This window comes from Cavia porcellus, unplaced genomic scaffold (assembly GCF_034190915.1).
Source record: "Cavia porcellus strain 051 isolate PalLab524CR breed Dunkin Hartley unplaced genomic scaffold, mCavPor4.1 scaffold_11, whole genome shotgun sequence".
NCBI classification, from domain to species: Eukaryota; Metazoa; Chordata; class Mammalia; order Rodentia; family Caviidae; genus Cavia; species Cavia porcellus.
In genome coordinates, this window is record NW_026947494.1 from 8,097,229 (window position 1) to 8,169,317 (window position 72,089).

A 72,089-nucleotide genomic window follows, 5' to 3' on the forward strand; every position below is an offset into this window, starting at 1 on the left:
TCACTGCATACTTTTCAACATTCTATGCAGTTACCCTGGACTTCTCTGTGTTTTAGGAAGATGTGAAATTCCCCCATGGCCAGAAAGCAAAGTCAAACAGAACTTTCTAGATGTTCCAACCTAGGATATTAAAAATCAAAAAGCCTCTGTATTTTAATTCTCAATTTTGAAGCAGATTGATCTCTGCCAGTTGTGAAAAGGCAAACTCTAGTTCATGATATAAATGATCTCACAGGATGCGTGCCATTAAGGCAATCTGGTGGCTTAATCGCTGCCTCTCCAGTGACTTATGGCTTGGAACAGACAGTAAAATAGGGTATCAAAACAAATACTTGAAGGCCAACAATAAAAAATGTTAATAATTAGTAGCAGCTAGAAGCAAAGTTAATTCTCAGCGGGCCCATCATGCCAGCTACTTAATGCAAATTAACAAATGACATTTTAATGTAAAGGACTTCAAAGCTAATATTCTAATTTTCTAAGGAAGATTAATAACTCAACAAACAATAATGTGCTCCAGAAAGAGATTCAGAACTAGAGTGATAACTCTATCTTAGTGATAAGTGAAATGCTACACGAAGTTTATACTTGTGTTCCAAAATTAGACTAAATTAAAGTCGATGCCACATGCTTTGGAAGGAGGTCTCATAAAAATGAAAAGTGTGAGCAATAGCGGATCACAATGATAAAATTGGTCATATAGCGTAGGTAATGAGATGATTTCTTCTTTCTCTGAAGGATTATGAAGGGAAATTCTGAATTAAGATGGTTTTCTTTTCAATTCTTGGATCTTGTGTTTTAAATAAAAGTTTAGTAAATGAATAATGAAATAGCATTGCAATTTGTGATGGCTAGTTACTTGGGATAAACAATTTTAGTTTAAAACAGAAACAAAACAAAACAAAACAAAAAACATCTGCTGTTGGTGTGGGGACTGAAGACTCCTTGTGAGTTTTTTCTGTTGATACAAAGCACTAGAGAAAATCACGCCAGACTGGTAACTCCATTTGTTGAGTACAGTGCGGAGGACGGAAATCGCCTCCCGCTCATCTTGTTTGATCTTTAAAACATGCCTCTGCGGTGTGTTTTCATAGCTCCATTTGATAGACAAGCGGATTGAGAAATGATGATTTTCCCGAGATCATGAGATGGGCCAACGAGGGTTTTCCAGAGGGGTTTGCATCAGCCAGCCCACTCCTTCCCCTCGGCTCTGCCTGTGCAAGTGCTCGACGCCCTGCAGGCTGTGAGGCCAGCGGGTGGGGTCCTGGGTCATTCTTCAGCGTGTGAAGTGTCCAGGGTCCTCTTGTTGTCCAGACGTTTATTCATAATTCTTTGCTTCAGATTTTTAGAAGAAAATCGGACAGAATTCGAATGCAGTCAGCGACACAGATTGTGAGCACTGTCTTCTGTGTTATGTTCTCTAGCCCTGTCCCTCAATCTAGATACTATTTTTTTAACTCCAATTAAAATAAGAAAGAAATTTGTGCTAAAGTTTAACGTGCATGCAGAAAAACTCCACGTGAGATATTTTCAGCAATGCAAATGCCTGTGTGTTTTGGGGCCTGAGCCAAAAAGTAGAGTCACTGGCTCCCCAGATGCCCTTCATGTCCCCTTCTGGTTGCTGCCTCAAAGGCAATTTGGGGTGACTTCTATGGCATTCATTGGTTCTCCTTTTTTTCAGAAATGAATCTCTTGCACTTGGCTCCTCCTCTCGTGCAGTGTTCTGGGGAGAGGCATCCGCCTTGGAGGGTGCAGAGCGCCTATGCCCAGCCCTGCGCTCCTCTGCGCTAAGGTTATTGCTGTGGTAGACCAGGCCCGGCTGGAGGACCAGGTTACAAACTGGTGTTTGAAGGTTTTACTTGGCTCGGTTTCTGATTCTAGAATGGGGCAACGTTTACTTCCATAAAGTAGATATGTCGTCAAGAGCCAGGTAGGGAGGTTGGTTTCACATACAGGAAAGGGCGTGTGGAGAAGGCAGGTATTTTCCTTGAGAACGGGGAGAGGGAGGAAGGGCACAAATTGCTATTTGGGAATTGGCCCATTTGGAAGATGTGGCTTTTATCTCCTTTCACCCTGTTTTGGGGCCTCAGCTGAACAGCTTAGTTGCAGTTGGGGGACCTGCAAGACCCACCCCGTTCTGATTTTTATCATGATCTGCGGAGTCTAGGGCAGGCCTTTATCTCCAGATTGTGGCTTCTTGTGTTTGTCATGTAACGACATATATTCCAGAATGCTGCAGCCATCAGATTAGTGGGTATTTGGGTGGTTTCTAGTTTGAGGATATTATTAATAATTTTAATTTGAACATTTAGGGCAGGTTTTTTTTTAATGGATAAAGGTACATAACACTTTTGTCATGCAACTGACTTAATTTTTGGGTCCTGATATTCTTCTACTGGTGGAAACCAAAATATACACAGTGTAAATTTCTGATTATATATTTCCTGAAATAATCTAAGCCCGATTTTCTGGAAAGTCGCTATCTCTGATAGCAAATGCATCTTGTCTGTTTAAAATTTGTACCAATTCAAAGGCATCTTATTTTGCAAACATTTTCTTTAAAGATAATGTCAATTATTATTCAGTATAAAGGATATATTTTAGATTCAAAATCCATTTGTCAAATACTTTAGAAGCTACATTTTCATAAATTACTCTCAGAGTCTTCACAAGAAATGAAAACAAGACATCCAAGAAATGTCCTTACAGAGATTTAACTCTGTTAGCAGATCCAAGCTGGTCATTCTTAAAGTCTCACTGTGTAGTTGGTGTGTGCTTAGGCTCACTGTGTGGTCCAGGCTGGCCTCAGATTTGTAACCCTCCCTGCCTCAGCCTTGCAAGTGTTGGGATAATAGGCATGAACCACCATGTCGAGCTTCTTTTATAAATTGTGCTAAGTTCTGTCATTTAAAAGAATCCGTGTTCAGAAATAGCGCTGTCCATGGTAGCAATATAACTTGCACATATGTACAGAACACTTGCCAGCAACTGGACCCCCACCAAGGAATCAGGAGGAACACAGGGAACCAAGGTAGTCCTCATCAGTTCACGCACTCGTTGGATGGTTTGTGGTTTGTACAGGGAAACAGTGGTGTTCGCTGTACCGTAATCTGGTGGGGACAGCTACACATGATCGTGCTGTTCAGATTCTCCTCCCCGTCTCAGTCCTCTGTGTCTCTATCTCTGTCCCTTTCTGTCTCTGTCTCTCCCTCCCCTTCCCCTCCCCTTCCCTCCCCTTCCCTTCCCTTCCCTTCCCTTCCCTTCCCTTCCCTTCCCTCCCCTCCCCTCCCCTCCCCTCCCCTCCCCTCTCCTCCCCTCTCCTCTCCTCGTCATTCTTTCTCCCTTTTTCTTTTTCTTCAGTCCTGGGTGTTGAATCCAGGGCTTTGGTGCTAAGCTACATTCTCGGCCCTTCTTTCATTTTTTATATTTGAGACAGGGTCTCACTAAGTCACTAAGTTGCCCAGACTGGGCTTGAACTTGTGATTCTCCTGCCTCAGTTTCCAGGAGTGCTAAGATCACAGGCATACATCTCCATGCCTCGCTGGACCTCACTCTTTTCTAGCTGCTTCTCCTCAGAGTTTCAGACACAGAGCTGGGTTATTTGCAGGTGTCCCTCCCTAGGCGCACTCTCTCCCCTGTTCATTGTCCAGCTCCATCTTCACTAAGCCAGCCTCTCACTCCACAGGAGCTTTCTTGTTACCTTCTTTTATTTTTTCCTTTTTTTCCAGTACCGGGGATCGAACTCATGACCGCCTGCTTGCAGGTGCTTATGCCGCTGAGCTAAATCCCCAGCCCTTCTCGTTACCTTCTGAAAATAGTGCTGTCTCCCGCTGCTACACAGTGAACTGGGAGAGTGTCCGGTGCCCTACTTTTCTTCAGCACTGGGACCTGGAGCCAAGGTGTGACAGACTGGTGATGGTAGCCAGGGTAGCTGAGGCAGAACTAGCTGTGGGCAGGACAGAGCTGGGGACACTTGGTGAATTCCTGGTTCTCCATGGAACCTTCATGTGAAAATCCTTGATGAGGCAGTTGTGACGGTATTGCCTGGCTCCTGTCACATGCCATCTTGCCTTGGAGCCAGTGAACTAATGACTGAAAATGTGAACTGGAAAGAAACCCTTCAGCCTGTAAATCGTGGGTGTGGAGTGTTCTGTCTTAGCCATGAGAAGGTGACTAAGACAAACTTAAAGTTTTGCAAAGATTTTGAAGTTTCATATGTGAAGAAAGGCAGACGCTGTCAGTAACATTAGTCAGCAAGCATCTGAACTGAGTAGCTCGCTGGCTTCCAGTATTCTTGCTTAACTTAATCATAACAAGCATTTGGCACAGCAGGTTGCTTCTTGCCACTGTTAGGTTGGGGTCAGGATTGGGCCAAAGGATTCACATTTATCCGGGCATGGTGGCACACACCTGCAGTCCTGGCTGCGCCAGCTGCCCTGGGCTAGTGTGTGCAGAAGAGGGACAAGGACTGCTTCTCCTTCAGAGCTGTTGGCCTTGGGCTCCTTAACCCTTTCTGTCACTGAAATTCCTCAGTTGGTGACACTTTGTCACAGCGGCCCTAGAAATGAATCCCCAGGCAGATGGATGTGCCAGTGAGGTGTGATGTTTCCTCAGTGCCTGGATTAAAGCAAATGCTAGTATAAAATTTACCCTGGGCAACTCAGACTAAAATAGCGCTCCACATTTGGCCTTAGTGATGCCACCTTGGCCCTTTGGGTGGTAATCCGCACGCTCTGGTCTGCAGCACCCTGCACTGCTGGCTGGTCCTGCTCTGTCTGAGTGGCATGGCTGGAGCTGAATGGTACTCAGAGCAGCCTGAGGGGTGGGATTAAAGCCCCACCATTTCTCTGGGCACTGGTTCAGCAACGAATATATGATCCAAGGCGGACCAAGCAGAGTGCTCTCTAGGACTTTTTCTGGTATAAGCAGGCAAACTACTCTTTTATTAAAAATCAGGGGTCCTGGGGCTGGGGATTTAGCTCAGCGGCATAAGCGCCTGCCTTGCAAGCAGGCAGTTGTGAGTTCCATCCCTGGTACCGATAAAAAAAAAATCAGGGGTCCTGGGTTTCTGTTTTGGGATGGGCTCATTAGTGATGGGGTCAATCCAGGAAGCACAGGTCAGTGAGAATTCTTCATTCCTGGGTCAAACCCTGCCTGAAAGCAGAAATAGTCTTTTCTGTGAGCAAATAAATTCTCTTTTGTGCTTTAAACCAGTTTGACTTGGGCGTTTGATACTTAAAATAAAAATATCTTAATGCATCAACAGTCTAATTTCTATTTGGTTTTTTGTCCTTTATGGTCTTCGTTTCTTACAGGGCTATGACTTCAGGAAGCAGGTAAGCTCTCCATAGAAGAGGGTGAATATTTTTGTCCTACATTCTAGGTCAGAGAGAACATGGATTCCCAAATGGAGTGAGATGACGTGGGGTGACTACTCCTGTCATATAGGGTGATCTCAGTTACTGGGCACCGCTGTCATGTGTCAGGCTGTGTCTTGGACTGAGAGCTACTTGTAGATACCTTTGCCGCCTCACTCTCTCTTTTGCAGTGTGACCATCTGTCCCCTCACTGTGTCTGTGTTTACCCCTCATGAGTGTGAACAGGGCCTGTGCTGGGACACTCAGGAGGAGATGGCAGAAGTGGTGTTCTGTGCCTTCTAAGGCTGGGTCATAAAAACGCTGCGGTTTCTACTCGGACCCACTTGTGTAGCAAGGAGCTGGGGCCATGGTGCGGGAGCAGTGTCATGGACAGTGGGGAGCAGAGATGAGCTACGGCTCCCACAGCTTGCTCTCATTCTTGATCCAGTGAACACATGAGCATAACAGTGGCAGCTTCACACCAGAGTTCGGCAGAAAGTTTAAACATGGTCATTCTATATATAAATATGATTAAATATATGTCACTAGAATCAAATTATATATAATTTAATTTTAATTGATGCATTATAATTTTGCATATTTATAAGGTACAGCTTCACATATATACATATACATATATATATATAAAATATGTAATGGTCCAGTTGTGCAATTAGTATCATCTTACCTCAAACCTGTAATACCTATATATCTATATATCTTTTTTTTAATTATTTGGAGAAAGGATCTTGCTATATAACTGAGGGTAGCCTCGAGCTCTCTGTGATCCTCCTGCCTCAGCCTCTTGACTGTGGGATTATAGGTGTGGGCCACCATGCCCTGCTGTCTTATTTCTTCCTCTGTAGCCATTGTTGTGGTCCTGGGAAGTGTGTAGTGTTGGCTAAGCTGGACTAGATTTCCCTGGACCCTCTCACCTGTGTAATGGAAGTGGAGAGACTGTAGCTCACACGCCCTGTCCCCAGTCTGTTGGTTTGGTGGTCTGAAGCAGTAGCCAGGCCTGCATCAGCTTCCTGGGCTAGTGTGTGCAGCAAGACTCCTATGTCCTTAAGGTTGAGCCGGCACAGGCTGGGGCCCAGTCTGTCCAGCAAGCATCACTGCATCCATGTCTCTGTCCAGTAGGTACCATCTTCTCCTTGCAAGGCCTCAGAGGTACTAAGCTCCAGCACCGAGCTTAAAGCTAAAAGCTTGGAGAGGCATAGGCAACCCCCCAACCGTGTAAGGCCAAAATCTTGCTTCTAATATGAAATAGATAATGCATATGATATTTAATTGTAGAATATATAATACACAATGCAAACTGTGCACTGTACCCAATACATGCTGTGTAACATGCAGTACACAGGCGAACACACACACAAACATACGCCTCCACATCTTCTGGGTTCTGACTGATACTCATGGTAACCGGATTCAAGTGTCACTCAGTTACCCGGCCTTCCCCTCTGCATCCTGTTTCCCTTGCATTTGTCATCAGCTTGCCTCTGGCTGTCACCCTCCACCTCCTGCACCTGGCCCCTGTTTACCCCAGAGCTGCCACCATCCTCACGGATTTGCAAATCCTATTTGCATCCTGAATGTAAGCTGTGCCTGAAAAAATCTTTTGCTGGTGTCTAAGAATAGATTTAGGCCTGTGTTGGACCTGGAAAATATTCATTTTGAGAAAAAGGCTTGCCTTTTCTCATATCTCTGGAAGACTCTTCAGGCAACTTTTTAGAACGAGACGTCTTAATACACACTTATTTCTTACAGTTGTGGAGGGCAGAAGTCCCAAATCACAGTGCTAGCTAGCTTTTTTAGGTCCTCCTGAGGGTCTTCCTGCTGGCCCTTGCTCATGTGGCCCCTCTCACTCGTCCTTTCAGTCTGGAGTTTTGTCTGCTCCCCCAGACACTAATCCCATCACAAAGGCCGCACCCTCATGGTTCCTCTCAACCTGGCCACCCCTCCCAGAATTCCCTCCAGATGCTGTCATGTTAGCATGAGGGTTTTAGCGGGGAGCTTAGCCCAGCTTGTAACGGTGCCACTGCCTCATCAACGAGGAGACCCTGTAGCCGGCGACACTTGTGGGCAACACGCTGACGACCCAGAGTAAAACATGATGACTCCCTAAGAAACTCCCTTATTTGCTGCTAATTGAGATGGATTTGAAGAGAAATAGCCCCGCATAACTTCATGTAGTACAGTAGCTCCTCATGATCCCTGGCTTTACTCTCTATGGATTTGGCTACCTGTGGTCAGCACAGTCCAAAAATATACTCAAGATATTTTGAGAAGAGACCACATCCATATGAATTTTATTGAAGTATATTGTTTTGCTTGCTCTGTTTGGTTATTGTTAATTGCTTACTCTAATTTACACAGTAAACTTTATCACAGGAACACACATGGAGTAAAAGCGTAACCCAGGTTGGAAACTATCCACCAGGAGTCTTGAAAAGTATTCCCACAGGTAAGGGAAGGTCACTGTGCTTTCCCAGCTCCACCTTAGTGCAGTCCATCGGTCACTGGGAAGGTAACCCACGCAGGTGGCATGCCTTTCCATGGCGGGTGCAGAGGGACATACAAACCCTAACACATGGGCTACACGGCACGTGGCGGAATGACTCAGTGGTGCCCCTCTCTGTGGGTGCTGCCCATACCCATGGGGCACTTCAGCAGCCTCTGCCTAAGTGGGTGGACCAGGTGTGGACACTGACCTCGCCTGAGCCAGTTAGATATTTTTTCCTAGGAACCCGGAATTTTCCCAGGAGATAGCGTATGTTGCTGGAATGGCAACTTGGCCATGTGGCATCTCAGAACGACTTCAGGAACTGATGAAAACATCTAACAGGAAGTCTCAGTAAATCTTTGGCCTGATCCAAGGACCTAAATATTATAGCCAGAACTAGATTACCTAGTTGCTTGACTTTTTTCCCCATGGGTTGCTGAAATCTCAGACTGTGGTACCAAAAGCACTGAAGAATCTCCAGTTTAGCTCCCAAGGTCAAGTCCATGGGAATGGGCACCGACATCACCACCAAGTGTCTCACTGCGTCTCCATGGCTCTGCCTGAATCACCCGCCTAGAGCGGGAGCCAGTCTCTCCCTGCCACCTGGGATGGGGTCTAAGATGGAAAAAACCAGGGACAGCACAAGCTAGAAATGCTCCATGCTACCAAATGCTCCACACAGGCAGAGGGAGGCCACTGTGCAGAGAAGCAGAGGAAGCTCTGACAAAAGCAAGAGGCAGGACGACCTGAGCATGCTGAAGGGATGACAGACAGAGGACAGGTCCTGTGGTTTTTCTAGGACTGCTTCTGTCTCCCGAGGCTTGATGCAGATATCTTCCCTTGCGATGCCTCTGTGATGTCAGTGTTTCCTTCTCTCCCCCTTTCCTCTCCTTCTCTCCCCCTTTCCTCCCCTTCTTTCCCCTTTTCTCCCCTTGAACAGCTCATACTGGTTTCTGTTACTCCCAACCATTGACATTAACCAGTTCAGGGAGCTGACTGGAGTTTTTCTACAACTGCATGATGAGAAAACAAATGGAACATTTTCCTGGCTCAGGAACAGTCTTTCTGCCTTGGAAGGAAAGTAATCTGAGACAGAGTACTGAACATTTGTACTTTTTGCCACCGGCATCCTCTCCTTGAATCATAGGCAACCATTGCCCAGTGATGCATTGTGGGTAAAGTGCATTCTCATATGAGCCAATCAACATGTTCAGTCCTTCTGACCAGAGCCATGGGCTTCTGATGGTCACATGACACAAAACCAACCAATCCCATGTGAGAATCAATTCTATATTTGATTGGAAAGGTCAGGGAAGCATACTTTTACTTTCTTTTGGTGTGATTGTGAAAGGATAGCAGAGCTAAATCGTGGCTGAACTCTTAGGGGCACAAGGAGCCGAGCACGGCCTAAACTCACGGAAGCAGGGCACAGAAACCCAGGGCTGGAAGCTCCATCCTCATGAAATCTTGCGAGTCCTGTATCTGAAGCAATAGTGCCCTCTGGGTTGTTTTCTGTTAGCAAACAAATTCTTTTTTGTTTTCTTAAGCTGACTTGAGGTAGGGCTTTTGTCACCTGCAGCAGAAAAGAATCATAAGTTGTGGGAAGCTGGGTTTGAGGGCAAGTGTCAGGTAATCTCTAAGATGGAAAGGCTGCACCATGAACTGAGACAGACTCTAAAACTCTAGTAGGTACACGTTTTCCTTTTTTCTGAACCCATAAAACACTTTGTTTGTCTAGTAAATACGGCATAGATCACACATTGTCCTGCGTTACAATTACAGTTCTTGTGTGGTAGGTACACATTTTGCCACCATAAAACTCTGGTGAGCAGAATATAACTTTATTTATGGTTTTATAATTGAGCTTAGTATAACTTACAAACCCTCATTTATGCCTTTGGCATAGAATTTAATCTCGCCAGTCCCAGGCATGTCTGGAAGTCCTGGTTTAAAACTTGGTATCTTTTGGGGGAGAATAATAAGTTAGCTTGGGATTCTGAATTGTTTTGCCGTGAGGGAGATCCACGTCCTGCAGGGAGACCAGTTGTCTGGTCTGGGAGCTGACTTCTGACCTCTGACCTTAGGCCATGGTGGCAGCAGATTGTGACTGACACAGCAGAGCTGGGTCATCCCCCTGCTGGCTCTGCCCCCATTTAGCTCCCTGTTTAGCTGGGTCTTCTGTAGTCTCCGGCTTGAGCTGCCTCCAGGATCCCTGTGCTAAAGCAGAGTCCTGTCTCTATCACTCATGCTGTCTCTTGTCCCTCAGCTTTCCTGTCATCCCATTCCAACATCTGTGGAATCTGCTGTACACTAGCAAAAAGAGCTTCGTCATGCCTAAATACCTGTAATGTACTGTTCTGTATGCATTTTTCCCCCTCTGGGTGACCTAATTGATATGTTAATCAATGCTCCCCTCTGTAAAGAATTGTAAATCCCTGGGAACCTAACCTAATTGATATGTTAACCATTGTTGCCCTCTACAAAATAACAGATGCTAAAATAAGCTGACAAAGGATTGTTAATTACTGCTAGACTACTCTGTCCTCTGCTAAGGAAAACATTCCCGTAGCAGATTTCCTGATCCACACCCATAACCCCTTACTTTGTAAACTGCTTTCTATAAAAGGCTAGAAAGTTTTGAGGGAGACACACAGCTTTTGCAAACTCCAACTGCACTGTGTTGCTGGGCCCAGGATAAAATAAATCAGCACTGCTTTTTAAAAAAATATGTTTTGCCCCATTTTTGGACTCGAGATTGGGGACTCTGGGGGGCTCATTTGTGGATTACAAAAGAATCGTCTACATTTCATGAACCTTCTCCATTCCTCAGGAGCAAAAAATGAGGGGATGGGTCAGTCATATGCCCATCTGCCTAAGGTGGCTCTGCTACTGGTCCCAGGCTCCTGAACCACTCATGATGCTTAATTTTCTGTGGACTTGCTGGGACCAGGAGATGCCCAGCCAGCTGTAAACTATCTCTGGGTGTCTGGCTGGGTGTTGCCGGAGGAGGTTCAGGCACCCCTCCCCAGTGTGGATGGTGTCGTCTTACTCACGGATGATCTGTAGGGTGCTTGAGCTGGGACACTGATCTGCCTTTGCACTCTGGACTCTCAGGTCATCACAGCCTGCAACTCATACCGTGAGGTTTCTGGCTTCCAGGCTTTTGAACCACATTGCTGGTTTTCCTGGGTGTCCAGCTTATGTGCAGATAGCAGAACATGGGGCTTCTTGGCTACTGTAATTACATAAACCAATTCATCTCAGCTCAGCTTATCCCATCCCATGACATTCCATCCCCATGCCATCACACATCATCTCATCTGTCGCCTGGCCCTCTTCCTACCTACCCATCACCTGGCTGTATAGCTCTGTGTCTGGAGAATCCTGGGTGGCACACGGCTCATGTCTCAGGACCCCCAGGCTGGGTCTGCAGGTGGCTGCAGGGCCCACTGCCCCTCCCTCCTGTGCTCTCCCACTGAGCTCTGCAGCCTGTGACGGGAAGCACGTATGTTTTCACTGCGTGCCATGTGTTCAATGCGTTGCCTGCATTTCTGCAGGCTGCTCCTGATTTTCCTTGCAACACAACAAAAAACCTTTTTGTCACCTGTGTTGAGCTGATGACTGGGAATTCCGGTTTCCAAGGCCATGCCTGTGTTCTCTATTCGCAGAATTGTTTGGTGGCTTTGAGAAGCGGCATTTGCTTATTTTACTTCCTCCATGGGGCCAGCTCTTCCTTGGGGCCACAAGTCTTGGCCTCATGGTTTTGTTTTAGTCAAGGAAGAGCTGGAGGGCAAAAAAGAAAACTAACAATTAACAGGAGGGGGCCAGCATGGGGCCTTTCACCCTGGCTCTGAGAGGCATCACACTGTTCTCCTGCCCTAGGAAGCACCTCATCCTGGTCTTGCTCTGCCTGTGGGAGGGTACTGGGCTGCCCCTTCTGCTGTCTGGACTCTGCCTTCTATGAGCAGCAGATCAGCAGAAGGAACACCCGATTGGCCCTGGGTGATGCTTGCTCTTCTTAGCCCCTAGAAATTGGTCTCAGTGGTTTATGTCTCATCATTGACGCAGCAGTGAGTGCCCTGCAGTGTCATTCAGGGCGTCGTGACCTGTGTCTCTTCAGGGTGTGGCCTCCTGAATCATCCTCAGCTTTGTGGCTGAAAAGCTTTGCTGCCATTCCAGCCCTGGGTGCGTGTACATGTGGCCTTGTTTGGACAACATGGTGCATGTACATGTGGCCTTGTTTGGATGACCGTCTGTAGATGGAAGGGACCAGGTGGCTCAGGGGGCTCCTAACTGTAATGACTGGTGTCCTGGACACACAGATACCCAGGTCCAGAGGGAGAAGGCAGCTCGAGGACTGGGCTGGAGCAGGTTGAGGACCTGCTGACTGCTACGGAACCTTGAAGAGAGCGTGGCACTGCCACGCCTCCTGCCCTCTGTGAGAACCGGAAGAGCGCAGTTCCTGGTCTGTGCTCCTCTGTGACTGCAGCAGCCCTAGAGCCCCAGGACCCTTGACGCTGACCTACTTCCTCCACTCAATCCTGGGGAATCCTGGGTATTTTGACACCATAGGGATCTAGTGGTGGCTAAATGGAGGGGACCCCAAGTGAGGTCCACCTCTGAGGACTCAGAGCTGCTGTCCTTTGTAGAGAACTTACCTGTGGTTGGAAGCCACCTTGGTCAGGGGGTTCTACAGCAGCTCTGGTGGGGTGACAGCTCCAGCTCATGCCCTCTGGCTGACACAGAGGGACCCGCCTTGTTGTAGCACAGGTGCCTCTGGGCCAGGGAGGAGGTCGGAGTTTTCCTAACAAGCTCCCAAAGCACCTGCAGCTGCATCTCAGATCACGATGAGTCCCTAGGGCCTGTGCCGTAGGGGTTGATGAGACCCGGGCGCCAGTGCAGGGCGAGTGTGCTGGGGACATTGGCTGACAATGATGTGCACGGGGGGTTTGGGAGGCCGGGCAAAGGGGACAAAGAAGTCTGTGTGGAGGGTTGAGGTCTGGTGTGATTTCAAAGGTTGGCGGAGGGCCGGCTCTTTGGCATGGGTCTCGGCCCTTATTAATGGAAGGCTGAGGGCAGAAGCCCGTGGGAGCTGTTTGCCTGGAGTTTCCATGAGCCAGGAGTGTCCTCATGCCATTCTGTCAGGCAGAAGGGAGAGAGTCTCCCTGTGTGTCTGTGGTGCCTGCGAATGTGTGCACGGGTGAATGTGAACATGCTTCCTCCTGTGTGCAGCCTATGTGTGTGCACACACCTGATGTGCGTGCATGTACACGTGCAGGTGTGCACACACGGAGGTGGTCCTGGCTTGTGGTTTTTCTGCTTTGCTTTCAGCAGCAGCAGCTCCCAACACAAAGGCCGAGGAGCCTCGCCCACACTCGTGTGTGCGAGCCGTTTCTGTTGGAGTTCTTGCGGTATTGTGCAGTGTCTATTTTTGTACAGAGGCTCCCATCCCCTCCTTTGTGGGTCCTGAAGATTGCAGCTTTGCTACCTCTAACTTTGTTCTTCTGCCTCGCCAAGTCCTCCCCAGCCTTTCATCACGTCCCGCATTCTCTGTGTCCAGCTCACAAGAGAAGCTCGTATTTTTCTCCGCTTTTGTGCTTGCCTTCACGGTCAGCTGTTCTGGGCTGCAGCTCTTCTGCCTCACAGAGAGGGACTTTAAATGGTCTGATATTTTGTTCACAAACAAACCTGGGAGTCCTGGCCTCTCCACCCGAAGCGCTGTCTGCAGTGCGTTGCCTGCCAGCAGGTGGCAGGGTGTCCTCCCTGTAAAGCATCCCAGCAATGCACAGGGAGCGGCCTCACAGCCCCCTGTCCTGCGGGTTACCAGGATTACCAGGACGGGCGGGCGTAGGCTGGGGGCTGGCTTAACCCAGGTCTTCTTGGCACATTCTGAGATGCTGCTCTGTAGTTACGTGAGGTGTGAGCAAAGTACGGGTGATTATTTTAAGACTCTTGTAGACAAAGCCCACAGTAACCCTGAACCCTGCCCCTTGCTGTGAACATATGTACCGTATTGTTCTTGCTGCTTTCTGGTGCTGGGAATCAAACTCATGACCTCATGCTTGCCAGGCAGGAACTACTTTCTGAAGCAGTTTGGGAAGTTGTGTTTCTTTTTTGGGGAGGGAGGAGCCCTGGAAATCAAAGTCACGACCTTGTGCATGCCAATCAGGCATTTATGCCACTGAGCTATAGCCCCAGCCCTGAAGCTGTCTCTCCCGAGTGTCTAGTTGAGCTGCGACACTGTCTGTAATCAATTTAAAACATTTACATTTCAGCTGGGCATGGCGGTACATGCCTGTCATCCCAGCACTCGGGAGGCTGAGGCAGGAGGATCACTGCAAGTTCAAGTCCAGCCTGGGCTGCAAAGTGAGTTCAGTGCCTGCCCCAACCATTTAGTGAAACCCTGCCCCCACCCAATTCACATTTCGTGGTCCCTTTGACTTTGAGGAAGAGCCAGAAGTTGCCTGGTGTCAGATCTGGTGAACAAGGTGGGTGAGGACTCCTGTAAGGTTCTATGATCCTAGTTTCCTGTTGGCTGACACTCACTGTGTTTTGGGGTCACATTTGTAAAGCTAGGACTCCCAGAGCTGCTTCAGAAAGTGGCCAGAATGATGGGACAGGTGTGTTCAGCATGAAGTGGAGTGTTTTGAGGGAGGTTCATAGCAATGTGTCTTTCTGGTAATTACTTAAACATCGACTGTGTATTGTGATGACCACTTGCATTTTGTTTCATTTTGTTCTTCTGTGCCACTGCCCTCTCCGGGTTCCTGTCCTTTGTCTGCGGCAGCTACTTATTCTAGAAGGTTCCATCAGTATTTGTGTCTGCAGTCGGTGTGAACCAGCCCCACCCACACTCCCCCAGCCAATGCTGGTCTGATAAAAGTAAAAAAGACCAGATCCTTTGCGGCAAGGGGATCACACCGGGATGCAATTTAAGTCCCAGAACTCCCTGCAGATCCTGCCAGCTCATCCCCGAGAGCTTGTCCTTATGGATCTCTTGCCCTGCTCTGTTCTGCATCCTTCACGTCCTCAGGAGCTCCCCTGAAGTGCCCCCAGACTTTCTAACCTCTCAGACTCTGCCTCTCAGGAGCCAGAATAAGATGGACAGGCCCACAGTGTGGTCTCTGTCTGTCCGTGTGCGGCTATGTATTCCAGTGTGTGCCACGCAGTGGTATTGTCGTGTGCTGCACTCTCTCCCTGTGTTCCTGGGAAGCGCTGTCTGTCTCTGTATCCCTACTTTCCCATCTCTGAGATGAAATACCCAACACCACAGGGCTGGCCCCGAGGCAGAAGGAACTAGTGGCGGGAAGGTGCTGAACCCTTGGAAAGAAGAGCCAGAGAGGGATGAAGAGGCCAGGTCACCCACAAGGGACCGCCCACCCCCAACAGCACGTTCAGCCAATCCGTTGATGAATATGGCACCCCGTGATCCAGCCACCTTTCCAAAGCCTCCACCATGAACACATGAGACTGGGGGCACTTTTGATCTAAACCTTAACAGTGTCTCATATCGCCTTGGTGCTGTCTGATGGTCCATCAGCCCTCTCTGCCTGTTCCTGTCTGTCCTGGGGGCTAGCGTTCTGCAGCCACTTCTGAAATGATAACAAGTGGCTTCTTCCTCTACATGACCCCAGATAAGACCCCAGAGGTCATCCTTGCCATGCAGTGATGGATCCTGAGCTAGAGGCACAGGGGTACTTAGTCTGGGTCCTCCAGAGATTCCCCTGGGCCAGGCTGTGCTGTGTGTACTGCACACTGACTCCTGTCTCCCACCTTCTCCCCCAGAAGAGAGGTTCCCCTTCCTGCTCTGAGGCTGGCTTTTCATCACCATTTGGTTCTGCTTTTCACTGTCAGCACCAGTGAGCATGTCTGCATGGACCCGCTGGGTACGTCCCCTTTTGCAAAGTACCTACTTAAAAAAAAATAATTTGAAGAACTTCTTTGTTTATTGTAGAGTGAATTCCTTGTTGTTTTACACAGTGAAGATCTCTTCTTCAAGGGGACCATCTGTCTCTTTCCTTGTTTGCAGCATCCTTCACCGAGCAGAAACCCTTCAGAGGCCCTGCCTTATGCTCTTGTAGTCCCTTGGAGATTTTTGATGAAATGCCGCTTGCTCATATGTGGCTTGGCTTTTTATCACAGTCCCCCAAAGAGGACACAGATCTGAGTCCAGAGGGAGTCACATTATAGGACAAAGTTACACTCCTCTTTGCTACTGACCCATAAGATCCAGCTTATGCACTGAGTGAGGTCTTTTCTGGTGCACAGGGGCTCCAGTGGGCCTGGAGCCCTGGAGTACTTTAACTTACTTGAGCTGTACAGAAAACACATGTCAAGAGGCCACGCTGGTCCCCAGGTGACAATGGGAACCGCAGGAATGTAATTTCTTGGCAGCCCCTCAGGAGACCAGCAGCTCAGTAGATCCCCGGCCATCACTCTGCCCTTGCCGTGCATCAGTGGCATCAGCACCAAGGCCTGAGGGCGCCGCGCTGAGACCCAGGGTCTGCATCTGAGGGCTGAGCAGGGAGCCTTTGGCTTGGTGGTCCTTGGAAACCCCTGGAGACTCCCTGCGAGGATGAGGCCCTTCCAGCAACCTCTTCTACCCCGCTGCAGGTTGGCTTGGGTCCCTTCACCCCCTGGAAAAGGTGCACGCAAATCCTAATCTCCAGGATCACAGAACAGGACATTATGGAAATAGGGTCACTGCAGACGCGGTGACTTAAGAAGCGATCACATGGATGTGGAGTGCAGTGGGGTGTTGACCCAATGTAACTGGTGCTCTCACAAGCAAACAGCCTCACAGAAGAACTGTGCACAAGGTGGCAGAGATGGACTGGCCCACCTGCGAGCTCGGGGGACCACAGATTGTGGGCAGCAGCACCTGCGAAAGGGAGGGAGGATTTCTACCAATAACTTGATCTGGATTTCTAGCATGCACAGGAGTGGGGCAGCAAAGGTCTCCTGTTTTAAGCCACTGCATTGTTTCAGGCTCATGCTGCAAGTATCTGAGAGGGGGACTGAGAAATTCACTGGGCACTTTCCTTTTCCTTGTTTTGCTTTGTATTTCTCTTTTCCTTCCTGCCTTTCATCCTTCCCTCCCCTCCTCGCTCCCTCCTGTCCTTCCCTCCTTGGTACTGGGGATGGAACCCAGGACACTTGCATGGACCCCCAGGCCCTCAGCCCCATCCTGCTTCTCTCTCTTTTGAGACAGTCTTGTTCTTGCCAAGCCATTAAGTTGCCCAAGCTGAGCTCAAATGTGTGATCTTCCTGCCTCAGCTTCCTGAGCGCTGGGCCACCAAGTCCAGATTTCTTTTTTTATAAATTAAAAAATTTTTATTCGTACATGTTGATGACAGTTACTTATGTAGTACACAGTGATTACACGCATCTTGGGGAGTTGGTACATGCACACGACGCCTCTTAGTTCTTTTTATTTTTCCTTCTTGTCTTCTTTGCTCTTCTCCCTCTATTTTTTGGTGCCTTCCCATGTGAAAGATCCATCTCCTTGTCTAAGTTATCTATCACTTACTTGTTTTGTAGATTTCTTAATGTGAATAAGTTTTTTTCCCCTCACTCAACCAAGCCATAAACTTTGCCCATCCACAGGCCATTTACATGCCCTTGGCACTTTGGGCTGCTAAAACAAAGAGACGTAGACCTGGCGGCTTAAAAACAGCAAACGTGGAGCCCACAGGATGGCACGTTCCGCTACTCTGAGCGCCTAGGACTGAGGCGGCTTTGCAAAGCCAGCCTGATTTTTCTTCCACTTGTCTGTGTTGTTATGAACTGATTTGATAGTGATTTTCCACTCTGTCATTGTCACAAAGAAAGCAAATTAATACCTACAACCCAGGCTCCTGCTCTGTGTAATAGGATAGGGAAGCAGCCGGGGATTATCAAGGTGTCCAGGGTAGAGTCGGCAGTGGGTATGGATAAAAGGCAGACTCTGGAGTCCCTGGCCTGCCAAATTGGGGGGTAGGGTGATGCAAAATCTTTTTAAAAAAATACATGTCAGATGTAATTTGAATACAATAGATTAAAATGTTCTAGGTTTTTTTTTTTAAATGTTACTTGACTTAAAAACTATGCCATGTGGCAGGGGGACAGATTTATTTTATAGATCTGGCAACTAAGGGCTCATGAGCTGTCTCAAATCCTACGTGCTTGTAAGAGATGCCACAGTTTTTCAAATCTGTGTTTGTCTGTCTACAAAACCCTCAACCTTCAGAATAAAAAGTACGAGGAAGCAGGGTAGGGAAGGAGAAGCAGTTTGCACTCAGGTCAGAAGAAGTCTCAGCTCTAAGCCCAGACGCTTCCTTCACCTGAGACCCTGAGGACTCCCCAGTGAGAACCTTGTCTGTGGTATGCATCGGTCACCAGAGGCTCGATCAGCTGCTGTAACAAACACTCACCAGGGCCTAAATGCCTTGAGATTTCAAAGGTTTACTCCTTATTCAAGCTGGATGGATGTTACGAGTTTGTTGACGGGTTTCCATCCAATATAGTGATTCAGGGGTTCACTGGGGCAGTGCTGCTGCTTTGGAAACTTGCTGTATTCTTTGAGGAAGAAGCAGAGCTCTCAGGAAGATGTGGAGCCGGCTCTCGGTGCTCCTGGCCAAAGGTGATGCTTGCCTCCTCTATTTGGAATATATCTATCAGCATTACACTGGTTCCATGGCTACCCCGTGTCCCCAGGAGCCACGCACAGTCCAACCCATTCTGAGAGGTACTCATGTCTATGTAGGGTCACTCTGGAGTCTCTCTCAGGACTGGGATCGTCATGTTTTCAAGGTTTTATTTATCACAACCTCTTTTGTTTATGTGCGTTTTGATTTTGAAAAGCACCACCCTAAGACATTGTTTCTCTTGAAGATTGAGCTTTTTGGCATTTGCATAAATTTTGCACTCCAGCATAATTTCTGTCACAAACAGAGGGAGGATTTAAAAGAAAAGCCCAAGAGTTTTGAGTCCCGGAAAACAGTAACACTTACAAAGAGGCAAGGGTACAGTTGACATCTATATAAATATTGACAGAAAAAAAAATAGTGAGAAAGTCCCTCCAACAAAAAGAGAGGCAAGCAGGAAACCAAACTCGAAAGGAGGGTCCTGAGCTGCAGGCTGCCCGAGTCTTCACTCTGTCAGCTCGTCCTGCAGGAAACCGGTTGCCTGTCGTTTCCCCAGCGACCTTCCAAGTCCATTATGAAGACAATTAAAACCCTTGTCCCGAGCCACTAAGTTTCCAGTGATTGGTCGAAGGTTAATCAGTATGCACCGAAGGCGGCAGCTTCTTCCAGTGAAATCAATCGGCATCTCGATGAGGAAAAGTGGAGATTCTGGCAGCCCAGCCTGGTTCCTTTCCTTAGGCGCGCTGTAGTGTGATATTTTAAAAGCACGCCTGGAATCCCATGGAAACTTCTAGAAGAGGCCAAAGGAATTGATTTTGGTAAAAACCTGGGATATTTTCTATTTTCAAACTATAAGTATATGACAGCCTAACTTACTTCAATACTTGGTATGATTTTTCTTTCAACCAGAGTCGCCCAAATTTTGCACTTGTGTAGACTTCCCGTGGGCGTGAATCTATAAAATTGACCTAGATTCTCTCTCGGCAGCAGAATTGATCTGCTCCCTTATTTTTCTTTCCTTTTCTTTCCTTTTGGTCTGTGTGCCTTGTAAAACACGTCTGTGAACTCACCTGATAAAGCTGAAAAGAGAACCTGTTCAAAGACCAGAATTATTTGCTAACTGTGTCTCTACTTTGAAGATCAGAGAAACGTTCTCCTAGATGTGGGCCTAGAGTGAGAGAGTCTTCCTGACCACAACATTGCTTTAATCTTCTGTGTTTGTGCCCCTCGATGAACCCCAATATCCTGAGAGCAATGGATGCAATTCCTATCTCATTATCTGTGAAAATTAGGAAAGCCTGGGTTTGGAAAAACTCTCCTTAGGAGGCTGTTGACACACAAGATACAGATTTCTGCAGAATGCTATTTGTCACTGGAGATGCAGTTTATTTAGGAATTTGGTCACAAGGTCTCCCCCTGTATCTTCAGAACCACTGTGCAGTGGCTGGGAGCCATTTAGTGGTTCACTAGTGATTCACAGCTAGTGGCTCTCTTCCCCCAAGGCCTCCATAGGGATAATTAGTGTCTCAGAGACGTGCATTAATATCTGCTCCCTGGGTTCTGACTGGCTGATAGGAGTCCTGCTGGCTCTTGGGAAAGAGTCATTAAAATGATAATGGCAAGCACAGCTCTTCAAAGCACATTCCAGGTAATGGAAGGCAGTATAAAGGAGGGACTCTGATCTCAGTTACAATCATCAAAGAACACATCTCATGTACCTGGATAGGGTTGTGAACATTGAACAGGAGCTCATCAGGCTGTGGGGGCAATGACATAAGGAGAGAGAGGAAAGATGCATGGATAAAGGCAGCGACCCGGAGGACACAGAGCAATGATGTGGCTGCTTCTCCGGGACATCAGTCCGGCTCCCCCAGTCCACCTTCAGCCCACTCAAGTTAGGGTTATTTGTGATGTTCAGAGGATTCCCACAGCCTTGTCCTCTGTTGCCCATAAACCCTAACCCTATCCTAACCTAACCCTAACCTAACTCTCATCTTCACCCTAACTGGAACCCGCATTTCCTCCCACCAGGGCAGCCCAGAGCACAAAAGCCAGGCAGCACTTTGTGCAAAGCTGGGGCAAATCATTCACCCTGGCGCCCCCTGCTGACCCAGCTGCCCTGGGACTCCACCTGACACTGCCCTGTGCCCAGCCTCACTCATCCACTCCTTCTGGGAGCACCAAGTCCCATGTGCCCCACTCGGGGTCCAGGTGACTCGGCAGCAAACAGAGCCAGTGTGCTCGGTGTGTCACTGTAAGGCCCCAGTGAGTTGGGACACGTACACGACCCATCGCGATTCCTTTTCATCACCCAAGAAATGTAAACATTATGTACTGCAAACAGGTCCTAACAGATGAAATTTTAAAAAGGGGAAAAAGATAAAAGGAGCCTGAGCTGCAGGTGAGAACCCGCACAGCGTGCTGGGCGGTCAGCAGCTGCTGTGACTTCGGGTTTGTCACCTGTCTTAGCACTTGGGAGACTGCCCGCTGGGCGCTGCCTTCCACCCACCTGGACCTGGATGCGCGGGCCTGGAGTCTGCATTGGGCTCTTTGCCGCTCTTTCTGGGCCTGCGTATCTTACTAGTTTGCTTACTATTTCAGAATTATTTGTTTTACAAACCTGACTCCTAAACCCACTAAAAGCCAAGTTCTTTTTCATTCTGTGACTGTAAACACACACACAGACACATGCACTTGTACACAAACACACGCACACACACATGCACACACACATGCACACACAAACAAACCAAAAGCAAAAGCAAACAAAACCAAAAGAGCCTCTCTTCTGCAGTCAGCACTGCGACCCTGGCCGCTGGGGCAGACAGTTTGGTGACAGCCCGGCCAGGCGGCTCCCGCTCTGATTTGGTGCTGGCCTTCACTGGATCCACCAGCTGCAGGCTTGATAAGCCATAAAAAAGAGGCCCCCGAGATAGTTTTGTCTCCTTTGCCACAGATGTGGATCCTGTGCAAACCTGCAGCTGGGAGGCTTTCCTTGCGTCCAGCTCATTTGGAGGAACCGTCTTCAGAATTAGGGACCGTCTTGAGGGGTGTGGGTGTGGAGCCGCTTAAAAATTCCCTGGGTTTAAAATAATGTAACTCTAAAGTTTTATTCCTCTCTCTCTTTCCCATCCTCTCCCTCCTTCTCCTCCTATCCTCGCTCCCTTGATCTCTACCCTGAACTGGCTTTGGTTTTATACTTTGCGGGACAATTCGGCTGTGAATTCAAAGTAAACTTACAAAAATTCTATAAAAGATACACAAAAATCAATTGCAGCACAAACCCACAAACTCCTCCATAAAAGCCTTTCCGTGGCTGTCTCGTTGATGGAGGCAGGAGCGTTAAGGGCTCATTGTGCCGGGGAGAGAGGGCCCTGGCCCTCCCACAGCAAGCCGTGAAATAGTGGGTCCATTTAATCCGGCAGATCTCGCTTTCTGCGGACAAAAAGGAGCCAATCCCGCCTCCCATGGCAGGTGGCAGAAAGGACAGCGATGCTCTAGCAGGGGCAGCAGCGCATTATAGGAGCTTAATAAAAAAATACGCATTGCAATGCTGTTGGTATTGTTAGGGGAGTAAAGAAGTTAGAGGCTGGAGCAGGTCAGGTCGGGGAGAGCTTTCAGGAAAATGGGATTCTACCAGAGGAAGCCTTGGGAGAGCCATCGACCTGGGTTTCCTGAGTCTGTTTGTTTTTGAGACAAGGTCTCACTTTGTAGCCCAGCTGGGCCCCCAGCTTGAAGCAACCCTCTTGACTCAGCCTCCTGAGTGCTGGGATTACACACAGACACCACTGCGACCGGCCTGTCTTGATACTGTGGAAAGCAAGCCGTGTATGTGGATGTGGGTGGGTGAGAGGCCACATGGGGGCGCTGGGACACTGAGAACGTCATCCCTTCTTGTGGGCACGAGCATCCCCTCTGCATTGAATCCAACGATGGGGGTCAATATTGCAGCTACTTTTTTGATTTCTTGAGATAGGGTCTCACTGTGTAGTTCAGACTGGCCTTGAACTCACTCTGTAGCCCTGGCTGGCCTGGGGCTCATGGTGAATCCTCCTGCTTCAGCCTCCCCAGTGCTGGCATCACTGGTATACACCACTGTATCTGGCCCACTCACAGTAACTATTTCATCTAGTCCCTTCTTTTTCTCTTCTTCCTCCTCCTCTCTTTCCTTCTTCTCTGTGTATGACTTGAAGTTTCCATCAGAAACCTAGGCAAGAAATGCTCACTGGACAGGCTAAGGGGACACTCATCACAAGGCTGGGTCGCAATTTTTGCCAGTGTTTTCGCATGACCTCATTCCAGCTGGGTTCCAGCTACAGTTTGGTGTCTGAACACACAGGCTCCTTCCTGTGCTCCTGTTTAGAGACACAACAGGACCGGGCTTGCTTTTGGGGCCAGAGACGGGAACGACAAAGGCCCCGGAAGATGAAGGCAGCGGGAGCGTTGGCTGATGTGCGGACGGCTGGACGCTGCACTGAATGGAGGCTCCTGCACGATGCTGGCACAGCTGTTTCCCAGTCCTCCTGGCAGATGTTGTAAGCGAATTCTTGGTGAACTTCTCCCTCTCTGATCCCCATTTCCTGCATCCCTACCTGCGTCTGTGTTACAGAAAAATAGGATTTGTGGAAGGGAAGGCACAAAGAAATTGATATGTCTTTCTCATTTTACAAAGAGAACTTTCTAAATGCTAAAAGATGAGAGAGGGAGAGAGAGAGAGAGAGAGAGAGAGAGAGAGAGAGAGAGAGAGAGAGAGAGATTATGCATAAATTAGTCAATAAAAGATAAAGTCCCATCACTGGAAAGTCTGTTTTTTTAGGCTTGTCTTTTTAAAACTTCTTTCTTTCTTAGATTCAGTTTTTTAAAAGATGAAGTAAAAAAACTGCTACTTCGACGTGACTTTTTCAGTTTTTCTGGGAAAATACCCAGGAGGGGAATAGCTGGATTGAATGGAACTTCCAATCCTCGTGTTTTGAGGAACCTCCGTACTGATTTCCACCGTCTATACCAATCTATATTCCCACCAACAGTGGAGAACTGTTCATTTGGTATGTTTTGGCTTTGTAATTTTAACAACTACTTCTAAGTAAACAATATATAATATATCAACTAAGGATGAGTTCTTAATGTTTTTGAAATTCTGTATCATTTCTTTTTACTGTTTTCCTTTTTTTTTTTTTTAAACTGATCAGTAAAAAAACTGATGCTTTGACAGAAATGTGTTACAAATGAAATTGGAAAATCCTGGCTTGTTCATGGACTCTCTTCCTCATTCCTGAGGAAATGTTTATCTTGGGATAATTTCACCTTAGGGCAGAGATCAGTTAGGGTTAGTCTCACTAATCAGGCAATCTTAAGTCCTCCTCAAAATGATGGATTCATCAAATTAAGAATAGTTTCAGGAATGTACAGCAGTTTAACTTGTGTATGTTGAAGAATTTTGCCATTTATTTTTCATTAATGCTTAGTGACAATGATAATAGACCAAGGTTTGGACAGGGAGGTGACTTTAGTTAATATAAAACTAGTCTTATTAAAGTAACCATCTCCCTGGCCACAGGCCTGGACAAAGTTTGAACTTGAGGCACAGCGTGTATATATAAATTTATGAGCCTGCACTGGTTTTTGTTTCTGAGAAATTGTACTCGGTAGCAGAATTCAATCTGTGAATTTTAAAAGTTTCTCTCCCAAGTTGAGCATCAAGGAGGGACCTAAGGGACCACAGCAGTGAGATCCCTCCCATGACAGAAGGAGCCGGTGACAGAGCAGGGGCCCAGGCTGGCAAACGTCACTGGTCACCCTCAGCTCCTCTACGTGGCGGGACATTTTCACACATAGGATGAGTGCATGGTTTTTTGGTATGGCGTGGGAATCTCCCCTTCTGCTTTGTGTCCTGTGAACACTATGCTAAGTGACCACACACTCAAGGGCCGGACACAGCGCACATTTCCTCTTGCAGCTCTGGAGGACAGCATGGGCATCTTCAGGGCTGCTGCCCTCTGGAGCTCTTGGTGAAAGGCTCCTCCTTGCCTCTTTCGGCTCCTGGTGACCACTGTGTCCCCTTCTGTGTCTCTGAAGTGCATCACACCAATTTCTGTGGTTACGACACACTCTATCATGGAGTCACCCCTTCTCTCCCTTATAAGGACACGTGGGAAGCCCTTTAGGGTAGTCTCTTCATCGCAGCTGTGGTCCTTCCTCAAAGCCACCTTGCTAGACCGAGTTCCTGGGTTCCTAAATAGGACGTAGACATCTCTGAGGATCTTGTTTCAAGTCGCTACCGTATCACTAGTGGGTCCTCTTTTTAAAATGTCAGGTCATTTTCTTTTAAACTAAGACAATAATATGCAATGGTTAAAACATTCGGACTTCTGTGTGGTTGTCCAGTTCTGACACGTCCTTCGGGGAAGCCTCAGCAGGCGACAGATTGTTAACACAAACGGGACAAGCTCTGCGTGGTGCTCTGCACTTGAGTCTCTCAGTCCTTTCTCTTGGCCTTTCCTTCTTATCAGCTCACCCACTTTTATCTCACTTTACAAAACTGTTATTTGGTATTCTGCTGCATCAGGGCTCTGTGGTCTATTTTAAACATTCTTTTTAGAAACACAAATATTTAGATTATTTTTAGGACTTTTTTCACTGTGGTGTTATGTACATATTTATATGTTTATGTTTTGCTGTATTACTGTATTTCAGTAGTTGGGTTATTGCTGATAGCACTCCGCTGTGTAACTACCACAGTTTATTTTTTCTCCCATAGACATTTCGTTGTTTCCAAGTTCGGACTGCTATGAGCTAGGCTGCTATGAATGTTGAGTGTAAGCCTTCTTGTGAACATGTGTGAATGCTATAGTTTAAGTCTGGATGTCCCCTCAAAGCCTCATGTGTTCACAGGTGGGGTTTTAGGAGGTGATTGGGTTATGGGGGCATCATACTCATTGATAGATTAGTCACTGATAAGTTTATAGCTAAATGTGAAGGGGGGAGGTGGGGGCCTGTGGAGGAAGTGGTTGCGGGGGACATGGCCAAGAAGGTTCTATCTCCCAACCCCCTTCCTTGATCTTTCTCTGCTTCCTGTCTGCCATGCCATGAGCTGTTTGTCCTCTGCGATGCCCCTCCGCCATGCTGCCCTCTCCTGGAGCCAGCCGACTATGGGCTGAAAACCCTACAGCCTGTAAGCTGAAATAATCTTTTCCTACTTTAAATGGTGGGTTTTGAGGACTGTGTCCTAGTAACAAGAGAGTAACCATGACAGCATTTCTCTCGGGTATATATTAAGGGTGAAACTGCTGGGTCATGGTGTTTACATGATGTTACTTTTAGAAGATCTTGCCAAGTAGTTTGTAAAAATGCGCTCACCTCCCAGCACTGTATGAGAGTTCCAGTTGTTGCAGTGAAATGTGATGTTGGTTGCCAAAACACAGCATTGTTAGAATTTTTCACATTAGCCGTTTTGGTGGATGTGAGACAGCTGCTGCAGATTTGATCTGCATTTCCCTTCACTAGTTGGTTTGTGTGGCTCTTCATATATTTACTGGTCATTAGTGGTCTTAATTATTTGCCACTGTACTCCTTTTTTGTACTGTTCTTTTGGGTTATCATCTTGTTCTTATTGACTTGAAGACATTCTTTACATATTGTGAATACAATCCCTTAATCAGATTGCAATGGACTGAGTGTTTATGTTCCTATAAAATTTGTTAAGTTGAAACTCTAACACAGTACATGAGAGAATTATGAGACAGTGCTTCGGGGAGGAAATTAAGTTTCAGAGAGCTCAGTCCAGAGTTGGTTCGCTCTAGGCAGAAACATCATGGTGGGGATAAAGCTCTTAGTTCATGGTGGCGGGGAAACACCGCCAGTGAACAGTGTCAGAGAGGAAGGTACAAAGAAGCAGACATAGATCCCAAAGCCACACCTGCATGACCCACCCTGACATACCCAGAAGTGAGCTCCACCAGCCCTCTGGGGCAGACCTCAGTGCTAACACCACAACTGGATTTAACTTGACCTTTCTTATACCTGCATACTTGGTGCAAATGTGTGTCATTAGGATAAATTTTTTTCTCTTCTGCAGGGTGGTGCTGGGATGGAACCCAGGGGTTTGCGCATGCTAGGCAAGTGCTGTTCCATTCAGCCACACCTACAGTGGGGTAACTTCGTTTGATCAGAATATACCTAAAGAGCATTTTGAGCACTTTAATTTGTACTCAGTTTAAGTTTATGAAGCATGTAGGCTCATTGTCATTCTATCTTTCATCCCTTTCTCTAGGTCCTAGGGGAAATGGCCCAGTAGCAGCTTGGGCAAGGTGCACCATGGACAGCTTCCGCAGGAGAGACATGATTGGTGGTCTGTGAGGCCAGCGTCCCTGCCCAGGGGTTGGTCTTTCCCCACCACATTCCCTCCCAGCGTATTCCTCCCTGGCTGACAATAACCTCAATGTTTCTCCAGGAACTTTAAATACAGCAGCTCGTTTTCCCATTGGCTCATTCTGGGCATCTCTCCTGGGACGTGTCACCTCTGCTTTTGCTGTCTGACATGCATCTCCCTGTCTGGCGTCTTCTAGCAAGCCTCCCTTCATCATGTCAGCCTTTGTGCTCTCTCTCTTTCCCCTGGACCTTATGGCTGCTATTATCTCCGAATCGCTTGTTCTGGTCTTTGTATCATTATTAAATATTTCACAGTTGCTTGTCTTGTTGCTTAAGCTGGAGGCCAAGCTATGCAGGAGGCCAAAGCCCTTTCTTACTCAAAGCAGTTGCTCAGTAAATATTTCATAGAGGATGAAGGAAAGGAGCATAACGGGGGCAGAGAAAAGCAGGGCACGGGGAGTGCTGTGCTTGAGACACCCAGCAGCACAGGCAACGCTGGCTGCCTTTAGGGATTCAGATGTCACCCCGCCTTCCACTCTCCTGGATGTCTGGTGCTCAGGTTTCCCCGGACACTGGTGTTGCATTATTGAAAATTGCCCCGAACCCTTTCTCTGTGTTCTAAATATTTGAATCAGAGAAGATGTCGCAGTGGGGCATGCTTAAGATAACAAAGTTCACTTCTGAGTCAGAACTTCTGTTTTTAAATTGAGAACAGAAGCAACTGCTGGCAATCTTCTTCCCTCTGAGTGTGAGTTTGCAACCAAGGAATAGGGGGGCCAGGCCCAGATTCTACCCCTCCAGGCTGCTCAGAGACATCATCTGCATAGAAAAATTAGGCTCCTGCGGAATAGAACGGCCTGTACCAGACCCTAAACAAGAGCAGTGTGAGCCTGCGTCAGTGGGATGTCATGATTAACTGCTGTGACTGGTGGAACGGAGAAGCTGCAGTGTCACCGGGAAAGTGAGACAAATAATGGAAAGACATTTCACTTGTTTTAGTGGATTTTTTCACTTTCTCCAGACAGATGATTTTAGATTTTTGTCCCTGGGTCTTGACAGATATTTTCCACTTAACTTCCTCGAGGTTTCTAGCAGAATGGAAGGAGGAGTGATCTGTAGTTTGTTTCCCCAGATTTGCAAAGTCAAGAAAACCAATAGCGTCAATTTAGCTTTCTCTCTCTCTCTCTCTCTCTCTCTCTCTCTCTCTCTCTCTCTCTCTCTCTTTTTGGTGATTTCTAAAAAGTATTCTGTGTAAAAATGAAACCAGTGGTGTGGATTTGGGGTGACTTGGATCATTCATAATCTGTCACTCATCCGCTAATGATGGGTTTGCTATTTGCTATAAGGAGGTTCTAAGGAACCCATTCATCATTCCTTCCTGGATAGAGAGGAAAGGAAATAAGCTTAGATGGCATAGTACATTTTGACCACAAAAATTCAAGACTTAAGATTCAATGGGGCTGGACCTTAGGTTCTCCCAGGATTTGTAAATGCTTTTTCCCTTGAGGAACCCAGCCTGGGCCCTTTTTGCATCTTCCCAGGCAGAATGTTTGCCCATCAGGGGTTGCTGAGGGTGGGATTCTGAAGAGGAGATGTGAGCATATTAATGGGAAAAGGAACCCTCAGAGATGCCTGCTACCCTTATAGGACAGGAAGTTCATTCATCAGAAGTGAGAGCACTGAGATCCCAGCTCCTGGCTCTTACGCAGCTCTAACCCTAGGGTCTCCTCCCTGGTCCTAGCTCAGAGCCTAATCTTAGCCCAGGCAACAGATGCTCTTTGGCCCCACCGAAGAGCTCTCCCAAATTGTGCCAAGTATGTACACAGGCAAAGTATCCTTTATCTAGAATGCTTGAGACCAGAGGGTTTTGAATCTTGGGTTGATTTGGGCATTTGGGGATATAAGCAGGAAGCTTTCTGGCTAAAGATGGTATTGCAACAGAAAGCATAAACACTGAAGCGACACCCAGAATTTGTGCTGATCAATATCGTTCCCAGAATATCAGGCCCTGATCTCTGATGGTCTAGGGTTTTATATGATGCACAAGCAGGAAGTACAAAAGAGGTTGTGTTGGTTACTTTCTGTTGTTTTTAGGAGTGCATTTGTCACTGTGTCCCCATCTTAGTTATTTTTCTCTCATTGCTGAGACAAAATACTTGACATCCAAAATGAAGGAAGGAAAGGTTCATTTGGCTCACAGTTTGTGGAGGTTTCAGTCCATACTCAGCTGGCTCCACGGTGGAGTGGTCTGGCAGAGGGCAATTGTTTATGGCAGCAGAAGACAGCAAGAGCAACATAAGCAAAGTGGGAAAAAAGGGCAAAAGGGGAAGAGATAGAGAAAACTTTCTGTCCCTTATGTTGTATGTAGGCCACCTGCCCTAGAATGGGTGTGGCACTCCCACTCAAAATCCCAGTACTGGATCCTGAATAAATCACAAATTCTAGAAGCCATGACTGCATGAAGCTTTGTGGAGACATCCAGACACAAACCATAACAGAGGTACAAAGGTGAGAGAGCACAGCCTGGCAGTTCTTCTGACTAGCTAGCAGGGCGAGATCATCGGTTACAAGGGTGGATTAATGATCATCAGTTCATGAAGCTTGGTACAACAGCACAGTCAGGTATTTTGTATGTTCAGTTATGCTTTTGTGGTTAAGAGTCAAGAAAGTAATTACAAAGCCATGAAGCAATTACAGAACAAGGCAATTTCAAAAGAACAAAGTTTTTAAAGGAATAATTTCTCTTGTACAATTTTCTCCTTTCATTTTTCCCTCTTGTCATTACTCAGAAAAATCTTTTCCAGAGCTGGGGTTGTTCTTTTTATCTAAAGTTGCATAAGAGGGGCAGTTCTTAACTTACGAAATCCAGTTAATCAGGCAGGGAACTACTGCAGGAATTAACATGAAAGCCTCAGGAGTCCCAAAAGCCATGGTCCCAGAGCAGAGAGACCCTGGAATCATCCCTGTTTCTAGTTTTGTCCTTGAGCTCAGCTATTTAATCTCTCTTGTCATTGTTTCAGGCCTTCTCGGACCATTCCAGACTTACCAGCATAGGAGCAGCAGTTTTCTCCTGTTGGTCTTGAGGTATGACTGTAAGGTGTCTGTTTCTGTCATCATTGCCACCTCTCCCCATGTGGGTGGCTGTGGGCACACATGCCCAGGAGGGGCAGTTGTGTTTCAGCTGAGGCCTGTGTGTCCTCCATATTTGTTTCCTGGGCCTACAAAGAAATCAAAGACCTCCAGGGCAGATTCTCCCTGGGGTCCTCTAGGCCCTTTCTGACAAGAGGGTGTCTATAAGTCTGGAATTGTAATAATTTGGCAAAGATCAAGTATGACAATTATTGAGCCTTGTCCTTTCCAGACTTTGGGCTGAATTACCTCCCAGGTGTCAGTTTTTACCAAGCAAAACTCAACAGGAGCTTAGGTTTTGGCAATTTTATTTCCCATGGTTAAATTAAGCAGAGCCAGAATCCAGACCCCAATATTAAATGTCAGCACATTAGTAACAACAAACATTTTCTAATTATAACTGATAGCCCTAGGCTTGTTAGATGAAGAAGACAATTTAAAATAACAAGTCCAGCTAACAAAACTGTACAAAGAGTCAGGAAAAGAGCCTTACTGTTTGTCTTGTATTTCTCTGGGTCAACTGTCCACAGAGTTTAGGAGGACAAAAAGCAAGAAACCATGGCCAGCAGGGTGGGGCAGGAAAGAAAGGACTGGATTAAAGCCTAAAAAAGACCCAGAAATAACCAGTTTATGCCAGATATTGTAGCAGAGCTTTTGTGTCTTTCCACAGCTTAGGTGTCATTCTGGGAAATCAGTGAGGTCAGCTGTGAGGGCATCTCTGAGCAGGGTAAACAAGTTTTTGAACCTCTGGGAGGTTGAGTCCAGGTCAGTTGCAAACAGGGGCTGACTGACTGGATCCAGCTGAAGGCAAAAGAGGGCATTCTTAGGCCGGTGTACCAGCAGGCTGTGGGACGCACAAAACTGAGGCAACATATATGGAGGGCCATTAGCAGCTGGGAGACCCTGAAGTGGCTTTTACAGGCAGGAGAAGTGTACTGTTCGATGCAGGTGGGGATTTCCTTGGGACAGTTTGGACATTCTCAGGGGAGGACTGTGTTCACCCTAGCATCAAGATCAACCACAGTGGTGGGGACTTTTAACTTTAACCAGGCTTACACCCAATATAAAGTACAACAGCTTTCTTCAGTATTAAACAGAATGAGGAGGAATTGCTGGCAGTAGAGCAGAAGGATGTGGTACAGGAGGCAGACCTGGTGGTGGTGACGTGGAGGCTGGCTGAGCAGCTTGGGGTTGGTGAATGTAAAGAGGAGGCAGGTTGGACCTGGGGTCCCCAAGGAGGACAGGATAGGGCTTTTCTGGCTTGGATGGAATCTGAGAGCCTCTCAGATGGCCTCCTGGGTTTGTTTTGATGACTAGGATGCCTTTCTTGTCATGCAGGACACAGGTGTGGAGTCTACGTGGGAGAGTTTTCAATCTCTTATGGTATTTGAGTCCAAGTGAGCTGGCCTTTTGTCTCAGGATTTTCACAGTTGGAGCAGCTTATGGGAGCAACTCACAAGCAGGGGAAGGCATCTTTTTTGTGTTGTTGACAGCATGGAGATCTGGCCAGAGGTGACTAACAGTCTATCAGGCTGATGTGTGGCTGGATGTTTGTTTGTGCTTTTCATGACATCACTTTTAACTCTGTTAAAGCCTCTTTTTCTCTGGCCAGGGACTGTGAGTTTTAACTAATTATCTCCCATGCTGTCCGCCTATGGTGTATGCTGTGTGCCCTTGAATAATGGCTTAATAGACAAAGAATAAGTGTCCCTCAGAGAGAGACCATTCAGATGCCCTTGTGGGGACTTAGCTGCAACTTAGCTATGGAGGGTGTGAGGCCTCTATTATGACAGACAGAGCAGCCTATCACTTATGCTGTCCTTTCAACTCACATATTCATTCAGCAAGCTTTTATGTGATGCAGAAGTGGGAGGTACAAAGGAGATGCAAAGGTAAGACAGAGCAGTCTGGCAGTTCTTCTGATTAGCTAGCAGGGTGAGATCATCAGTTACAAGGGTAGATTAATGATCATCAGTTCATGAAGCTTGGTGTAAAGGTACAATCAGGCATTTTGTATGTTCAGGAGTCAAGAAAGTAGTTATAAAGCCATGAAGCAGTTACAGAGCTAGGCAGTTTCAAAAGAATAAAGTTTTAAAAAGAAATTTCTTTTGCATAGTTTTTCCCTTTCAGTATCAGTTCTTCAGTTAGTATCCAAATAGAGGGAGGGAATATTTTTATGGTTCTTAGCTACCTAAGTAATATGGGGGTGGTAATTTCTCAAATGCAGTAAACTGAGGACAAGGTCAGATTTTATCTGATGAAATCCTTAGAGAGATATGAGAAGGAAACACAAAAGGAGAATCTCCCTTATATATTTCCCATGGACTGGCCACTGTGCCTCCCCCTTTACAAGCATTTTCTCATTTTAATCCTCACAGTGACATTATAAAATAACCATTATTTTCATTAATTGGTTGGGAAGATGAAGACCTTCCATCTGGCTTCTTGAGACCTGAAGCCATAAATACTTTATGGTTTTGATAAACAGTAAAATAAATCTAGTAAGAACAAAAGAAATTACATTTATCTGGGGCTAACTAGGACTGTAATTTGAGAAAATAGATTTAAGCAATTATTTAAGTTTAGGGTTATTAAGATTATTAAGCAATTATTAGGGTTATTAAGATAATTAAGCAATTATTAAGATTAGGGTCTTACAAAATGGTGGTTTTATTTATAGATTTAAACCACAAAGATGCACTAGAAGCCATATTGCTTATGAATTCTGATTGGGTCCAGCAAGAGTTAGGTTGTCTTGTACAGAGGAGGTATCAGGGTAGTTTGGGGGAAGGAGTCCTGCTGACTGAAGGTCAGATGTTAAAACAATTTCAGGAAACTGCTGTTTGGTCCAGTCCAAAGGTTAGCTCTCACAGAGATGGGGAACTACAATCCAGTTCAAAAGCCCAGCTGCAGGCACCTCCGAGGTCAGATTTGACAAATGCCTCCCAGCTCCAATTTTAGTATCCTGAGCTGTGAATACTCCATTTTGATTTTCTTCTGTGTTGGTTTCTCATAACTATGACAAAATCCCTGAGTTGATTAAGTTAAAATCAGGCTAGGTTTAGACCTGGCCTGGAATATTTGCCTACTGTGTGTGAGGTGCTCGGCTTGGTCCCCAGCACCAAAGGAAAAAAGGGAGATATCCTTATTTTAGGGCATGGTTTGAGAGGTTTTGGGGTTGTCTGTCCCACTGTTTTGGGCCTGTGGTGGCTCAGTACATCAGGAGGGAGCACACAGCAGAGAACTACTCCCCTCAGTGAAGCTGGGAAACAGAGAGAAATAGAAATGTTAGCTTGGAGACGTGCCCCAGGGACACAACTTCTCCCCACTGCAACCCACACCCCATAACTGCCCTGGGCTGGGGACCATGCTTTAACACATGGGACTTTTGGGGGCTTTTGAGATGTAAACCAGCTCCTCCTTGATATGACAAAACTCTCCCACTGATCTTACTCTAGTCAGGCTTTGCTAAGCCTTCAGGGTCTTAATCTTGAACTCTGTGGTTGGCCCATTTAGTCCAGTTATGAATTCTGCTGGCTCAGTGAAACGAAAATCTCTCACCTTTGATATCCACTCAAATTCCTTTCCCCCCTCCCTCAATATCTTATCACCTTGGCCTTCAGTAGAATCTTATTGGGTCCATCTAACAGAATTCCTTTTTTTTTTTTTTTTTATTTTTAAGAGAATAAAACCCAACAAAGCAGAATAAATCCAATCAAAACACACCAGTGTAAGTGGTAGAACTCCAAAACAGGACAATACGAAATCAACAATGGCTACCATAATCTATCTTACTATCTTCACAGTAATTGTCCATACCATGAAACATAGCAAATTCAAACAAAACAAAACAAAACAAAACAAAGCAAAACAACAAAACTAATCAAAATATAATACTGAATAAAGTAAAATAATAAATCAAAACAAAACAGTGAGAACAGTATTGCACACTGTTATTGTCAAAATAGTTGCTCAGGTTACCAGACACAAGAATAAAACAAAACAGAAAAATGGAACAAAACTTTGGATTTCAAAAATAAAATAGGAGGAAATACCCCACAATTGACACAATGCATGTGGCCATCCTCCATGTAGATGTCCTGATGACCAGACCCAGAACCAAACCACATAAGCATCAAGCTTCCCCTCAGTTACTATTATCTCACCCCAAGTCCTCTGAATCAGTGTGTGGGGAGGGTGCTGTACTCTCCTGGGTTCTCAGCACCAGCTAGCTCACCGGAAGGCTGGAAGGCACAGTTTCTCTTCTGGCTAAGGCTCTTTCCAGTCTGCATGGTGGTGCTTACTTCATAGGAAGGCATAGTTTCTCTTAGAATCCCTTAGCTTTAAGATGTTGTGGATTCTACCATGCTCATTAAAGTATTTCCATGGCCAAGATATGGAATTGGTAATCAATCTCGGGGGGAGATCCATCAAAAAAGTGAATGAGTGAAGAAATTATATATATATAATGTAGGAGTATGTGGGTAAGTGTATACATGCATGTCCATGCACACTAGAATAATATTTGACCTGTAAGAAGAAGAAAGTGTTGTCATTTATGTTAACATGGATGAACTTCGAGGACTCTATGTTAAATGATAAGGCACAGAAAAAGACAAGTAACAGGTGATCTCAATCATAAGTGCTATCTAAGTGCTAAACTCAGAAGTAGAGAGTAGAATATTATTCCACATGGACTGGGCAGAGGGGAAGAAGGTGGGAGGGACATTGGTCAAAGAGCAGAAAATTTCAGGTAGATAAAAAAAACCTAGGTTCAAGAGATCCAGTGCATAACATGATAGCTATGGTTAAAAACAATGTGTTGAGTACATAGTCAACTATTACGAGGAGTAGATGTTACGTGTTCTCACCACAAAAATAAGAATGTGAGGGAAAACTTATGTTAATCTGTCTAATGCAGCCATTTATCAGTGTGTACATGTATCAGAACACCTCACATATGTGTACATACCTAAATATATGTATTTTAAGTTTTTAAATGTAAAATACAAGTAGAAATAAAAGCAACCAGGAATTCTGTGAGCAGTCTTGGGGACTCTCAGAGTAAGAGCCGTGGAGTGAAACTGAGCCATTAGGGTGCTGGCAGCAGCCTTTACTGGCTTGAGCTCCAGGGTGGAACCAATTAGGTGGAGAACACTTCGATCTGTGCATCAGATTGATATTTAACACTTCTTGGTGTTCTTCATTTTTATTCTGATCAGTACACGTGTGCAGAGTGTAAGGATCACCTTCCCTGAGCGGAGCTGGCGCATGTGTGTAACCCATCTTAATTCTTTGCAGAGCTCCTTCTGTTCCTTCCCTCGTCTCCTCGCATCTCTTGGTCACTTTTCTTTTACAGAACATCTGTCTCCCTGTCTTTCTGGCATTCTCAGGAACCAAAGGACTCTGATGAAATGGAACAAGGGAGGGAACTCTGGGAAGAGACACAGCAAAAACAGCCCCGAGCTGGGTCTTCTCTGATGGCTGGTTCTTCCTCTCTGTGGTTTGTTCAGCAAGGTGACAAGAATGTGACTCTAATTTGAAGATTTCTTTACGGGAATGGGTTCCCATTCTCCCTCCAGGGGTGGCACCTTAAACCATATTCACACGCTGCTGCTGACACTTGTCCCACGAGGGAGACCCAAGTCTTCCCCTCCCGGTGGATGGTGCCCCAGCTCTCTGGGAACCCGAAGTCTGAGGATTGGCTTTTGGAGTGGCAGTTTCAGTCTGCGTGGGCAGATACCCACACATCTCACGAGGCAGGCGTTATTATTTGTTGGAATGGAGTGGCGCCTGTCACTTGCAGCCTGAAAGCGAGTCCATGCAGCTCATTTTCCCTGTCTGCAGGGCCGCGTCCTCTGGCTGCTCCATTCATTAGGGTGAGAGGGGGAACGCACACTTCATTTGCTTTGTGGTCACTGCCTTATTTCCTCTCTTCTGGTCTGCAGAGAACCAATAAACCTTCCATCTTCAAATTTTCAGAAGAGTGCTTTCCGTCGAGCTGACTCTTGAATGCTCTTAAATGGGAAAAAAGAACAGAAAACAAGCCGCCGTTTGGGCGATTTGCAAGTGCTTTGAAATTACTGTTTTTCTGCTTCACAGGCTTGGAGATTGACAGCACCTTCCCCAGACAGTCAACCAAGTGGTGCTGGCTGGGATGTGCTGTTCAAAATTACTTGAGTGGTTTTCTTTCTTCCTTTTTTTTTTTTTTTAATGTCGATTGCTACTGAATGAAAACTAGAATTAATTTTTCATGGGCTAATAGTCTTGCACTGCTACACAGTATACCTGCTGAGTTTATGGGCTTTACAAATAACATTCACCCCTGTCTTTTCCCACCCCTGTCTCTTTGGAATTCGGGTTATTCATGGTGTTAGCCCTTCCTCATATCTGGCTTATTTTGATAAGAGCAGATTACTACCCAATGTGGAATATGAGGAAAATTCTCTGCAGCTGGTCCAAAGCCTGTGCTGTGGGCTGGAGTCCAAAGCGTGTGCACTGTCCCCTTCTCCCTGTGGCTGACTGAGAAGTCACTGCCCGAAGGCTACTCCAGTGCCTGGTCCCCCTCTGCAGACCAAGGCACTACTGACCTTTGCTGCGAGGGGCTGTCCCTCACACTCTTGGACACCTAGTGCCATTCAGGGTTACTAGGTTTACACCCCAGAGGTGCTGCTTCCCCAGACAATCATCTGTATCTGCAGACATAGCTTCAGGTCTCTTGTGGCACAGTGGTGGTGAGGCTCCCTGGCTGAGGACACTTCCATTGTGCTCATTGAGTAGAAATTCCAACTCAGGGTTGGGGTGAACGAAGGAAGAAGAAGAGGAGAGGGAAAGAAACAGAGAAGGTGAGGGACTGAGGGGTGACAGCTTTTGCTGAGGCTGATGAATTCATTGGTCACCAACCCTGGTCGCATGTTGGAGTCACCTGGGGAGCTGACAAAACAATCACTAAACAATCCCAGTCCCCCATCCTGAATTCGGCGGTTTGAGAATGTGCTTCTCAGGCACCTGGGTGACTCTACTGTGCTGCTGACTGGGAACCTAAGGTCAAGAGCACAGCCAGGCGCCTACTGTAAGGCAGGGCTCAGTTGGGCAGACTGCTGTCACGATGCTGCAAAGGCATCATATGACTCTGTGTCTTAGTTACTTTTCGTGCTGCTGGGACAAAAAAGCCCATCCCCACAATTGTGGAGAAGTTTGTATTTGGTCACTTTTCAGCCTGTGTTTGGCTAGGTCCAAGGTAGAATGGTAAGGCAGAGGGGTCTGGCGGAGGAGAGCTGCTCATGGCATGGTGGACAGGAAGCAGAGAGAGTCAAGTGAAGGGTGATATAATCTGGGTCATGTCCACAGTGACCTGCCTCTTCTGACTAGGCCCACCTAGCACCTGCTCAGCTGTGATGACCCTATAATCCATTCACCTCCCAAAGGACCTGCTTATGGTTACATGAGGCTTTAGGGGAAATCTAGACATAAACTGTAACCCCACCCCTTCAGATGAGGTCCCAAACTAAGCTGCTATGTCTGCTGTGTGTTCTGCTCACCCTCTGAGGCCCTATCACGTGGACCGCTGTTCTACTGTTCTCTTGGATCCCCGTGTCTGCGCCTTGACTTTTCAGAAAAGTCTGTACATTTCGTTTGTTGGTGTCATCTTTTAAGAACAGTGAAAAAAAAAACTGTTTGGAAAAGTATTACTTTATTGAATTTAATTTTAAAACCAAAAATCATTAAAAATTCATGATGTGGTTTCTAGATGCACCTAAGTGTAACCTGTGGACAGCCCTTCAGGACCTTGTCGAGGTCCAGAAGATGCCACATTTGTAATCCCAAGAGAAAGTTGCTGGAATTCCAATGAGTTAATTCCAATCTACCACTTCCAGTGTGACACACGGCAAGAATAAAGACACTAAGGCATATCTGTAGTTATGGGGAGCCAAGGGGGTCCTAAGTTCAGCCAGAATAAGGGCTAACTGGAACAAAGGTCTCCAGCCAAGGACAAACCCAGATTTTATTAATTTGTGAAGAGGGGGCTGGCTTGGGAATGAGGGACCATGCGCGTGGTGGAAGTAGGTAAGTGCTGGGAGCTGGGCTGGGTAGGAGACCTGAAATCATCAGGAAGTGTAATCTGCATATTGCAGATGGGAGTGGTGTGTAGTGTTCTCGGATCAGCGTTTCAGTTCGATGTGTACTTTTTCAAGCCCTGGAAAGTCATAGCCTCTTTCCTTGAAGCTCATTCTCAGCTGACAGCACGGTGACACTTGGCCTAGCTCACACATATCATTTGGGAGCTACGGGTAGGGCTTCACTGACCCGTCACATTGCTTTAACGACTACACATCAGCGCCTTGCCTAGACCCATGTGCATTGCTTAAAGTCAGTGGAGAAGACAAAGAGAAGACTTAGCCAGCTCTGCACACATCAACACATGGAAACAGGGCCAGGCTTAGCCAAAATGGAGACCACTGCTCTTCTTTCAAGGAGAGTCTTCCAGGTGGTCCCTGGCAACCACCAAATCCAACAAATATTTGGGTGTGTACACTGCAAGGACTGGCACTTGTGGTCCTCCCAGCCCTGAGGGATGTGATAATTAGTAATGGTGGGGATTTGCGGATAGAGATGAGCCCAGAAGTAACCATTATAGTTAAGCAGCAAATGAAAAGAACAATTATAAAAGCACTGGCTGAAAGTGGGCGAGTAACGCCACAGCTGGGTGGGTAGGCGAGAGCTCCCCAGAGCTAATAGCTCCTGAAGAACAGGTGGACGCCTAATAGAAGGGGATGGGTGAGGTGGAGAAACTGGACCACAGCCTAGTGAGAAGAATGCACAGGAACATGATCCAGGCTCAGTAAGCAGTAGACCTGGGCCAGTTCGCAGAGGTAATATTAATGATTGGTGGGTGTTAGGCCCAGAGAGGTGTAGGGAACAGGGCTGAGGAGGGTTTGAGTACGGAATCTGACTTTATTCATAGAACTTGTCACCTAGTTAGAAAGCACTGGCTGTCTCTAAAGTGCAAGGCTCCTTGCAAGAGTCTGAGCGTCAGGAGGATTCATCTTGGGCCAGTTGGTGCTGAGAGTTGTTGAGCATATGAGCTAAAAATAGAATAGAGGTTCAATATCTGAGCAGGGTTCTCTTTTGTCTTCCTGACAGGACTCGTAGCTGGGGTGAGGGAGTCGTGTTTCTTCCTGCCCTGATCTCTGATGAGAAACAGCCACCTGAAACACTGGAGAAGCGACCCAGAAGGTCACGTGTCAGGCCCAGAGAGCCCTCAGCCCTGGAGAGAGCTTTTGAGAGCTGGCGGCAGCGCTTGGCAAAGGCAGCCCACAGGCTGTCCCTGCAAAGAGGCCCTTGAGCCATTCATTCCTCAAAGAACGCATTTCCTGGGCATGGAGTTGTTTCTGTGCCTTTCCTTAGTGAGATGTAGGTCCTAACCATCCTCCACCTCTTCATTCACTAAGGTTTCCTGAGCACTTGCTGCGAGCCACATCCTTTGCACATGGTCACATTTAACCCTGAGCCTTGCGAGGAGGGGTTCCTATGGCAAAGGGTGGGAATTCAAGTCTTAGAGCAGCAAAGTTATTTGCCAGGTCACTCAAAGCATGAAACCAGTGAGACAGTAGAATCCGGGTACATCAGAAGCTAAATATTCCTTTGTGCAAGAAACCCACTTTTCATGGAGTAGAAAATGCTTACCCAGGATTACCCAGCTCTCTTTGGGAGAGCGCTGCCGCCATCTCTTCTCTCTCTTTTCATGTTTAGAGTACCACACAGTGGTGTTAAAAATCAAAATTTAACAGATTTGGTGCAAAGCTCTGACAGGCCCTTATTAACTGTTATTCACGACCGCAGGTTTGTCTGGAAGCAGAGGCACCAGGCCTGGCCTGCAGAGCACTCGGTTTTAAACGCAGCTTGCTTAGGAGCAAGGAGCCTCATAAACCAAAAAGCAGATCTCTGACTGTCAGCCAGGGGGCTGAAACTGGACCCTCTGGGGATCCGCTCTCTTCTCTCTCTGGAGTCCCCCTGTGGCATGGGTGGCATGGAACTTGGATGTAAATAAGCCCAGCGGGGTCCGGTCTGCCAGGACCTAGAGCATGAGCTCCTTCCCAATAACCGCCTTGCAATAAACTCTGCGTAACTGTGGGGGAAAATCCGTAGCCCTGAAAGTAAAACTCGGAGCCACCAGCTTGTGGGGGACATGTACCAGCCGGGCTTGCGGGAAAGTGGGGTGCAGGGCGGGCCTGTGGGAAACCAGCGGTGGGCAGCGTCGGGAAGCGGACAGTGAGACTTTATGTTCTGCCACTTTCCAAATGTCTTTAGTGTCCTCGTCTGTCTTCTTACAGAGAGAATAGCCCAAGTCACATTTTATGTTTTTTTTTTTAGATTTTTATTTCCATTAGTCCACGTTGGCAGCACACAAGGCTTCCTCCAGGGGAGCTGCCGTGGGCGTGCGTCCTTGGGCTCTGTGTCCCCTCTCACCCTCCTCCCTCCTTGCATCTCTTGGTCCCTGTCTCCCTTGTAAAAAAGACATCTCCTTGTTTCCTGTCACCTACCCTTTACTTTGCTCTTTAATTTATACTTCGGTTTTCTCAAATAAGAGCAACCATGCGGTGCTTAAGTGTGGGTATCTGATTTATTTCCCTTACCCTTATGCTCTTAAGGTGCATCATTTCCCACACAGGGCTCATGTGTACCCTTCTTTGTGCCATAGTGGGACTGCAGGGTACATAAATGCCACGTTTTCTTCATCTTGATAGACACGCGAGCTGCTCGGTGTTACGGCACGGTGCCTGTTTGTCGGGGTGGTTACTGCAGTGCTAGGCACTAGAAAGGTGAGCAGTGCCCACTCTGTGCTCACTGCCCGAATGCCTGGGGTTAGGAGCACGCAGGTTAAGACACTGCTGAGGCCCTACGGTTCCTCTGTGCCCCCTTCCCATCTCGTTCTGTGTGTTTCACACACAATTAGGAAAAGTGTCCTCTGAGTGCGTGAAGGCTAGAGTGAGGTGCACAGCGAGCAGACCTCAGGACGCCCCACAAAGCTGAGGAAGAGCTCGCTGTTATGGTGTTAGCAAGCGCTGGGTACCTGGGGGCTGCTTGTTCCCCGGGCACCCTGACTTCAAAGAGCTGAAGCAGGATAGGAGCTCAACCCCTCCTCACCAGAGAGAGGGGAGGCAGCACTGAGGTCTGTCCGGATGGGAGTGGCACTGAAGAGCACCCCTAGTGGGACCTCGCCGCCGAAGGCACTAGGCCCAGGCTGGCTCCTACCTAAAATATAGCAGGGCAGGGGAGAGGGGGCTCCAGAAATATGGTCTAGAGAAATTAGAACAGAAAAGCAGGGCTGCTGGAGAATGGGGCTGGGTGTCCTGAAGCCTGCAAGCCCAAAGGCTCAGGGAGTGAGGGGTCCCAGCCATGAGGAAGAGGGCCACGCAGCCCTTTCGCCCTTCTGCAAGGATTCCAGGTGGCAGAGGAGGAGACAAGCTGGGGCCACCTCCTGGGTCTGACATCAGAGGAGGGCCATTAATAAGCTAATTAATGTGAACTGAGGTCCCCAGCGTGAGCACTAATCCAGGATGATGGGTGTGCTTGAGAGGGGATCGCCAGTGTAGACGGGCGGCCAGGGGACGGTGCCCCGTGAAGACACCGTGAGAAGACGCCACCCAAAAGCCAAGGAGAGGGGTGGCCACCAAAGCTGCTCTCCTGCTGGACTTTGGGCTGCCGAGACGGTCAGCCTGGGAAGAACAGATATTCTGCTGTGTGAGTCTGTGATGTTTTGTTACAGCAGCAGTGGCCGAGTAACCTCAGAGCTGAAGGTGCTGCTGTGGTTTCTAAGAGGGAACGTCGCCTGCTCTTGTTCTCGTTGCTTTCATTAAGTGAGGATGAGGAAGCCAGGGTGGGGCTCCTGCATCCAACCCTTTTGTTTTTTCTTTTTGAGACAAGGTCTTGCTCTGCAGTTCAGGCTGGCATTGAACTTACTTTGTAGCCCAGGCTGGCCTCAAACTCAAAGTAATCCTCCTGTCTCAGCCTCCTGAGTGCTGGGATTGCAGGTGTGTGCTACCATGCCCTGTTCCTGTATTCATTTTTATATTATCTCTTTTATCTTATTTGTTTGAAAGTTAAAAAACACACACACACAGAATAAGACTTGTTCTTCAAATGGAATCTTCCCAGAGACCACGCTATAGTGATTCATTCTGGCTTGCTCAGGTAGAGACCTATTTAGACTTCCAGTTTGGACAAAGGGTTTTATTTTCCTTAATTGAATAATTGAATCACTGATCTTACACCAAACTCATAAGTGATTTGGAGCTTCTATTTTTTAAAGTATCAAAGTTATTTCACTGTGACAAATACACTCCTATCCCAGTGCTTGGAAAAAGCCTGTTTATTGCAATACTGGAGCCCCAGCGACTCTGGCTGCGGGATTCTGGAGAAGGCACACTGAATTTCTCGAGACTTTTCTCAGCTGTGAAGGATGCAGCAGTGCAGGGGTGTGATCAGCGACCCTTGTAGGTCTGGGGTGGTAGGGACTGGGGAATGGCTGTGACTGTTGTCTGGGACTGCGTGTGGCTGGGCTCTCTCCAGCCTGCAGTGCGTGTGTGCTGTCCAGGGCCGGCCATGGCGCAGGAAGAGCAGAGCTGAAGTTGGTGGATGCCTCTGGCAATGGCTCTGGGCTTCCAAAAATGGCGTGGTGTGGCCAGGGTAAGCCCTTGTGCTGCAGCTCTGTCGTCAGGGAACCCGAGGCCAAGACTCCAGCTGCTCAGAAACCCGGAAGTAAGAGCAAGGCTGAGGCAGAGGAGGGCTCTTGAGTGTTGTGCACCAAGGGAAAGCTTTTAGGAGCGCATTTGTCACTGTGCCCCCGTCTTAGTTACTTTTCTCTCACTGCCGAGACGAAATACCCACCACCCAAGATTAAGGAAGGAAAGGTTTAGTTAGCTCACAGTGTGTGGAGGGTTCAGTCCATACTCAGCTGGCTCCAAGACAAAATGACGTGGTGCAGGGGCAACATTTCAAGGTGGCAGCAAACAGCAAAAGCAGCCAGAGCAAAAAAGAGGGAGAGCAAGGCTCTTCTCCTCCCTTCTATTGTAAGCAGGCCACCACTCCTCAGGGCAGGTGTAGCACTCACACCATCCCTCTGCCCTCCTCCTGCACAGGCTGAGGATGTTTACAAAGTGAAGGACCCTGGCCCCCTCCTGACTCACTTAGTTAAACTTCTAAGCTTCTGAAGTTGACCCAAGGTATCAACCATACCAGTCTGCAAAGCCTGGCCTGCTCTGTCTTTATCTGCTGGAGAAATGCAGGCTGCAGGGCTGGATCCGAGTGGGGAGGGACTTGGAGTCAACCTGTCTGCTGGCTGGCTGGGCTTGAGATGGTTTCCATCAGGGCAGGTTGCTGGGGACAACATCCCGTTCCTCAGCTGCTGGTGGCGGTTGCTGGCAATGACAGATGCTGTCTGTCTGTGAGCCCTGTGTTTGTTTATTTGAGTTTTCAATTTCTTGCTTTGGCTCTTGAGAGCCCTGCTGTCCTCTGTAGTGACCCCTCATGCCTTCCGTGACTGTCCTGTGGCTAACCAGACTCCTGCGGGCTGTGCCTGTGTGCTCTGCTCCCTCTGTCCTCATTATGGACCTTCCTGGGAGCATCCCTCCTGCAGTACAAGGGCCTGCTCTTGCTGGTGGCTGCCAGTCTCAACCACACAAGGAATCACCCGGTGAGCTCACTAGAAACCTCAGGACCTGGTCTGACTCTCAGAGGACTGTCACCCTAGTCATGGTGGGGGACAGTCCTCCTCTGGTTTTAGTTCGCAGTCAGGCCCAGGAACCACAGCTCTGGCAGACACAGCAGTGCAGGGGTGTGATCAGCGATAATTAAGGGGGATAATTAAGTCCAATGAGCTAAACCAATCCCTGCTCAGCTAACACACACTCGGCCCCCCTGGGAAACCCAAACTCCTTGTGCCTGCTCAAAAGCATGGGAGACTTTTGGGAGTGGGGTCACTTGGGGAAGTCAGCCACTGTGGCCTGGGCAGGGTGGCAGGAGCCTCTGACAAGCTTGACAAACCACTTAGGAGTTTGTCTGCCTCAGTGGGCTGGTGCAGCAGGCAGGGAGCTCAGGCCATTTGACACCCGGGTGTGGAACAGGATGAAGGATGGTGACACTGCGATGGAATCCTGCTTTGGGTGCAGAGGGAGTTGAAGGCAGCACCTGCAGAGAGAATTGGAGACAAAAGAATGGAAATAGAGCTTTTGCGAATGGGAAGGAGCAGGGAAGGAGAGGAGGGGAGGGGACAAGGAAAGTATGACACGTGTTCCGAGCATGCTCCACCCTCACAGTGACCGTAATTACCATGTGCTGCAGGTATGCACTGTACTAATAAAAAAAGGACCACTTGGGGATTTCTCGATAATAATAATAGTAATCAAGTGACTGTGTGCTTTCCCTTAACTTTCTGTCCAGGCAATGTAATACAAGCATGTGCAGGGAGACATCCCAACTCGAGAGGCTCCCGGGGTTCCTGAATGGCCAATACTGAACTCTTCGTCGGTTTCCACTTCTCTTTGTTTGCTCCTGGGTGTGTGACACACCCTGGATGACTGATCTCTGCAGTTCCTGCCTCCTCCACATAAACCTTCCAAGTGCCAGGAGAATCCAGCCTGTGAGGATTCCCATGAACACTCAGCTTCCTCCTCCCGGCCTCCGCCAGCAGCCCAGATGTGATTATCACAAAGTGATAGAGAACAGAACAGATTTTTCTTTCTTTCTTTCTTTCTTTTTTTTTTTGTCTTTTTTGTTTTTATCGGTACCAGGGATCGAACTCACGACCTTGCACTTGCAAGGCAGGCGCTTGTGCCGCTGAGCTAAATCCCCAGCCCCTAGAACAGGTTTTTCTAAACCACTGTGGACCACAGAGGTGGCAGAGAGCAGGGCTCGGGGGCTCTTCCTCTGCCAGCAGAGGTGGGATTTGTACCAGGCAATCTGATTTTGTTTCTTGGGTGTGTTCTTATGCCTCGTCTCACACACACACACACACACACACACACACACACACACATGACACTCTACTTCCCACTCGCTGTCTTTTCCTGTATTTATTTCAACCTCCAAGAGAACACCAGGCTCCCTGCTTGCTTTGTGTCTGGATTAAAGGAATAGCAGCTCGCTGTGGGGCCGTGGTGACTATTAATAAATTTGGGATAACAAGTGCACCCCAGGAACAAGAGTGGGTGGAGAAAACTATGATACACTGGGCAGCTGAGGCAGGGCCGGCTCAGCTCGTCCACTGTATAAGCATTAAAAATAAACTGAGGATAGATGCGTCGTAACTCCTCAGCTAGAAAAGCAAAATAAGTTGAAAAAAATCTCTCTCCTAATAGCACATCTCCAAAGCATGACCTCTTCTTTCCCACCCCTTCCCAAACCTTCATCCTGGTTAGCGTCCAGCAGCCTGGGCCTTGGGGTGACAGGTCCTTTCCCTTTGGTCAAGGAGGACACCAGATCAAGAGATTTACCCCCAGTCCTCAGGGGTCGGTGACACAGGACCCGTCCCGGGAACTGGTGCTGCGGAATTCTGGAATAAGTCAACGGGGCCTCCAGCTGGGTTCCCATGTTTGAATGTGTCCCCCAGAAGTGTGTTGGAAGCTCACTCCCTGAAGCGTGTGGGGGATAGCATTAGGGAGGGCAGGGAGAATCAGCCTCTGCCACTGTCACAGGGGTGAGTCACATATCGTCAGATGTGTGGTGGGGTACTGGTTCCTTTCCTAAAGCCAGGGTAGGCTGATTGGAGCTGGCCTTTGTGAACTCCAGTTTTACAGGTTGATTATTTTCTAGCTAGTAACTAGAAGGTAGCATCCTTCCTGGAAATTGGCACTGAAAGCCAATGCACTTAGTTTTGAACTGCAGCCTTACGGTTGCACAATTATGTTAAAGAAACTGTGGATGCCTCAGTTTGCTCATCTGTAGAAGGGGAATATGGGAGAATCTCCTATGCAGATTTACTGAGAATCTTTAAGGGAGTTACTTCCCATAAGAGTAAATTCTTAGACTTATGCTAAGTAAGATTCTGAAGACTGTTAGTCACCATTCCATGTTCATCATTTTAAAGACCTTGCCACAGATTTTATTACAAAGTAACCATCTGGTGGGGGAGAACTCTGGGCCAAGCATCGGGCTCTGTGGTCCTGTCCTCTCCATCCTGTGCCCCGTTCTTGTGCCTACCCCAGGATTCTGATTCCGCCCTGCTGATTTGTGAACCGGTGTGCAGATTTCCTTGGCTTCTAGTGACTGTGCGGTAACGCCATGGATCTGTGCTGACGCCATCAGTTAAAATGTTTCTGCTCTCAATCTCTGACTCATCCTTTTGTGCTTTCTGCCAAGGGGATCAAATCCAGTTCTGTGACTCGGTCATCAGCCTTGGATGGCAGATGCGCAGACCCTGCAGACCCAACCCGGCTCTCGGGGCTCAGCGTCTTCCGGATTGGTAGAAATCTCTTGGGTGTGTTACAGATGCCGTTGTAAATGTATGTTTCTCAGCTTGGCGTGTTGAGTGATATATTTCAAATGAGTCACTTATCACCATCTGCTACAGTGAAGTCTGTCACTAGGTGTGGGCATATTGTGGGTTCCCTGCTCTGGCATGGACGTGTGGTTATTCCACGGTTGGGTTTAAGTGGATGTGGGTCTCTGCTGCCTCACAGCTGGAGACACCATAGTCTCTCCAACAGCTCCTGAGTGAGGGGATGACTCACATCCCAGGGACAGTTTCCATCCAGAGTTTTAAGGAGAGGAAATGGACAGTACTGCTTCAGTTGGGAATCTCAGACAGCTGTCACCTCAGGTAACTATGAGAGCCACGCTGGGTGAGGGCACGAGACCTGGGGTTTGGATCTGCTGCAGGGAGCTGAGAGTCTAGTTGGGGGGTGGGGGTGACAAGTGAAAAGAAAACCAGGCAGCGCAGGGACACAGTGGGCGGCAGAGCAGAGCTGTTTGCAGAAAGGGTGGAAGAGGAAAGAGGATACAGGAGAGGCCCAGCCTGGGAGGGTGGATTCCTGCCCTTGAGGATGCATGGGATTTCACCAGGATGAAAGGGAAGCCTGAGGGGACTTCCAGCCTGGCTGAGCACCAGGTCACTTGGTCAGAGCAAGCTTTGCTGTGAGGGGAACAAAGGGAGCGAGAGGTGGGAGGCGGCCAGGTCTGGAGAGGCTGCTCCACTGCTGTGACGTCTGAAGGTGGGGCCCTCCAGACTCGCTGATCCCGTGAACATCCAAAAGACACAGAAACCAGAAATGATTTAAAACTCCCTGAATACTATTCTAGGCTTACTGAACCAGAGTCCTGAGGATTCTCTTCTTAAAAATTCCACCAATTAAACAGAAAGCACTTGATGCCTGTGATGATCAGGCATGAACAGCTGTGTTTGTTTGTTTTTTGAGACAGCATCTTGCTATGTCCTCCAGGCTCACCTTGAACTCACTATGTAGTCCAGGTGGTCCTCCTGCCTCAGCCTCTCAAGCCCTGGGATTACAGATGTGCAACACCATGCCTGCTTGCCCTGAGCAGTTCTGAGCACCTGACAGAAGCATGCAGGGGTGTGGTGGGGGAGGAAGGAGGGAGAAGGAGGCTGGAGGGCAAGTGGAGGTGTGAGGAAGTCCAGGCAGATGGAAACAGGTGGGCACCACCACCATTCCTGTGGCACTGGACTCCTCGTGGGACAGCCACGCTCGTGGGACCAGGCAGCGGAGGTCTGGTATTACTGGGGCAACAGCAGGAACGAAGAATCAAACCCTGGCAGGAGATAAATGACTCAGCGCGGTGGTGATCTTGGTCTTGCAGGTGCTGCATGTTCACAACGCCAGGCGCTTCTCGGGATGAGCTGACGAGGAAGTAGCATTTGTGGGTCTGGGGTGCTTGAAAGTCAGAGCTGGAGCCAGACGCCTATGGGCTGGGAAATTTGCAGCAGGACCACTGGATGAGCTGAGGGGAAAAGAAAGGGAAAAGGTTGAGCTGCTGTTCAGATCTCCCTGACTTCTGCCAGCTGCTGGGATGAAGGCATTCAAACCTCAGACGGTGCCCGGGTGCCAGGCTGCTGGGCCTGCAGCCAGCCCATGCGGCCAGGGTCCACCGGCAGGGCCCTCTGCCTGCTCAGCTAATTCCCGGCAGGCACTGTGTCCTGGACTTGTTTTTGTTCCAAATACATCTTTTTACCCGCTCAGCAAAACAGAGCAGAGTTGACAAGAAATCCTGATAATTACTCCCCCAAAGCTGAATCACTCTGCAGCCCCATGTGCTCTCTCTGTGGGGGTGGAAATGGGCTTCAAGGGGGTCCTCTGCAGACACATGGCCCCGAGGCCATGACTGCAACCCCCACAGACCGGCATGCTGGGCTCTTTTGGGGGTGCTCACCACCAGGCATGCGGGGAGGCTCTCAGATGCAGCTGCAAGGAGGCCATGGGAATGGGCACAGGAGTCAGCGTCTGGCTCTACTGCTATTAGTCCTCAGGGAGAAGGGAGAGGTTTGCATTTCCTCTAATTCATCCACCTCCTCATTCATCCATCAGCTGCGGGGGGCCCTCTGCTGACACTGCCCGTCCATCTGATGGGTGGGCCCTGACTGCTGTTGCCATGGATACAAGATGCTAGATCTTGTGACTATCACCCTGTTAATCCAATGTGATAAAATTACATGCTCCACGGTTCCCTGTCTAAGCATAATGGAAGCCCTAGAGCGGTAAGCATGAGTGGTCCAGGCTGGTACTCAGGCATACAAAAGCTGGGAAGGAAGACATTGCTGCTTACAGCAGTAAGAAGCCCCACACCCCGAACTCCCCACACAGTATAAGTGGAAGTTGTTCTGGGGTCCGATGTTCGAAGGATGCAGGAGGCTCTCTAGGGGGAGACTCTGGAAGGAGCAGGGGTCATTGGCAAAAGGACAGGTCAGTCTTGCTAGCCAGAGAGGCCCAGAGTAGCCTGAGCCCTGCTAGGAAGTGGCAGATATGACAATTTGAAAGCATTTTTGCAATTCCTTTGCTAAAATTCTTAAACAACAGAGGGCTGAGGTTATATTTGCAATTTAGCAGGACCCACTTAGCATACACTAACAGTTAAAAAGAGGTTGGAGAGAAAAACTTATTGGAAAACACCGTTAGTTCCCTCTTTCATTCACTGATCAAATCCTCCTTTAAGGCCTATTCTGTGCCAGATGACAGGCTGGGTGCTGGGGGTACAGTGCCACCAAAATAGTTAATAATTTATGGGAGAGTTGGGTTTAAATAGATGTCATATATTTAAATATATCATATTTAATATTAATATAATATTTAATAATATTTAATATTATTTAAATAGATGTCATATATTTAAATAAATGTCATATTTAGAAATTGTGCTATGAATAAATTTCATGATGCTTTAAACAAAAATGGGGGGTCACTTGCATGGGAGACCCCAGCAAGGGCTCTGCGGGAAATGGCCTCTATTTGGAGACCAGCAGTGAGGAGGCTTTGCCCTGGTTGCTCTCCATGGAGTGCTGGGAGATGACTGTCTGTTCCCTAGTAGGGGAGGTGAGGTGGCGTTGGAAACATGTGAGACAGCTGATTCGCGATGTCCTTTGGAGAGAGCTTGCCGGGACCCTGCAGTGTGTGCATGGATCCGAGAGCGACCTGCAGAGGGAAAGCGCAGGGTTTGACGGTGTGTGGATGGGCTGTGGGCAAAGCCGGGGATGGTTCCAGTTTTCAGGCTCCTTCACTGCGATGGAAGAGGCAGGATGAGCCACACATGGGGGCAGGTGGGATGAGATGGGTTCAGTTTTGAGATGCATCCGAGATGCCCCAGCACGTACAGAGATAAGTGTCCGCCTGGCACAGAGCAGGGCTTGGGCTGGGAAAGGTGGACTAGAGGAGCTGCCAGTGCAGAGACAGCCGAGCTCACCTGGAATGTGGGTAAGACCCGGGCAAATCCTCTGAGACTCAGCGCCAGGAAAGCTGTGAGATCCTGCAGGACGAGGCGCTGTCCTCCATGAGAGTGGTGGTGGGTTGACAGCTGCGTTCTGAAGTCTTGTTTTATCCCCCAAGTGACCTCTGTTGGTGGGAAATCCCAGCTGAATCCAACTTCACCTTTTAGAACCCAAAGCTCACTAACTAATGGGCAGTAGCTCAGTCTTCAGGGGATAAAATCGGAAAGAGGTGATGAGAGAGTCCTATTGTTTTAAATGTTTTCTTTAAAAGTGACCAAACAGTACTGATTTCTCAGATAAACATCAGAGTTGTGCTTGATAGTAACAAAATTGGGTCTCCTTCACATGTTAACTTAATAATGCATATTAAGTGGTTAGTTTTAGGGGTCAGTGTGACTAGAGTCAGGGACACTCAGCTGATGCAGTGTTATTTCTGGGCAGTTTTATGTGGGCATATGGCAGAGGTACTAAGGACGATCACCCCTCCCCACCAGGTGGACATCATCTGACTGGCTGACCACTTGAGCAGGTCAAGGGTGAAGACAAGGTGGCTTCGCTTTCTTGTGGTGGTAGGTAGGATGTCCTTTTTCTCCTCCTCCTTCTCCTCCTCCTCCTCCTCCTTCTTCTCCTCCTCCTCCTCCTCCTCCTTCTTCTCCTCCTCCTCCTCCTCCTCCTTCTTCTCCTCCTCCTCCTCCTCCTTCTTCTCTTCCTCCTCCTTCTTCTTCTCCTCCTCCTTCTTCTTATCTTCCTCCTCCTGCTCCTTCTCTTCTTCTCCTTCTTATTTGCCAGATCCTCCAAGCTCTGGACTCAGCTCCTCAGGCTCTCAGGTCTTTTGCCTTGGACTGATCTCTGTACCACTGGCTTCCTTGGTCCTGAGGTTTTTGGAATTGGACTGAGCTATGACACTGGTATCTCTTGATCTCCAGCTTGCAGGTGGTGTTTGGAGGTCTCCTCAACCTGCATCATCACATGAACTAATAAATCCTCTCTCACTTATCTGTATCCATGCAGATAGCCTTGTATCCATAGATTCCACACTAGTGGGTTTAACTATGAATTTCTAAAAATAGATGTGTATTGAAGACATACAGATTTTTACCATTATTCCCTAAATAGTAAAGCATAACCACTTAGATTGTACTAGGAATTGTCCTAGTATCTAGAGATAATTTAAAGCATACAGGAGATGTGCATAAGTCATCTGCATGCCTTAGGCAGAATCTTGAGCATTCAGATTTTAATATTCAGGAGGGACCTTTCCACAAATTCCCCATTGACACCAATAATGACTGTGCGTCCCATTGGCTCTGTCTTTCTAGAAACCTAATTCCCTTTCATGAGACTTTTTTCTAACATACCAGAGGTTGAACAGTAGGTTACACACCTAGCCCCCTCTCCCTTTTAAAAGTTTGAGACAGGGTCTTACAAAGTCTCAGAGTTGTTTGGGCTGGCCAGTCTTATACTGGGGCTTCTTCCTGCCTCGGCCTCCCAAACAGCTGGGATTACAGGTGTACCCCACCACACCCAGCCTCAAAAGATGTTCTCATACCCATAAATTCTTCAAGAAGAAAAAATAATATTCTTTCCTCATTCCAGCTGATGTTTAATTCCTGATCTGGCCACTATAACTGGGTTCTGGTGACGTGGAGGTGACTGAGGAAGAGGGGACCCAGAAACCTTGGGGCCCAGCATCCCAAGGTCCTTACTCAGAGATGAAGGGCTCCTGCAGCCCTCTCCATTCATTCCAGAAATTGACTGACCCATGTGCTCAGCACACAGAGGGTTTTAGCCACCAGGCTCCTTCCTCTGCCTCCGCTGGGATGTCCTTGTCTTGTTCATGGGGTCAGTGATGCTCTGATGATCTCATTCCTCCTGCGAATTAAGAGAGGATATTAAAAGATTGTGGCTGATTTCAGAGTTGCTTTTGTTATGGCTAAAACTCTTAACATTCTTAGGAAAGATAAAATGTGCTAATTAGATTTTTAAGAAGATAAAAGAAATCTTTAAAGAAAGGAAGTCATGAGTTGAGTTTGCCATGGAACAAAAGTGTTAGAAACAGCAGGTGGTGACGAGCTCAGGATTGGACCTGAGTCCAGGGTCCTCAGATGTGGCTTCATAGCGCTCTGTTTTAGTTCTATAACGTGTTTTATTTTTAAGCAAAGAGAAAATGAAAGAAACATTTAAAAGAAGATCAGGATAGGAAAAAGTTATTAATTCCAATGAAAGCTGGCTTCTCTTTGAGACATTCGCTTGTTCGGTAGCATCTTGCTGCATGGGGGCGGCCAGTGGACATGCAGATGGAACTGGGAGGAGCAATCGTGAATTACGGGAGGCAGAAGAGAAACCAGGGGATTGGTTGACTGGCTCTTGAGCATATGCTCTTCAGCCTTTGGATTTGTCAGGCCTTGGAGATATGCTAATAAGGTAGCAAACCTCTGCTGTTTCTGCAGGATACTGCTCTGTGAAACAGAGACAGAACAAAATAAATCAAAAGGAAATGTTTATTCCTTCATCTGCAAGGGTGATACATTCACTCAAAAATGATTTTGGAGATTTTCAATACTATTTAAAATGAAGTGTGTCCCTGCAATATGATGACTAACTTTTTCAGGAAGATACCTGGAAGGGGAATACGCATGTATATAGCAGTAAAATTTGTAACAGCTAAATCCTGGAAACTGCCTATGTGTGCATCACCAGATGAACAGATGGGGAAAATGGGACATTTATATACCGTGGAGTACTACTGTGCCATAAAGAAGGATAAACATAAGTCAGTTGTAGGAAATGGGTATATTTTAAGCACATAAACCAACTTGTTTCATGATGCATGAGTTCCTCTTATATGAGAAACTTAGTATATACGGAGACAGCAACATAGATCCATAAATAGATCTTTTTAAAATGGATGGGGGAATAAGAAATGGAATGAGGGGGAGGGAGGAGGAGAGAAGGGATGGAGAACAATGGACGAAAAAAATGAAAACAGACTTTTTGTACATAGGAGAGGGGCTAAGAGAAGGAGCAGAGTGGGAGAGAGCAGGGGTAGGGAACTAAAAGAAACAGACTTGCGATGTGTTACCCACCTGTACCCCCTCCCCATGGTAAATGTGATCATTCTACACTGCAAATGCGTACCAATAAAAATAAATAACAAAAGTTTTTTAAATGAAGTGAGCTGCTTAGGAATGGACATAGGTGAGTTTAGAGGCTTGGACAGTGAACTTCACACAGGAGCCAGAGTACATATCTGAAGGATGGGCAGTTTGTGTAGACTCAGGTCAGTCACCGGGAAGAGCAGGATTCATGCTTCCCGGCTCAGCATGCAGCTGGTTCTGGAACTGGAAGGTCCAGGTCTCACGAACAAAGTCCTCGTAGCCTGGGGAGGCTCGGTCCAGGCAGCACTGCAGACCCTGATGTCACCTGCTCCCAGGGAAGCTGATGGTCTGCAAATTCACATTCTTGCCAGCGGAAGCCCCCAAGGCCACATAAGTGTTCCAATTATAATCCCTTCCACGCTTCTTCTGCTTGGTTGCAGAGAAACAAATTGTGCTCTCCAGCGGTATCCGGGAAGCTTCGGGGATTTCCTGAGTCCTCGCCAATGTTGTTTGGTCACCAGGCCAGCTGCCTGGTCAGGACGAGCACTCAGTCTGCTCTGCCAGGGTCCACACTGGGCTTTTATTTAGTATGTGGCCTCCCGCAGGCCTGCATCGCTTCCCTCCCGCGGCGTCCTTTCTCGGCTCCTGCAGGTTGAGCGCTTGTACCCAACCCGCCGGATGTTGCCAAGTCGCCTCCTTTGAGCTCCGTTCTGCTCTGCTTCTGGAAATCAGCAAATTTGGGCCCTGGGGTCATCCACAAGCCTTGGCTTTGACAAGAGATGATGGGGTTTCTCTCGTAGGCGCGCAGCCTAGCTTCCCTATGCCATGGTCTTTGGCCACACACTGGCTCTGCCTGCACATCGGGCCTTTGGCGTTGCTGGGCCAGCCCCCCTGCTCCTCCTGCCACACACCCTGGCGGCCTCCTGTGCTGACCAGGCGAGGCTGCTCCTTGCCTGCTGCGAGATGCGCCGGCTCTTCCTTCCCTCTGCCCGCAGAAGTTAGCAAGTGGCTTCTCTTCTACCACTGAGTGTCCTTCCACCTGACCTCCCAGGACCCGGGGGAGGGTCTGTACCCTGAGCCTGTGGTCCTCTGCAGGCTCTTGCTGTAGATGTTGAGACTGTTAGGAAACAGCCAGCCTGGATGGAGCCAAGCGGTAGTTATGGCTGTTCCCACGCGGGTACCTCATGAGCAGGATAGAAACTGCTGTCTCTTTCAGGGCGTATTGCTGTGCTCTGTGTTAGGCCAGAGCCTCACCAGAGTCTTGTATCATCTCCAAAAACCCCACGAGTTGCCCTGCGGCTTCATTCCGCACAGCAGCATGGGCTAATTGCTGCATTCTCTATCCGCAGGGTGCAGCATCTGTGTAGCCTGCGGCTGTTGGTCCCAGAGCCATGGATCGGTACACATTATTCATGCACTGAAGAAGCACGTGTCGTGAATCTGCTAGATCTGGCCTAAGTAGTCAGGGAGATGCAGAGGAAGTGGAGACACGGGTCACGCCTTTCAGTGACTTCAAACCTGGTGGCCAAGTTCACGTGTGAGGCATTTGACTCTGCCTTTGCTTCCATCCCCACTTGGGGGACTTAAGGCACATTTTTACCCTCTGGGCCTCTGTTTCCTGCTGGGAAAATGGACATTAAAGATGTATGTCGCAAACATCTTCTTGTGCTTGTGGGCGGGGCAGGTTCAGATTGGTCAGCACCAGGGAGGGGAACAGGAAAAAATGATGCAAAATGGAAGATTCTCCAACGTGGCCTCAAGAGCAACACAGTGAGCACCCTTGTGGCCCTTCCAAGCGCGTGGCTGCCCCAAGTGAGCAGCCTGTCCCCGCCGTCACTGGGGTACAGGACCGGAGAAAGAGTCTTCGAGACTTGGAACTTGAGACTTATCCTGGTTTTAAAGATGAAGTGAGTCATTTGCCCCTGACCTTGGCATTTCCCTCCTAGCAGGTGAGTTAGTGAGGGGTCAGGTGAAAGCCAAACTCTCAAAGATGAGGAGAAGCCGGTTACCTGAGTGAAATTAGGTACAGGCTGAAAGAGGCTCCCAGTTAGTCCTGCCAAGCTCAGTGTATTCCAAAAGTGTAATAATAGACCTCCAGTTATCTAGGCTTGGGTCTTCCTGTCACTTTTGGGGGATAACTAAAACAATCAGTTAAGGAATTTTAGTGATTATTGACTGGGAACATTGATGACATAATAATTCTAACTATGATCATTAATGCTATTAACAAGAGTTGTGCTGAATCCGTAGTAAAACCATCTAAGGCAACTTATAAAAATTGCCGTTTTTCTGCTTTGATATAGAAAGCAGTTGTTCAGAATTTTCACAGCTCGACTTTGACCCTGGTACTATAATTGAGATGTTGGGTTTTTATTCCTCTGCCTAAACCTTTTCCAGCCAATAATGTTACTTGACCTCTGGTGTTTCCCACATGGCCAAATCTCTCAACATGAAGGAAGAAATGCACGAACTGTTTTGACTGCCCTCTTAAAAATCCAGCTGTAGAAAAGGCTATTTTTACTGTATCTTTTATTTTTTCTTCAGATCTTGGCTGGCTTTTCTTTCCTATTAAAAAGGGTAGCTAGTCACTTAATGTTCTGTGACTGGCTGGAAGTATGCTGTCAGCCATCTTGAAATTGTCATAGCTCAGATAAAAGATTGGTACTTACCTCTGCTCTGCTGTGTTCTTTTGGATAATCTGAAGAGGAAGGCTGGGGGTGGTGATTTTATTTTATCTGGAAGAGAATTCTGAAAAAAAAAAGTCATTTCCCACAAGCAAAACACTCAGTGGATCAGCGGTGGTCAAGCGTGTCTCTGGTCTATGTGAGAATCATTTTCTCTGCAGCAGAATAAAGAGAGGAGACTGTGTTACATGGCAACTGTGGCGGCTTCAAGACACTGCTGAGTCCAGATTGGATTTCTAAAGATTGAAAGAAAATTCTAGAAACAAAAAAATTAAAAATGATAAGAAAGACCCTGACTCTCCCATACTTTCCTCAGAGAATTCTTTGTTCTCTTCAAAGAACGGACAAAGCCTGGGTTTTTCTCCAGAGCAGAAAGGATAAAGCCTTCCTTTTCTCCTTCTTTGATGCCATTTAACCCTGTTACCTACAGAGCAGAGAAATGCAAAAAAGACAACTGCCCGGTCTGATCTATGTTGATCAAAAATATGGTTAAGATTTGACATTTAAAAATGTTGTTACAGTAAAGGACACACTGTCATTAATTCCCTTCAGAATATTCACCCTCACTTTGGACACTCATACCCCATTGTTTGTGCCATTTTCTGCAGCAGTTCTGGAATCTTCTTTCGTGAGTGTCTTCAGTTGTGCTGTCCTGGCTGCCTCGATGTCTGAATAGATTAAAAACGCTGATCTCTTATGGTCATTTTGACTTTAGGGTCTTCCCAGAAGTTACACAGTGCCAAGTCTGGGGAATAAGGTGGGCAAGAGCGTAGTGTCATGTGTTTGATAGAAACTGCAATAAATGTTTGATCGATAAGGGTTGATCAAAACTATGGTGTATATTTAAATGTCAAAAATTCATGACAGTGAAGGACATATCACCATTAACCCTCCTCAAAATACTCCTCTTATCCCATCATTCCTAATAATGTGTCTTTTTTAATAATACACTTTTTTAAAAAATGCAAACATTCACCATAGTTTTCTATTATCCCTTGTGTGTACCCTGCATACCTCCACACACATCGTACTTGGCGCCTGTAAATTACCTGTGTTCTGTGTCCCATCTCTGCGCTGGAACAATAGCATTGTGTTCGATGATGAGCAATAGAATAGACTACATGTATAACCATCACCTTAAAGTGTTCTGGAATTGCTATCATGAATTAGGAAAAATCTCAGTCAGAGTTCTCTACCCTGGCAAGGCAAAGACAGTATTTTCAGATGACACCACACTCGCTACCTAGGAAACTCAACAACACCCAGTGGGAAATTCTTAGAAACTGGAGATAAATAAACAAAACCCACATTAAGAAGCTATCATATTTTGACTTAGAAATTAGTATAAAATATTTCTGGCTTCCTGAACAAGATACAAGGTGACTTAGTCCACCTTGAGTCCACCTGTGGACTCAGCATCAGGCACGGAGATGCAGCATCACCCTTGGGGCTCAGCTGAGAGGCCATGTGGGGTGCACACTGCATCACCTGGATGTGGGTTTTCCTGTGCACCAGCTCAACTTCCTCCATCACCTGCTGCCACGAGCATCCCTGTGCATCTTTCCTTTTTGCATGTGTGGGTGTCCCTCTGTCCCCCAGGGATCTGAGGTTTGCACCAGGAACCAGGGAGCATCCTGTGTGTCTTCACCTTCTCTAGACAGCACAGTTGCTTCCAATTTCTGTTCCAGACAGCGTGTGTGCAGATTCTCAGGGTTTCCCACCCCTCATCACAGCTGCTGTCACTAGCCACCTGCTTCACTGTCTGCAGGAACGATGCAGACAGTAAAAGAGAAATCAAGACTCCACTTCCAAGAGCAATGAGAAAGCTCTACAAATTTATAGGGAGAAAACGAAAATACTTTTTAAAAAATGATGTGAATATCTCTAAAAGATTGTAGTAAATAAAAGACACATTTTCATAAGACTCTAAGTTGAAAAGAAAACAGTTTAAATTATTCTATAAATTCAAACTGAAAGTTAATTCTCTCTACATATTTGAAAAGAATCTATACAGGAAAGTAGCCACAGTATTTTTAATGAAGGGAAATGTGGAAGGGGTGACCCTAGTGCTTGCAGTTATTAAATTACTTGTTGAAGCAAGACACCAACCATGATCATGTAAGCAGCAGTTCCAGAAAGTTCTTGAGAATAACATAGTGGAAAAGTGCAAATCATTGGATAAAATATAGAGTCAATAAATATTACTGAGTTAGGGCTAATAGTTAAACAAACTTGAATCTGTACCTCATTATTGTATACATACAATTTAGGAGAACTAAACATTTTAATTAAAAAATAAAACTAACATGATAAATAAAATGTTGAGTGATTATGATTTTGGGCACAAAGCAAGAAGCCACCAAGAAGAGATCTGACCACATCCAAGTGAAAATCTTCATCTCAGTGATGAAATCTGAGCATATAAAGAAAAACAAGCTAGAGAGATCGGGAGAACATGGCGGACAGACAACAGCAACTTCTGAACGCTCTCTAAAGGCTCGGCTCAGAGGCCAGGAATGATGCGGACTAAGGAGATACGAACCAGTAGAGATATGCTCTGCTGACTCAGGAACGAACTGGGCTGAGAGAATCCAACTTGGAATACAGTCCTGGCGCTAAAATAGGAACAGAAAAATCTCGGTGTGGAGACTCGACTCCGCGCCATCGGAAACCGCGGTTTGTATTTCCTGCCGCCGCCCGGCGGCCGGCTACCTCCACAGCGGCTCAGCAAGGAGAGACGCGACCGCCGAGCTCTGGGAACGGGAGTCTCCAAACGGAGTCCCCACGCCATCGGAAACCGCGGTTTAGATTTCCCGCCGCCAGGCGCCCGGCTACCTCCATAGCGGCTCGGCAAGGAGAGACGCGCAGAGGCTTGGGAACGGGAATCTGCGAACGGAGTCGGAAACGCGACGGCCAGGGAGGAAGGCTGACTGGTGGCGAGGTGAGCGAGGAACTGACTCCCTACCGCAGTTTGACTCCAGCGGAGGTTTTTCTGGGCGCGGGCAGTCCTGTAAGAGCAGGGCGTGGTGGCAACTGCAGCCGCACATTTCCCTCTCGGACGGGATTGGTGAAAGGTGCCTGGCCGGAGGGACGCTGCTCGCGGACTCCCTAGGCTGGCCTAGCCCAGATCCCAGAGCCTGACGGTGGCCCGGAGGAGCGACCGACTCCCGCGTAGGCTGCCTCCTCCGCAACTCCCTGGGGCGCAGCGGTGAGCGGGAACAACTAGCCAGCGCAATTTGATCAAGCTGTGGCTGGCAGGCAGGGAAGCCGGGCCTCCTGTGTAAGATTACATTTTATAAGGAACAGAAAATATGGGGAAGGGAAGCAACAAAAAAGGCTCCTCGACCCCCAATCCTGAGAATCAGGCAATTGTGGACACTGCACCATTATACATTAAGCGCCATTTAGAGAGCCTCATAGACCAATTCAGGAATGAAGTTATCAATGACCTGAAGCTAGAAGTATGCAGAATAGTTAGAGAAATGCTAAGCACCACCCAGGAAAAAGTGGATGGTGGAATGGAAGAACAGAAAAAGAGGGGAGAATTGCTTGATGGAGAAAACCGAGAAAGCATTGAGTGTGTGAAGCAGGTGCAAAGGGACTATCAAGAAATTAAGAAGTCTACCCAAGACTGGCATAACAGCTTGAAAGAAACTAAGGACAGACTATCTGAATTGGAGGGCAGACTTGAAACATGGGAGAATGAAATGAAAAACTTCTTAAAAATAACAAAGAAACACAGCAATAATACAAAGACAAGAAGATGATAAGAGGAGCCATAACTTAAGGATTAAGAACATAAAAGAAGAAGTAGGGACACAAACAAGTGAACTACAAAAGCTACTCACAGAAATAATCCAGGAGAATTTTCCTAATTTAGCAAAAGGTAAAGATACTCAAATGTATGAGGCATACAGGACCCCAGCTACCTACAACCCTAACAGAGAAACACCCAGGCATATAATAATAAAAATTCCAGAAATTCAATACAAGAACAGAATATTAAAAGCTGTAAGAGACAAGAAACAGATCACTTACAAGGGAAGACCCATCAGAATTACAGCAGATTTCTCTTCACAAACCATCAAATCACGAAGAGCATGGGGAGAAATAATTCAAGCTTTGAAAGATAATAATCTACAGCCAAGATTGAGATATCCTGCACAACTGTCCCTGGAAATTGATGGAAACACGAGGTGCTTCCAGGATAAAGAGGAACTGGGGGAATTTGCAACCACCAATTCAACCCTACAGAAAGTATTGCAGGATATTCTAAAAAAAGAAAAATACAAAGAACCCAGAAATAGGGGCGGGGAGGCCACAATGAATGGAGCAGAGAACAAAATGAAGAAGACAAACTGACAGCTACTGACAGAAAAAGAGCTCAACAGAAATGAGACAGAAGATTGGATGATAGGAACAGCTTTTTTTTTTGAGAAAATGACATCTTAATAGGTAATACTGATTTAGTACCATCTTGTTTTGAAGTCTCATCTAGCTTTTGTTCTTCTGTCTCCAATGGTCTAAACAGGTTGTATCTTATTGGATTTTGTTATGTACGATAGTATAAGAAAAAACCTTTTAAAGACAAGGAGATTATACAGAGACCATTGTTCATTTTCTGTTAGTCGATTCTAAATACTCTATAATGCTGTCATTCTCTTAAATGGATTTACATTGTTTTGATATACTTAATGCTACAGTATATGAAGTTGTACTCAAGGACTTCAGGGAGGGAGTCAATATGGTAACTATTTTTGGGTCAGGATTAGCTGGTGGTGAAACACTATTCTGCTTAAATGGTTATGTTTTGATCTGCCCTGTTTCGCTGTTATGCCCTCCTTTTTCTCAATCTCCACTCCATTATTTACTTTTTTATTTTTATCCATTTAATTAAAGGGAAAAATATAGCAGGATATAATATAGTAACCCACTTTGACTTTCTATTATTTCGATTTGAAGCCCTGTATTACTCTCACCATCTTGTTTTTGACTGAGGTTCCTCTATTCTGTTTTGCTGGATAGTATCAGGTTCGAAAGTTTAGACATCAGCTGAGAAGATAATGAGATTCATTATAACGCCCATTCTCGTTGACTTTTATCTACTTTTGAAGACCTACAATATCTCCAATGTTTTGGTTTTGTCGGTTTTATTCTTTACGGTTTTGTTCAATTGTATTACAACTAATGATATAGGCAATTCTATTAGAGATAGCAGGAGGCATTATGGTAACCATTGTTGATCACCTTGTATTATGTTCTTATATTATCTATTATGTCCACCCTTTTGACTTGACTGATTCTGTTCTGTTATGTCACATTTGGTTTTACTCTCTTCCAAAAAAGCAACAAGAACCGTGGGAGCAATGAAACCCAAAATGTGTAATAGTCACTGTACAAAAGAGAGGAAAAGAAAGTGCTCTAAACTATATAACTGCATGTATATTTAAATGTATAAGATAGAAAATGATATCACAGAGTTTTATTGGATCATTGAACAGAACTGTTCGCAGTATCATTGTTGGAATGTCCACTCTACAAGCTTTAATTTTGTGACTTAAACAATTATTTCTAAGATGGCAATATGTAATCCATTAACTAGTGATTTCCTACTGCGCATTTTTTTATTCTGTAAATCTGTATAACTTGTACCCCTTCACTGTTTTTTTTTCCTTTCTTTTCTTTTCTCCTTAAATAAAAATTAAAAAAAAAAAAAAAAAGAAAAACAAGCTAGAAGAAAAATTTCATGAGATTAATAGTTCAAACATTAAGGTTTCTTTGGGTATAAGGAAAAAAGGTAAATCTCAGCAGAAAAGCCCAATTCACAAATAATTTATAAAATAAGAAATATAGCATCAATCTATATAAATCTATATAAATATAGATCAATCTATATAAATATAGCATCAATCTATATTAAAAAATGCACACTAAAACAGCGAGACACCCGGAGATAGCTGGGTTGCAGAAAATAAGCAAGATAAGATCACAAGACATTTATGGAAGGAACTTCGCTTTCTTAAAACTTGCCTTTTCATAAGTGTAACAGAAACAATTAGTCACATCTCAGAACTGCCATGAGGATTGTATGACGCAACACTTAACAAAGCATCTGTCGTTTTATAAACGCCCTATAAAATTTGCTTCCTGTAACTGTCCCTTGTATTAAGGTCTATGCATGTTATACGGTCCTTCAGTCCCTGAAGCGATGGGGTGGGATTTTGTGTTTTGACAGAGGAGATATGAATGGAAGTGTAATGCATGGACAGCGTTGGTAATGAGAATACGTTTCTATTATTTATCCATGAGTCTTACTAACCAGGTAAGGAGAGGATGAGGGGAGAAGCAGCCGAGTGACACCAGCTTGCCTAGGGGGTCTATCATCTCCCCCCATGCAGCTGCACAATGTGTTTCTCTGTTTGCTTTCTTGTCTTTGAGAGTGGGCCTTGCTGTGTAACTCAGGCTGGCTGTAAATCACGGAGGTCTTCTTGCCTCTGCCTCCCGAGGGATTGTAGGCAGGCATCCCTGCGCCTGGCTAAGTGACCCCTTAGTTCATATGAACCTAACAAAATGGGCACAAAAATTTCATAGTAAAAAAAAAAATAAGAGAAAGCAATGTATTTTTATGATGTTTATCTTGAAATTAAGACAGTCTTTTGGGAAACTTTGTAATTTATTCTAAACCAAAATGTTAAACATAATAATGATAAGTACCCAGTGGTAGAGTAAATGAATAATGAGCACCTTTAGGACATACATTTCCTTACGAGATGTGTAGGAATAACAATTGGCACCTATTATGGGCGGATATGTTACAAGCACTGAGGACACAGCAAATGGGACAAAACAAAGCCTCCCTTAGACTTTCTTAAAGGGGAAGACAGGAGAGGGAGGGCAGCCAGGAAGCCTGAGCACTGCAGGAGTATAGGAGTTCTCCGGAAGAGGAAGGGAAGAGCCCGGACGTGGGGGAGGATGCCTGAGGGAAGGGGCTCCTGTAGAGGAACTTGAGCTGCAGATGCCACAGCCAGGGCTGTGCCCCACACCCTGAAGGAAGAGCAGTGGTGCCCGCACTGCAGGACCAGAGCTGGACACAAGGCGGGGCACGCAGCAAACTGGGTCTCCTGTGAGGGCCAAGGGGAGGAATGGGCTCGGGAGGGAGAGGGATGCTTTGCCAACAGCAAAGGCCTGAGGAAGGCCACTGCAGGTCACTGGAGAAGGCGGCCTCCCTGGAAGGAGGAATGCAGGCACTGCTGAGTGATGGAGGAGCTGGGGACAGGGGCAGACAGTCCCTTTCGTTGGGCTCTTTCTCCAGAGGAGGAGGGGAAGGAGACAGAAGCTAGAGACAGGAGCGGGCCAAGAACAAAGATGCTAGGAGACCGAGGGACAGCACCTTGTGCAATCATGTAATGGGAGCGCCCCAGAGAGAGAGTCGTGGGTGCTGTGGGGGGTGAGTGTGGTTGGTGGCGTGTTTCAGGGCAGTGAGAGTGGACTGGCCGCGGACTTCACCTCCACTTTCCGCAAGCCTGGCTGCACCTGGGAATCACCCTGGAGATTCGAAACCTGACCGTGCTCAGGCCTTTCCACAGATTTAAATCAGTGCGCTGTTTGCGTGAAATTCACCATCTCTTTTCGTATTGCAGTTTAGTTTAGTGTCAAATTTTATTTTATCGGAACATCTCACAAGCGGTGAGAGGGAAAGATTGTCAGCTGAGTCTTCCTGGGGAGGGATGGTCAGGGAGCCCCAATTCCTCCCTCCCTCCCTCCCTCCCTCCTTCCTTCCTTCCTTCCTTCCTTCCTTCCTTCCTTCCTTCCTCTCTCCCTTCATCTTTCCTCCTTCCCCCTACCCCTCCCTCCTGCCTTCCCTCTTTCCCAGAACTTTTACCTGCCCAAGGTGGGTGGTCTGCGTAGGCTGTAAGGCGGCAGAGCCAGGGCTGCTGTCGCCGCTTGCTGGGGCTGCTTCTCGATTCCCTGTTTTGCTGTCGTCCGTCTGCCGTGCTCTGTTTCTCCTCTGCCAGGCCACCCGGCCTTGGAGCCAGCCAACTATGAATTGAAACCTCTACAAACTGGGAGCCAAAATAAACCTCTTCTCTTTTAACTTTGGATGCTGGGAATTTGGTTTCAGCAAATGACTAAAACAGCCATCCCGTTCTTGCCGTGCTCAGTTCTGAAGCTGGGGTATCTAAGACTAAGGTGTCCACAGATTCTGCACCTAGCAAGGGACTGGTCCTCATGGACGACATTTACTTTGTGCCCTCACATGATGCAAAACAGGAAGTACCTGTGTGTCCGTGTGTGTGCGTGCACGTGTGTGTGTGTTACTGCAGATTTAACCCAAGGCCTATCACAGTGAGCTCCTCCCCCAGCCTCTTCTTAGCTTTCATTTTTGGGACTGTTTCTCACTGAGTCACTAAGTTGCCCACAGTTGGCTCATACTCGTGATCCTCCAACCCCATCTCCCCCAAGTCCTGAGATTATCTGAGTAGTAGTTTTATCAGTAATTTTATTTCATTAGTTGACCTGTTGCTCTCTCTATTATGATGTTTACTTTCTTTTAAAAATATTTTAATCATTACTACTTAAGTAATAAGTTAGGGAAAATATATATGTACAAAGATTAGGAGGCAATCTATTAGCTTTAATTTTTAAGAATTACTGGTTGTTTATTCACAAGTGAAATAAACCAGATTTGCATGTGTGAGTATCGTATGGTCTCCCTAGAGTAAAAAACTGAAAGAGTAAATAAGATCCAAAATGTACAATAGATACTGTGAAAGTGAAAGGGGAAGGAAGTGCTCAAAAGGAAAAAACACCTTGGATGGAGGAAAAGAGAAAAGAAAGAAGGGGAAAATACACACACACACACACACACACACACACACACACACACACAATAGATAAGATAATCATACTAATAATGTCTATTAGTTCATAAAAAGAACAGCTTACATTGTTTAGATGTAAACAATTATTCATATCTCTATGTTGTAATCTGAGCAACTACTTTTGAGATAACAATATGCAATAGATTAACATTGTTAATCTCTTATTATCTTGTTTTTAAATTCTGTGTCATCATTTTTATTCTGTTTTTCTTTTTAAAAATTAAACAAAGGAATTGCTGGTTGTTATGGTTTGTGTCTACATGTCCTCCCAAACCCTCATGTGGTCATGGTGTGGGGTGCTTTTTGGAGGCTGTGAATCTGGACTCTGTGACTGGCTCATTGTCTAGTGCTGGGGTTGGCCGTGTGAGTGCTACACCCACACTAGGGTCAGCAGCCTGCATATAGTATAAGGGAGGGAAAGAGACAGCTTCCCCTTTCTGCCTTTGTTGCTTTGCTGTCTTATGCAGCTGTGAGGTGTTTCCCCTCAACCATGCCCCTGCCTTGGGGCCTGCTTTAGACCAAACCTCCACATACTGTGAGCTAATTCTACCGTTCCTTCTTTAATTTGGGTGTGGGGTATTTTGTCCCAGCAACAAAATAGAAGTAACTAAGACACTGGTTATATCCATTTTCAACTGTTTTTTCATTTTTCATTTTCGATGACTTTTTTTCCCACTTTTGATGAGCATGGATAGCTTTCACAGCTGAATAAATAGAAGGAGGAAATATGAAAACAATATGGCACTTCTTTGAAAATTAAAAATAGAATTACCATGTGACCTAGTGATACCACTTCTGAGTCTGAGGCCAAAAGCATTAAAATAGGGTTTCAAGCAGAAGTTGATAGCCGTAATTTTCACAATAGCCAAAAGGTGAACAAACCTTGTCTATTGACAGAAGAAGATGATACGTAGTACAGTGAGCTATGACTCAGTCTTACAAAGAAAACAGATATTATTCCACAATGTGCTTGGACCTTGAGATCAGTATGTCAAATAAACTGAGGCAGTCACCAACCAAAGCGAGAGCACCTATGACTCTGCTTGTCTGAGTCTCTGGACCTTAGCAACACAGTGTAGTGGTGGTGGCTGAGGGATGGTGAGGAGGGTGAGCAGCTTTGTTCAGTAGACGTGGAGTCCCAGTTCGGCAAAATGGTAAAGTTCTGGAGATACGCTGACCAGCAACACGAATATACTTAACATGAGTGAACAGCACACCCAAAAAGGGCTAAGACAGGAAGTATGCTAGGTGTACTTTATCACAGTTAAAAATGTTAGGAAGAGAGAAAAAAGAAGGAAGGAAGGAGAGAAAGAAAGAGAGGGAGGCAGGGAAGGAAGGAAGGGAGGATGGAGGAAGGGGGAAGGGGAAAGAGGGCCTGACGAGTGGCTTAGTTTCAGAGACGTGGCCGTGTTTGAAGGTTGACAGGACCTGGGGTTCCACACTTGTTCTCTGAAAGTCACTTTTAGTTTTGTGAATCTATAAAATGCTAGGATTCTTTTCTCATAACTTGAAAAGCATTTGATTAGTGAAATGGTTTTTTTATGACATGATTTGTAGCCTATATTTTAAGTTTAGACCAAGAATACTACAAGAGCCCCACAAGAATACAAATTTTTAGTTGGCTTGTTCAGAGGGAAAAAAATGGCTTTTGGTATTCATGTTCCATATAATTTATTTTTCCAGTCTCTAGCATACAGTGTGATTCATTTCACAGGGGCTGTGTTTAAGGCAAAGTGGCTTTAAGCTGAACTTTCATAAAATGAAACCAACGCATCTAATTCTGCATCCTTCAGAAGCTCAAAGTTTGTAATTACGTGGCCAGCCACTTCCCGTCCCATCAGCAGCACCTAAATAGCCCGGCCCGCCTGCTGTAGTTACGGGACGGCCTCTCCTCAGGAAGGTCCTGCGTCCTTTGGTGACCTTCATCACTGGTCGTCGCTTTTCAGAGGAAACTTCTCCTGGCGATGTGCTGCTGTACCTGCAGACCCTGCAGTCTGCTTGGTAACTCTTCAAGGTCACGAAGGTCGCCCAAGGATTGGACTCAGCGAGGGTCTTCTAACCAAAGCGTGCAGAGCAGGTTCCTGCACTACTCTTTCTCGTGGTTCTTGGAGGACAACATTATTCTGTTGCTGCTCTTCTATTTCAACAGGCCACATAGATGAGGTGTGATAAGCAATATGATATATGTTTATATTTTTAAACATTTACTGCAGTGAAAGACACATTGCCATGAACCCCCTTCCTTCAGACACAGTTACCCCACCATTCTCCCCACTTTCTGCAGCAGTGCTGAAGTCCTCCTTCCTCAGTGTCTCGGTGTGCTGCCTTGTTTGCCTTGAGGTCCCAAATCTATTTAAAACATTTATCTCATTTTGACTTTGAAGAAGAGCCACAAGCCACATGGTGCCAGATACGGTGAACGAAGCGGACAAGGACACAGCGTAAGGCTTTCACCAGCCTGCCTCTCTGTCGGACGGCGTGTGGCAGGCGGCACTCACTATTACATTTTTATCACATCTTGTAAAGATACTCACAAATAAGTGTGTTCACAGTATTGGGTGGGGGGAGGCGGGTTAATGGTGATGTGTCTTGTACCCTAGAAATTTTTTAAAATTTAAAAATTAGCTGTACATATTGATCATCCCTGTGTGTCTCAACAACATACTAGTCTGGCATGAGTATCTATACAGTTGTGATTTTCGTGTACATCTTTTTAAAGTCAGTATTGAAAGTTCAAAAGCAGTGCATGTTCCTAATAAAATAATTCAATGCTAAGGAAAAGTCTAAAGTGAAATGAAAAACACGTTCATCCCTCCCAATTCTACCTGGAAGCAGCAATTTGGAAGGTTTTCTTCTATGCTGTTATTTAGGAATGTGTACACACACATGCTTATATGTGTACGTGTGTGTGAGTATCTGTGCTCTATGCGTGTGTATTATTTTTATGTTAATTATGTCAAATCGCATATTCTCTTCATTACTTGTCTTTTTTTGCTTGACCATGTCACGCGCACTTGTGGAACCGTCGTGGGCGCCTCATTCTCAGCAGCTGCATAGCAGCGCGCAGCGTGAATGGACCACGCGTGAGCGCACCCAGACCTTCACGTTTTGAAGGCTGTACTGGCAGCTCATTTCACACAAGCTGTGGGAGTCGCTCGTTTGCCCTTTCTGCCCAATGATGATTTCCATCTGATTATGTCCAAAGTGGTGGTGTTAATTTAAAGCCTTGCACATATTTTACTCTAATAAGCACTCCCATGTTCGTTTAGAATTTGTTTTTCCTTTTTAGAAAATTTGGTGGGCTTGACATGGGGAAAACAGAAAAACCAAAGATAGTTATGGCAATAGAATACTTTGGACCTGAAATAATTGCTCCAAACACCATGTCAGCATTTTAGAAAATACAAAGTATGGAAGATATGATTGCTCCTTTTGCATCTAAAAATTGCATTACACAGTGCAAGGTGGTGTCAAGGGAGAAGATACAAATGGAGCACACTGGTTCAGGGCACTTACAGCAGGGCCAGGAAGCCACTAGTAAACCAGGTTTTAGACACGTCCACAGCTGGAACTCGGGGCTGGGCTTCCCGTAATGATGCACCTGGATGCGTGCTGACCTTTGGACTGGGTCAAATTGCAGTTCACTAGCTCTTGTTAATGATTTTTAAGAACAGCCCCCTGCCATAAATTACCTAGAAGTCAGGATGACACCCTCCCTTTTTCTAGAAAGACAGCGTGGCTCTTATTAGGTATCAATCACTACCTGACAAGCAAATGATATAATAACCATCCCTCTTGATTTCATGTGTTAAATGCATCTCCATTTTGTAAAACTGCAGAGTTCATTTTCAGGGCCACTTGAATCTGTCTTTTCATCTCCTGAGATCCTCATTAATCCCTGTGTCGGTGAACTTTCTAGTCACTGAGACAAAATACCTGACATCCCGCCTTCAAGGGAGTCTCAATCCATGGTTAGCTGGCTCCAAAGCACAAATGGCGTGGCAGAGGGGCCATGGAAAGGTGCTCACCCCATGGCATTCGTTTGGGAATCAGAGAGAGGGAGAGAGAGAGAGAGGAAGGGGCCTGGGACAAGAACGCCTCCTTCCAAGGCATGTGCCTGCTGACGCACTTCTGCCAACTAGGCCCCAGCTTCTAATAGCACATTCAGCTGTGACTCATCAGTGGATGAATTCACCCATGAGTAGAGCACCTCCATGATCCAGCCACCATCCAAACCCTCCAGCAAGTGAGACTTTGGAGAAACATTTTATATCAAAGCATAACAGTCCCAATATGTGTTACTTTTCTTTCTCCTCTGCCGGACTGATTTCATCCACAGTTACGTGGAGGAGGTCGATGACCCAGTGCTAGGTAAGGAAGAGGAGGACAGCACCTCCGTGTGGTCTGCGCAGATCTTCCAAGATGGGTGAGAGTGTGTTGTCCACTGCTTTCCTTCTGTCTCAAGACTGCTGTGGGACTCTAGGATTTTGTGCAAGTTTGCTTGCACAGCATGATTCCTTTCCATTGCACTTTGTGTTCCATATAGGCTTTGAAACTGTACTGCTATTGGCAAACTAATCTTTGTGCATTTGCCTTGAGAATGTGCTTTTCAGGCACATCCATCACAGTCACCACCGTCCTCATGTGGGGCCTCTTGGAGCTCTCTTGGCCTGATGTTTGTAGCTCTCCTACAGCATGGTTATTTTATTTTAAGTTAGTTACTTATTCATATATTGGGCCACAAAGTATGCTCAAATACGTGCGTGCGAGAGAACTGAAATAATCCCCTGCACACATTGGCATCATAGGGGAATGCAACTAGAGATTAGCAACAAAGTAACCACACAACAATGCAAATATGTATACATTAGATGATACATTATTGAATACTCAATGAATGAGAGAGGAAATTTAAAAAGTTCCTAGAATTAGATGCCAGTGGAAGCACAATCTGCCAAAACCTCGGGGGCATGATGAAAGCAGTCCCAAGAGGAAGGTTTATAGCTGTGAACACACACATTAAAAGAAGGGAGTGATCACAAATAACTTAATAATGCAGCTCAAGGGCCTAGAAAAACAACCGTCCAAAACTAAAGCTCGAGGAAGAGAAGTTACAAAGATCAGAGCAGAAAATAATGCAGTTGAAACTAAAAGAATGGTAGGCAGGATCAATGAATCAAAGAGTTGCTTCTTTGAAAGGCTAAACAAGATTGATAAACACTTAACCAAACTTATCAAAAGAAGAACAGAAAGCCTCATCAAAGCAACTAGAAATGAGAAAGGAAATCACAACGGACAGCACTGAAATCCAGCAGATTATAAGAAACCACTTCAAAAACTTATAACCTAGAAAGCTAGAGAACTTTGAAAAAATTGAGAAATTCTTATATACACATGAGTTACCCAAATTGAACCAAGAAGACAAAAAACACGAATAGATCAAAAACATGGAATGAAACAGAGGCAGATACCAACTATCTAAAGCCTGGAGACCAGTGGATTCAGCACTGAATTTTATCAGAGCTTTAAGGAAGATCTAATGCCAGTGCTTGTTGAAATCTTCAATGAATCTGAAGAGAATTGCCACGCCCATTCCTGAAAGCTAGCATTCCTGGTACCAAAGCCAAACAAGTACTTAACAAAAACAACAACAGTGATAACAGCAAAAGAATAAGACTCTGTGCCAATTTCCTTAACGATTGTGAATCCTCAATAAAGATACTAGCTAACAGAATGCAACATAGTTATTAAAAATATCAAACATCATGACCAAATTGGTTTCATCCCAGGGATACAAGGATGATTTAATGCATGTAGATCAGTACATGTAATGCACCACACAAACAGAAATGAGAACAAAAATCACATGATCTTCTCCATAGGGAGAAAATCTTTCGATAAAATCCAACATCCTCACATGACAACAACTCTGATGAAACGAAGGACAGGATCCCAAACTGATAAGAGCCATTGTTGAAAAAGTCACTCCTAATGTCATATTAAATGGAGAGAAACTTCAGGCATTTTTTTCTAAGATCAGGACCAAGATAAACACTATCCATTTTTACCACTCTTATTCAACAGAGTACTCAAAGTTTAGTTAGAGGATTTAGACAAGAGAAAGAAAAAGCATTGTGTAGGAAACAAAGAAGTCAAACTATCATTATTTGCAGATAACATGCTCCTTTACACAGAAGATATGAGTAAATTTGATGAAGTAGAAGAATACAAAATGAACACACAAAAATAGTGATTCTGTATACCAACAATGAAGTTACTAAGAAAGAAATCAGGAAGGAAATCTCAGTGACAATTGCTTCAAAAATAATTAAATTCCTAGGAATTAACCTAACCAAGGAAGTGAAAGGCCTCTATAACAAAAACTATAGTACTCTAAGCAAAGAGATAGAAAAAGGTATTAAAAAATGGAAAGATATCCCCTGTTTCTGGACCAAATGGTCAAAATAGCCATATTACTAAAACTGATAAATTTAATGTAATTCCAATTAATATGCCAATGGCATTCTTCACAGACTTAGGAGAAATAACCCTGTCATGTACATGGATATGAGCCTATTCAGATATATAGTTTGCAAATCTATTCTTCCACTCTGTGGTTGTCTGCTCAATCTCTCTGCTTTCCTCTTCTGTGCAGGAGCTTTTTAGTATGATGTGCTTTCATTTGTCTGTTTTTGCTTTTGTTTCCGGTGCTTTTGGAGTCTTGGTCCAAAAGAATCCTTGGCAACACCAATGTCTGGAGGCATTTTTTCCTATGTTTGCTTCTAGTAGCTTCTCAGTTGCAAGTCTTACATTTAAGCCTGTGATCTATTTTGTGTTGACTTTTGTGCCTGGTCGGAGACTGTAGTTTCATTCTTCTGTGTGTATGGCCAATTTTTCCAGCACTCTTTAGTGAAAAGATTGCCATGTTTCTAGTGTGTGTTCTTAACACTTTTGTGGAAAATCATTTGGTTGTACATGGACAAGGCTACTTCTAGAATTTACTTCTAGATCTCTATTTTGTTCCATCGGTTCACTGGCCCATGTTCTATGCCAGCATATCCCGTACTTCTCACTACAGCTTTGTGGTATATTTTGAAGTTAAGTAGTGTAATGTCTCTTGCATTGTTTCTTTCACCAAAATTGGGTTTGGCTATTTGAGGTCTTTTTTGTGGTTCCCCACAAATTTTAATATTATGCTTCCTAATTCTGCAAAGAATTGCATTAGTATTTTGATCGGGATTGCACTGAGTATGCAAACAGCTTTGGGTGGTGTGGACATTAACTATATTGTTACTGTCCCAAATGTGAGGTGTCTTTTCATCTTTTGGCGTCCTCTTCAATGTCTTTCATCAGTATTTTATAGTCTTCATTGTAGAGACTGTTGATCTTTTGGTTAAGTTTATTCCAAGGTATTTTATTTTGTTGTATCTGTTGTATATAGGATTACTCTCCTAATTTCTATTTCAGATATTTACTATTTGCACATGCATAATGAGAAATGCTATGGG

At 46.3% G+C, this 72,089-nt stretch overlaps 1 long non-coding RNA gene across 1 annotated transcript; it reads left to right on the forward strand.

Annotated features, from left to right (window-relative positions):
* The first annotated feature begins 29,733 nt into the window (after positions 1-29,733).
* On the forward strand, positions 29,734-59,182 carry LOC134478055 (uncharacterized). Its single transcript, XR_010050398.1, has 2 exons — positions 29,734-29,939; positions 54,365-59,182. It is a non-coding gene; the product is annotated as an uncharacterized LOC134478055 (long non-coding RNA).
* The last annotated feature ends 12,907 nt before the right edge of the window (positions 59,183-72,089 follow it).